At 40.7% G+C, this 72,089-nt stretch overlaps 1 protein-coding gene and 1 long non-coding RNA gene across 2 annotated transcripts; one reads left to right on the top strand and one right to left on the bottom strand.

Annotated features, from left to right (window-relative positions):
* The first annotated feature begins 22,752 nt into the window (after positions 1-22,752).
* Positions 22,753-42,198, top strand: LOC115373322 (uncharacterized). The gene is made up of 3 exons (XR_003929525.1): positions 22,753-22,826; positions 33,616-33,718; positions 42,076-42,198. It is a non-coding gene; the product is annotated as an uncharacterized LOC115373322 (long non-coding RNA).
* Positions 33,191-52,115, bottom strand: LOC115373321 (myosin heavy chain, fast skeletal muscle-like). Its single transcript, XM_030071644.1, has 39 exons — positions 51,912-52,115; positions 51,505-51,648; positions 51,091-51,247; positions 50,713-50,740; positions 50,048-50,162; positions 49,742-49,834; positions 49,584-49,647; positions 49,366-49,464; positions 46,218-46,321; positions 45,745-45,883; positions 45,500-45,618; positions 45,048-45,197; positions 44,630-44,800; positions 44,186-44,492; positions 43,843-43,934; positions 43,446-43,533; positions 43,154-43,271; positions 42,780-42,903; positions 41,969-42,105; positions 41,517-41,772; positions 41,066-41,308; positions 40,762-40,938; positions 40,318-40,463; positions 39,978-40,068; positions 39,431-39,820; positions 38,973-39,099; positions 38,744-38,862; positions 38,143-38,339; positions 37,431-37,614; positions 37,021-37,186; positions 36,622-36,746; positions 36,024-36,332; positions 35,576-35,779; positions 35,223-35,348; positions 34,860-35,030; positions 34,628-34,732; positions 34,268-34,363; positions 33,608-33,739; positions 33,191-33,297 (listed from the first exon to the last, which is right to left on the bottom strand). The coding sequence occupies exons 1-39, from the start codon at positions 52,113-52,115 to the stop codon at positions 33,277-33,279; spliced, it is 5,838 nt and encodes a 1,945-aa protein (XP_029927504.1). The 3' UTR covers positions 33,191-33,276.
* Positions 52,116-72,089: the final 19,974 nt, after the last annotated feature.

Raw genomic sequence — 72,089 nt, 5'->3', positions numbered from 1 at the left:
AAGTGGCCGACGCTCTGCTGACTCAGTAACTGCAGATCTCCAAACTTCCTCTGGCATTAACATCAGCACAAAACTGTGCACCGGGAGCTTCGTGGCATGGGTTTCCACGGCCGAGCAGCCGCACGCAAGCCTTACATCACCAAGCACAACGCCGAGCGTCGGATGGAGCAAGCAAAAATTCCCAGAGACACACTTCTACAATCTTGTAGAAAGCCTTCCCAGAAGAATGGAAGCTGTTATAGATACATAGATATTAGGTGGACTGTTCCTTTAAGGTCTGGCTGGACCTGTTTAACCTTGAAGTGGAGCCGGAGCTACCATGCATAGCAAGCATAGCACTGATGAAAACTTTTGCCTTGCATGAGAACACTGCAAACATAAATATACTACAGAGAAGTTACTGTTAGCTATTCAGGTCCCAAGGGTGTGTATTTTTTATTTTTTTTTTCATCAAATTGCTCTGTGTGTGTGTCATATGGTAATACTGTATGGTGTTATGCTGGTGAACTGCCTACATTCCTCTCTTTTTATTGCTTTACTGGTGTTACAGTGCAGCTCCCGTCTAAAGGCACTTGAAGCAGCCCATTCACCACACTGCAGAGTGCTCGTTCTGCTTACATCCGTCAAAAACTGATTTCAGTCTAGAATTCATGAATGAATTGATTTCCTCCCTCTCCCAAATGACCCCCGTTCCCAAGCGGTGTGGACTGAACAAGGTTCTGCTGTGTTCGATCCAGCAGCCCATCCTCTCTCACCTGTGCAAATTACCGTGTGTAAACAGAGTCGACGGCTCAAGCTTCATGTGGTTAGCCACTTCCATAGCTGTGATGGGCCCTGCGAGGGAGAAATAGGCCATTTCCTGTACGCTGAGGGAGAGATATGCCCGACTGTAACTTACTGTAATTCTTTCCAGGTGGTGGGTGTATGTTACCTGGTCAGGGAATGTACAGTATTCAACAGAGGACACGTTCACTATTTTAAAGCCTTGTGTATGCTGCCTCTGGTTCAAACGTTTTTAAAACATTCAAATTGTTCTACAATTCCAATGTATTGATCACTGAACTTCATGAACCTCATTTTCTGTGTCCCACTTGGATATACTGTACCTTTATGAAGGCAAATCCATACATTCATGTTGCTGATTCAAGTCCTGCTGTTTCAAATACTTAAAGAGTCTGTGAAATTATGAACTCATTCAATAAGTAATAACAATCTATGAGTAACCTCGGGCAATTTTTGCTTATTACTTTCCAGATTGGGTAAGTGATGATAACAGCGGATTTTCTTGCCTGAAACAAGGCAGGTGGTGTTTATGAGATTTGTGCATACAGTTTAGTAGCTCACTTTTGTATGAAAACTAGACGTTGTGGTGATGTAATTGTAGACAGTCAGATTAAAGTGGTGTTTCACTGGGCTAGAGCAGTCTCATGTTCTTTCATGTGCACACTCAGCCTGTTTCCTTGGACCCACAATATTGTTGTTGTTTTTCCATATGTATTTTAAAATTCATATCTCGCAAATGTGCAAGTTTTCCATTACATGAGCCTACTTGCGCTATTAGACTTGAGTGCAGAAATACTGAATGCAAATGGCACCGGTAAGATTGAAGGATTTTTTTTTATGTATGAATGAGGTGGCAAAATAATTCAGTATTGTTGAAGGTTGCAACAGGTTGCTGAAGGTTGATTTTTTTTTTTTTTTTTTTTTTTTTCAGCTAAGAAAACTGAGAACAAGACATTGGAGCAGTGTCTTCTGAGCAGTTTGCAGAAATACTTTTGTTTGTGTCACAGAAAAAAAAAAAAAAAAAAAGATAAATTACTGAATGGACTCCTAAGAGGTCCTGGTAACTATTTGCCCTAATATCCTTTCTATCACAAACAGCTCATTGGTCACTGGCTTTCTTCCATGGAAACTAATCTCTGCACTTACCCAGCTTCATCTTAAAAAGCTTATTCTGGAAAACATCCAATCTGATTTCTGCTTTAATACAGCACAGAGGCTGCTTCACTTCAAATTAGCAAAGTTCCTCATCAGGCAGCGGATGCCAGTAAATATTTTCTTTAAGTTCTGCTTAATTGCCTTACTTTGACACTATTGATCATAACATGAATGGGACATGACACTGAATTGGTTTTTTGACATATTACTCCAAATCAACTTTTCAACTCATTTTACATTTTTTTTTTTTTTGTGTGTTGATATTATGAGGCAAAGCCAATAATGTTAATGATGACAGTTGATCTTCAGTCAGGACAGCTAATGCCGAAGAATAAGTGCTCATGAACTCATACAGCAGAAGTGGAAAGCAACTAAGTACTCAAATACTCAAGTACTGTACTTAGGTATAAGTTTGAGGTATTTCCAGTTTGTGAGACTTTATAATTTTACTGCATTACTTTTCAGAGGGAAATATTGTATTTTTCACTGCACTACATTTATCCAGTGGCTGTAGTGTCTACTTACTGTGCAGAGTAAGTTTTTACATGGAAAACTTAAAATTTGATACATTGTTAAGAGTATATGGAGCACTTAGACTGTAATCATTAAAATTTCTCTTCCGTGGTAAGGCATGGATTACTGAAACTCTGACAGGAGCCATTCTTCACAGTCATTACTTTTAAGAATATTTAATGACTAATACTTGTATAGGCTAGGTTTACTTTGGTAACATTTCCAATGCAGGACTTTAACTTTTAATGGAGTATTTCCCCATCATGGTATTTCTGCATTTTTCCATCACAGCCCTGCAGTGATTATGTGTGCTGAAGGGAAAAAAAAAGTGAAAATATTCTGTAAAACAAGTTAAACATGTAGGACTAGGAGGTGTAAAAATATATATGCTAAAGTAGTAAGTACACTAAGTAATAACAAATTAATTATTCACCAATAATCAAGTATTCACCACACTTTTCAATATTTTATAAGTAGTGTCAACATTTAAAGTAGTATATGAGTTATAAATACTTGATGAACTGTGAGAAGATATGCTGAACTATGTGTTTGTCCTTTTAATGTATGATTTGTGAATCCTATAAAGTTTTTAACCGCTTTATATAACCGGCCTGACAAGGTCAATTAAAGCACTGCCCAAGTTTCCATGTCTGACCTTGAGTGTGTGTGTGTGTGTGTGTGTGTGTGTGTGTGTGTGTGTGTGTGTGTGTGTGTGCGCGATAAAGGAACATTCCAGCAAGAGTGGAGGCATGCCCTGGCTAATCCAGAGGCCAGAACACATAGACAGTTTAGTTTCCATGACCTCAACTCCATGCTGTTTAAAATGCGGGTACACACACACACACACACACACACACACACACACACACCAAGCATCTTTCCTTTCCACATTCTCTCCCTCTCTCCTCATTTTGCCCTTCTCGCTCTCTTTCTCCGCCCCTTTCAAAGTTTAAACATTTTCTCAATTACCATTCAGTTCATCATTAACCTGCAGAGGAAACGCGTCGTGTGTTCTGTAATACCATAGGAGTTCTGTCATCTTTAGAACAATTAGAGCAATTAGCTAGCATTTAAATGGTTTAGTGAGAAGAGCACCTTGGCTCATAACAGCCCAATGAAGTGGCAAGTAACCAATTAATCTCACTGTAATTGCTTGGTGGGCACAGTCAGTCAGTCATCATTCTCTCGCTCTCTCTCTCTCTCTTTCTGCTCATGTCTCTCTCTCTGTCTATCAGCTTGTCTTTGTGTGTGTGACGTTCTTGCTCTCTCTCTCTCTCTCTCTCTCTCTCTCTCTCTCTCCCTCTCTCTCCCTCCCTGCCTCCTTTTCCTCCTTTCAGCTCACATTCCAGGCTAAATGGCCTGACTCACCACCTGTCAGTCAAATCTAGACCTCCACCCCCACAGAGATAGAGATGCATTCCAATGCGCTGACATCACAGTTGAGCCGCGAGTCAGCAGTTTTGACTTCTAACATTACACTGAGAAAAACAGCGTTGGCTAGAAAAATCACCTTCAGGATGGGATGAGATACAGAGAGAGAGAGAGAGAGTGAGAGAGAGAGAGAGAGAGAGAGAGAGAGAGGAAGCAGGAGGGAGGGGTAGAGACAGAGGAACAGAACAGAAACAAGACAAAAAGTCTCCAAAAACTTTGTTATTTCTGTAATTCTTATGGGTGTAATGGGGATGCAGTATTAAAGAATAATAGACCAAAATATGATTCATTACAGGCCTCATGCACTGGCTTGCAAGATTTCCATTTTTGAAGGCTAAATGCATGTTGGAGTGTAGATACTCTGAATTGACAATTTGTTGCTCACTGCTCGCCCACACATTGGACATCATTGCTCTAGGGATTAATCAGGATGTGCACGCTCAACCTCGTTTTGATATTATCTGTTTAGATGCTTTTCCAAACTGGGGAACTCTGCTAAACCAGCCTCTTGACTGTTTGACCCCGTGCCTGCTAAATTTTACATAGAGCTCTTCCCTTTCTCAGCTCAACAATGCTCACTCTTCTGAATTTGTCACGTACATCTGTTTTAAAATAGCCACGATCAGGCCTCTACTTAAAAAAAAACTTGACCTTGATCCTGAAGCCATAATTACTGGTCGATCTCCAAACTCCTGTTTTTCTCTAAAATAATTGAAAAAAATCGAAGCAGCTCAGCTTGAATGTGTCTATGTGTCTTCTTACATGTCCTCCAACAATCTGTTGGAAGTGTTACATTCAGACTTCAGGTTTTTGCATTCTACTGAAACTGCACTTACTAGAATGACAAATGATCTCTTACTAGCCATGGATGCTGATGCTACCTCTATTCTTGATATATACTTGATCACAGTGCAGCATTTGACACGGTCGATCACACCATATTGTTAAAGTGCTTGGAAATAAGTTTTTGTGGCCTTGCACTCTCTTTGTTTGTTTGTTATCTGAAATCAGTGTGTCCACTACATTAATGTGACCTCTGAGGAGCTAGAGCTTAACTCTGGTGTTCCTCAGGGATCAGTCCTTGGCCCTCTCCTATTCTTTATCTACATGCTCCCTCTAGGTGATATTATTTGTAATTTCAACATTAGCTTCCATTGTTATGCTTATGATATTTAGATCCTCAGGAAAAGTGTATCAAAGAGCAATAACTGATCTGAACTGGGTAACTCTGAGGTGTTTTTGTGTGCTATTTAATCTTGCATGTCTTCTAATTTTAAGACTGAAATACTGGTCATTGGTCTTCCTATGCAAAAGCATCTTTTTAGTGATGTTAACCTAAATTTTGACAGCTGCATAATTTCTCAGAACTCTACAGCTAAAAATCTTGCTGAGAATTTGACTAGTCTCTCATTTGTCACTCATATGAAAAACACTTCTGCTGCTAACAAAACTGCCTTCTATCACTGGCACAATATGGCTAAAATTAGGCCCCTTGCTAAGTATGGCTGGTGCAGAAACGGTTGTTCATGCATTTGCCACATCTCGCCTTGACAATGTTCTGTACTCTGGTCTGCCTGCCACTGGTACAAAAAGTCTTCAGCTGGTCCAAAATGCTGCTGCCAAAATCCTGACCAGAATGAGGAAGTCTGACCACATCACACCAGTCCTGGCTTCCCTTCACCGACTCCCAAATCATGCCAGGGCAGAATTTAAGGTGTTTTTTCTTTTTTTGACATTTAAGATTCTCTATGGGCTTGCACTAGCCTACCTATCAGACTTAATTACACTGTACACCCCCATGCCCTGCACCCTGTGCTCTCAAGGTGCTGGATTATTAGTTGTTCCAAGAGTTAAAAAGTCAGCTGGCCACCGAGCTTTTTCCAGGGCAAACTCTCTTGATGCCTTTAAAATCAAACTTCAGACATATTTGTTTTCTTTAACTTAAGGATAATATAATTTCTATTTGACCACTGAGGGAGGCTCAGTCTCTGCCTCCAAGCTCCACCATCATAGTTTAGTTTCTGCTGGCTTAGATGTCTTCTGTGCAACTAACCCATTCTACTGTTTGTGTGAGTGGTTTGTGTCTGTCTGCTGCATCGACATGGCTCCTGTCTTTAGGTCGATGGCCTGGCTCTCTCTCCATGCCCTGCTGTCCTGGGTCTTACTCCCCCCCAATCCATAGCTCTGCTCACTCCCACAACCTTCCACAGCCATTAGCTTTGCTTCATTCATGCGATTATGTGCCATATTCTCTCCTTTCTTGATTAAGTCTTGGTACCTCCCTAGTGTCCCCACTCCATTATCTGTATGTGTGTCTCATCTGCTTTAGTATGAATGCCTTGTTTGAGTATGACTGTCTGCCTCCCAGGTGTGCCCCACCCTCCTCCACTCCCCATTATCCCCCTCGTCCTCTTCGTCCTCTTCGTCCTCCTCGTCCTCCTCGTCCTGGCTGCTGTGGCTGTGTCGCCTGCCAACGCCCCCTGTTGCTTCTGTTGACTTTATTTTGTCTGCTTGTGTGTTTTCTATCGTAATATGACTGTTCTGATTTGGTAATGTGCCCACTGGCTCGGCACCTATTGCACACCTGTCTGGATATGAAGGGGTCTCCTCTCTCTGTGGTTCTCAAGATTTCTTCCATCTTTGTCCCACATATTTTCATTAAAGAACCAAAAACTGTTTTTAAATTGTTTTTTAATGTCTTTCTGGGACAATCCAATGGTGTATGGTGTTTCAAAGGCCACAGTAAGTATTAAAAAAAGTTTTGATGCAAAGCTGTCTTCTGAGTTTAAAAAAAAGGTGTAAAATATAGGTGTCTGCTGGTTACAATTACTCAAAAAAACAATAACAGAGAGAGAGAGAGAGGCAGAGAGAGGGGTAGGCAACAGACACTGTAACAAATTGCTGTTTATTTACGGTGGATTTACAACAGTATCCTACTGTAATTTATAATAATTGTAAAATACTGTTAAATATTCATCCTCACATGTAAAATAACAGTAAAATACTGGCATCTGTGCTGCCAGTATTTTACTGTTATTTTACAGTGAAATTCCTTACAGTACTGGCAAAAAAAGGAGAAACAGACAGCGATGTGTGGGCCAAGAAAACTTTAGCACCATGGTGAAGAAAAATCACAAAATTATAGGAAACCCAGGCATAAATGGTCCAAAGAACTATTTAGAATTATTATAAATATATATTTAAAATTATGTTACAGGAAAACTATTTTCTTTTTTTTTAGGACTTTTATTTTGGTTGCTTCATTTCAGGTCTTTTTTGGTACATTTAATCTTCTTTTCCCTTTTTTTTTTTTTTGGTAATTTTCTTGTTTTGTTTTAACAACTTCTCCCTAATTTTTGGCTCATTTCTTGTTGTTCATTGCCTTTCCCCCATGTTTTTGAAAGAAGTCAGGTGAACTTGCTCAGGTTTCACAGGGTTAACTCTCTTGGCTTTTAGCTTCACAAGCTCAAATGTGAGATGAATCTGAGATGTGCAACAGGAAATGCACTATATAGTCGAGTATGTGTCATATATTTGTTCTGCCCACAGCTTTCTGCAGCATCTGGCAGTGAGCTTGTCACGTGTATCAACCATTGCATGCTATACAGTGTGTACCCATAAAGTTGTTATATATCAACATGTTTTTGACACCCTTTGAAACCAGCTATTGCTAACCCTACCGTAATAGGATCAGGCCACTCCTCCACACGGAGACAAGCCTGTGCAATGTGTCAATCACTGTGGACCTCAGAAATGTCTCTGAGGAGTGTGGGAAGGCTTCTGAAAACAGCACATCGACATATGGCAGTAAAATTATCTTCTTTAAACTCATAATAAACACATTATTTTCTGAAGAGTGAGAGCTCATACAGGAAAGGGGGCGGGGGTGCATAGGGGAACCCTGGTGTGTGTATATGTCCCAGGACAACACTGGAACAGTATTAAAAACAACCAAGCCAAAGCTGGATTTGATAATATTTCATTTTAACATCTGGAAAATGCTGAAGCTACACATTTTATCCCGAGCTCCCTGAATTTGACCTGAAATTCTCAGCACTGCACTGACGCACATTCCGGCCAAGGGGAAGAATGTAACCATACAATTAACATATATCAACACTGACACCTTTAAATTAGCCATTCCTAACATTATTAACATTATTGGCATGAGGCATTGAAAACATTAACACTGTATGCCTCTTTCAATGACACATTACTTATGATTTAGACCGTAAAAGTTGTCATTTAATTTCTATCATATTTCTGACCGAAGAATGTGAATGTGATTTGGCTCCGTGGTCTCATATATCAGAAGGATTTGTCAGTTTATATTTCATGTGTTGTGCCCTCAAAGCATTGCTGAATACATACACTGTATTCATCTGACGTCAGCTGAAAACCCTTCATTTTGAATCATTCAAGGAATTTATCGCCTTTTTCTCACATGGTCGTCTAAGCATTTTTATCCTGGAAGGGACGTTTCCATTGAATGTTTCCCTGAGCCTTGGGAGAGGGGAACTTAAAACAAAGTACTGAGAACATTTTTTGAGTTGAAAGGGTTTTCACATGACAGCAGTTATTAACATCAACTTGTTCTTGACACCTCACATTTCAGGTTCCATGACCTTGAACCACTCCTACCTCGAGATGTAATTTCATACTGATTACAAGTGACTCCACAGCAATCCTGAGAGGAAAAGTCACTCTGGAGCCCACGCAAGACATTTTATGTGTCTATATGGGCAGTCACGTGTATATTCCTCGTTACACAACTACTGTACCTGGGTGCGTTCATGAAAAAAGTGCCGATCACGCATCTCAATATAAAGTTTTGCTGACGTGCCCTTGAACAAGGCACGTGACCCAAAGGAAAGGGGACGACACCCACAACCCCACCCCCACCTCCCATCCTGTGAGGAAAAACAAACAAATGCACCAAAATAATAATTAAAGGTGTCATTAAATATTTTGCATTCACTGAGTGTCATATCTCCCATCTGTGCCCATTTGATTATCCTTTAATTAGCATTCTGCGCAAATGGGGATGCAAACAAGGCAGGACACTTTTTGGTCTCCCCAGTTGCTGGAACATCAAAGTCCTCAAGATGCCTTTGTTTTTCCAGCCAAGTGAAGGCATTATTGAGAATATGATTTGCCTCTGCAGATACGTGGCGTCGCCATGACTTGAATTCCATTTTGCTTTCGTTCATGATGGGAAAGAAGTGAGAAAAAGGTTGGCCGGAACGTGCCATACTGTGTGGGGAGCTTCAGCTGAACTATGCTGAGCAACCAGGATGCCCCAGTTTGTGAAAATATTGTTCCTCCCTGTCGCTGTTTGCTTTTGCAATTGTCCTTTGGCTGACATGGTGTTACTTTTTTTTCTCACCACCATAAGTCATAAAGTTATGGTCAGTTATGCTTCTGGCCTACCAGACAACAGCAGATGGTGTTAAGAAAGATGAGACAGAGGGAGAAACAGTTTGACACACATGGCGGGTCACTGGTTGACCTGAAATGCACAGTGTCATGAATAGAAGTTATATGTCTTCTGTGACACCCTGGCACCCGATGATGTGAAATATTGTTTGAAAATATTGTTTTCCCTCGGTGGCGTTTAATTGTCCCTTGGCCGATTTGCTTGTTCCCTTTTTCATTACTGGCATTCTGGTTCCCACCACTAATTAGGAATGGGTTTTAAGTGCCGTTGACTGTAGTGCGGGATCAGAACACACCCAGCCATTATAAAAAGCCCAGGGACCCATAATGTGGTGTGGGCTAGGCCACGAAAACCATGGGGTGGAGGGGAAAGAAGAGAGGGAAGGGCGAGTAACAGTTTCTCTCAGTTGCTCTTTCAATTGTTGGTTGTCCCCTTTCCTGCCTTTGGCTTTTCATGAGCTTTCTCTCTCTACTTCTTAAAATTGTATTCTGTTTATTTCCTCTTTTTTCTCTTCATCTCTAACACTCTCTCTCCCTGTCTCTCTCTCTCTCTCTCCTCTCACTCTCTCCCTCTCTCTCTCTCTCTCTCTCTCTCTCTCTCTCCGCTCACTCTGTCACTCCCACTTTCTCTTGCCACCAAGAGACCTAATATGAACTTCTGACAGGAGCCGAGATCTTTGTTTTATTGCCAGTGTTACTGTGAATGCCCTCATAAATCTAATGCTGTAATGCCTTTGAAACGCCTTTTAGGCCTTGCAATTAAACACACACACACACACACACACACACACACATGCACGCACGCACGCACACACACACACACACACACACACACACACACACACACACACACACACACTTGCATACACAAGCACTGTCCTTCTCCAGTTTCTTTCTTTTTCTGCCTGTCTTTCTCTCACTTTCTGACTTTCACACAGATGAACACACACACACACACACACACACACACACTCAGATGTGATGTGAGAGAACCAGGGCTTTGAGGTTGTTTGTGCTCGCGTAAGACACAGCAGCTCCAGTGTTTGTTTGCAATTTCCACTGGCACTGGTCCACTCCACCAAACCCATGGGAATTTGTGGATCAGCATCTTCTCAAAAAGCTCCTGGGCGTCAAAGTGTAAGGCCGAGCATGGAGAGAGTGCAGTGAGTGCAACGAGGTTGTTATTATTATGTGGTGTTTCTGCTGTATTGTTCTGTGCGCCGTAGTTTATAGAGGAGGGTGACACAGAAAAAAAGGAGCACGAGAGACGTAATGACAAAGTTTAAAGGCCCAGCTGAGACCCAACCAGCAGGACACATTCACATTTATGTTAAAGTTGCACTGTTTTGAATATATATGCTTTATGTGATAGCATTTTGTGAATGTTTGTTTAGGTGCTGCCAGCCTTTTTTATGATTTTGTGACTAAATGTGATATATTAACACACTTTATTTCATTTACTGATGTTTAATACCACTACATTAGCCTATCATATTGTAAAATGTTCAGAAGTCTGGTCTAAAGAGAAAACCATGTGTTCGCTGAGTCATCATTTTGAATCCGCCTCATAACCTCAATCCGGCTTCTCACATATCGTTCCCACACTCTGTCCCCTAAATTTCTTTTCCTTTTTTATGCAATCAAGTAAAGAAATGTAATATAATGTAAAAATGAAATGTAAAAAAAAAAAAAAAACAGCGTGTTACTCCATGTAATAAAGTGACTCCACAGACATGCAGTAAGCAGGTCATTGCAAACTGAGCACTGCCATGCTCAATATGCACTGACAGTACTTTAAATACATTTTATCGACCTAAATAATCCGCAATACCCGGCACAGGGTGAGCTGGAGTCATATCTTCCAGCTTCTCAGTCATGTCACATCGCTGAGTGGATTTACATGCACATTAATATTGCAATATTAAGAGTTAAATGTCACAGGAAAAGCCATATCGGAGTTACATATTCCATTTATTACAGCAGGAACTAGAACGCAATAGGAGGGCTGTGCCAATATAAGCCACAGTACTTACTGTACACATGTAATGAGTTTGCTGTTGGGTTTGGCAGTCTGTATAAGTGCAATTTCCACAATATCGTTGGAAATATTGCCTAGTGATTGGGATACAGAACTGTGTAAATACCTGAGTTGACCTTAACTGGGACATAATCTAGTATATGGAAAAATGATACATTTTCAAATATACATGTATCAGTATTTTCAGTTTCACAGTTCGCTTTAGACAGAATTGAAGAAAACCAAGAAGGCACACAGCGGAGCGCCGACTTTTTCCACGGTTGCAGCTACAAGTTCCAGCTGTGCTCCCTCTCTGCAACGCTGTTGTCATAGGGCACGCCCCTTTCAGCCAGTCAGCATGGAAAGTTGGCTAAAGCCTCCTTAATGCATGACCAAACTCCCCACCGGGCTGCATGATATTATGTGGATACATCCAGGAGCCACGACCCCGTTTGTGCAAAACCCTGCTCGCTGCCACACCCATAAAGTTAAGTATTTCTCACCGAGTTTTAGCAAGTCGGTCCAAGATTTGTGGAGTGATCCTGCTGACAGATGACAGACAGACAGGGTCGATCACATCACCTCCTGCTGGATGTTTCAATTCCTTGGCTGGGGTGATATATAAAAGCCAAGTGGGTAAACAATCAAAATGTCAGATATAAAATTAAAGGCACGGTTACAGTACATAAAACCCAACAATTACGATTCCAATAAAAAGGTAAAGTCAGCCTGTCTGTGTTTTAAAAAGAGAATTATAGACAGCTCAGATATTTTCTCAGCCTTGGGCCAGATGCATAAAATTGTGTGTAGAATCAAGACTAAACAGCTGTGTATGCACAAAAGCAGAAAAGTACACACAGTCTTTGCATCAGATGTATGAAACCATGCGTACGCACTGCTGTTTCATACATCTCATCAGTCATTGTGGAATTGTTCGCGTGTGCACAAGCCTAATGCTGTCTCCCACTCCCACAATCAACCATAAATGGAGGTTGACACACCCCTAATTAGCCTTATTTCCATATAAATAGCTATTGCTGCTTATTTTTAAAAGGACATCCATGAAAAAAAATCCAATATCACCGGATGTCAAAATGAAGCAATCATTGGACAGGTTAAGAAGAGGAGGGCTATTTTGTTTGGTGGTCTTAACACCAACAAAATAGAATAGGTGGAGTGGCAAAGAGTGACTGAAGCCATGGATTCATTCAGTTCTGAGCTCCAGACCCTGGATGAAGTCAAAATAAAATGGTGTGTCTACAAGTGCGACTAGCAGCGCGTGAGTGTGCACAGTGCAAGTGTGTGAGTGGAGCAGAGGGCACTCCACCTCTCTCCAGGACAGTCTCTAAACACTCATGTTGTCCTCATGTTGCACTGGCAAGGTCCTCTAACAGTGCCAAAGCGTCCATTGTGTGATTATGCATAGCCATTACACACGGCTCTGCCTATTTATAGCGCCCATCATGACTATTAGTTGATCACACATGTGCTTCTAAATCAGTCCATAATCACATCTGTATTATGTCTGACAGTGCAAAAGACATATTCTCACCCACAATAAAATACATTAATAGGCTTACACAAAATCATACATGCACAATGAAACTGGCTTTTACGGACACTTAATGTAGTATAATGAAATAATAAAGTCACAATAATACTGTTGTGTAAATTCCCTCTTTCATGTTATTTGTTGCTATTTCTCTATCAGCCTGCAGCCAAAAGTGTACGTCCAGTTACACACATTCTTACCACATGTACTTTTTAATAAATACCAATCTCTGTGTAGTAAAGAGGGCTTTTTTTGGCGTGTCATTGTGCTGTTTATGTGCGCAGCCCCTGGACCTTGGAGAGGCCAGGAGGGTTCAGCCTGAGGACCTCATGATGCTCTTAAAGTAGGCTGAAAGAGCTGATGTAGCTAACTAATGGCTTTTTTGCACACACACTTGCTGGCCTGGCTGTACTTGGGTTGACTCGGCACATCAACCCAGCATGGCTGGGATTTGTGTTTCCATGACAACAGGGCTACCCGCTTGAAGTTATGTCTTTAAGTCTTTAACTAACAGTGAGGCCCCACTGGTCGCCTATGGGTGTGAAGACTAGTTTTTTTGTTTTTTTTTAAATCAACAAGACTAACTGGAACAGGTTGCTTCCCATGAACAATATTAGTCTAACTAACAGAGTCGCTGATTTATTTATTTATTTATTTATTTATTTGGTTAGATTGGTTGATGGTTAGATTATCGACTATGGTACAACGTTCACAAGTGCTGCTACTGGGACTTTCTGGTTGTATGCAGCTCTGTTTCTGAGCTGTTCAATTTCTCTCTGACCAGTGAATGATGATGAAACCCACTGATGGTGTGGCAGTCCACCTGAGGTCCAGCTCACTTTGGCCTAACTCTGGAGATGATCCATCTCAGACACGGCTTAGCATGACTCAGCTCGCTTAAACTGGCAATGGAAATGCAAATCAGTCCTAAAGTGCTACTGTGTAACTTTCTAATGGTCAGTTAGACTTGATCCCCATTGATGTCTGATCAGCTGTAGTGTGAGAGACAATATAGAGTTTAGTAGAGTGACACAAATACTGGCAAAGCTCCTGCACAAAGACAGGGAGCGGGAAAAATAAAACACAGACATTTGAAAAAGACAGTCACTGGTTGGGCATTGGCCATGTCCAATCAGGTCATTTTCTACAGCTTATAAAATCATAACTCCTGGGTCTATACAGTGGGCTTAAAATTATATATAACATTATGTATTTTTAAAAAGGAATGCAGGTGAGGTCCAAGACAAATTTCCCCAAGAGGGACAGTAAAGTATACTGCATCGTATTTTATCGTATGGAAACACAAGATGGACTTATGTAAAAATCTCACCATAAAATAACAACACCAAGCATAAGTTTTAAGGTCCATATCTGTAAAGAAAAATGAGATTGAGCTTTTTATTATACAAAATTATACAGTTTTGTTTAAGTTTGCTTGATAAACTGCTATATAATTGTCTAATCGTCTCGACAGGCAGCCAGGACCCTGAAACTAACTAAAGGTAAACTATGATCCTGTACTTTGTGTTTAGTTTTCCAAGCTGGCAGCAAAAATCTGCACATTCTGGAGCTGTGTGTGTACTGGAGCTGTGTGTATACTGGAGCTGTGTGTGTACTGGAGCTGTGTGTGTACTGCAGTAAATGCATGTACACGCAGACGTTGTCTTTCAGGTCTGGCAGGCCTCAACTCCTGATCCAGACAGGACTGTGAGGGGGAGTCAGCGCTACAGTCCCTTTCCCCCTGTCTTTCTCTCTTCCTCTGTCTCTCTCTCTCTCTCTCTCTCTCTCATTTCTTTCCTGTGAATGTCTGTCTCCCCCTCCCTCCCTTCCTCTGCTCCTACAGCTGATTACATGAATAATTTACAGCCTGTAAATCCTCAGCAGCTGCTTGCTGTTTTGCCCTCCTTGTTCTCTCTCGCCTTTCTCTCTCAGGTTAACATGGGAGGGCTCTTCTCACCCCTCTCTCCTTTATCTCTCTTTCTCTGTATCCTGGGTTAAGATTTGAAGATGATCTCTCACTCTCTCTCTCTCTCGCTCTCTGGCTAATTACACAGCTCTCCGTTCCAGGCCTGTGTCTTCCCATGGGGCTGTGTATGTCCTTATGTAAGGACTCTGGCTAAAGGGCATTTTTTTGTAATGATGGGAATTTTAACTCGCGAGTCCACTGCTTGTTTGTTTGTGCGTGTGTACATGTGTGTGTGTTTGTGTATGTGGGTGTGTATCCCTCGTACGCCCAGTGACTATGGTTTCGGAGACTTACAATCAAGACACTTTTGTGGACTCACAAGTCACTGTGATTACAGTTCTTCAGCAGTTGTGTTTTATGTACTGTACCAAACCTTAAGCTCCTGGGAAGCTCTTTTTGACTTTCAGTTCAGACTTTCAGACTTTCAAAAGGATCACAAACTGTGCTGTTGAATTCGTTTTTATTTCTTTTCTTCTTTTGTCCCTTCAATCAAGTCCCCAGGTTGGACTCCAAGCGGCACGCAAAGTAATTTCACATTGAAAAGAAAAAGGGCGAGAAAAAAAAAAAAGAAAGAAAACGGTTCCACACTACAAAATCTGTCATTTAGAAAAAATCAGCATGTGGCTAATTCAAGGGAGGAGAGAGACAACGAAAAGGAAACATTACCTTTGGCACTGTTAAATAATTTCTTTTTCCCTATTCACTTCCCATTGTTCGAAGCCAGTGCTGATCTCTCCAATATTACTGCTAATCTAACTTCAAAGGGTTGCAGTCATGTTAAAGCACTTTTTTAATTGTGATAAGGAATATGCTTTCATGGTTAAACCTTTCTCCCCTGTTCGTCTGGACAGAAATAATAAATATTGAGGAGTTTTTTTTTTTTTTTTTTCATTGGCAATTAAAATTAGAATTGGTCACATTTTTCACTGTCAGCCATTTCCTTTGCACACAAAGACGAGCAGGCCACACACACACACACACACACACAGTCTGTGTCAAAGCTAATAACACTGAACACAGGGCCCCCTTGTGTGACGTATCTTGGGCATCTAAACCTCTGCAAGACTAAAAGTGTTAAAGGGCTTTGCTGGTCCGGCGGTCCTGGTGATTCACCGGCCAGACTTCCTTCTTGTTTCTATGACGCACGTGAGAATCCAGGCTTCCTCAAATGATCGTTGCATGAATCACTTAAACTGCAGTGTTTTTGACATTAAGAAAGATATTTTTCAGGTCGTGGAACAGGCAAAATTCATTCTAACAGGGACAAAATTAACATTCTGGGTAACAGAATACATCATTGCATGATTTTTTTTTTTTTTTTTTTTTTTTTAGTGCACCAGAAGTGAGAGAAATACATTTTTTCCACCACAAAAATCAGCACATGAAAGAGACATGACTAGAAACTGGCAGTAGCTTGACAGAAAAAGCACTGAGGAAAGTTAAGGGTGTTGTGGGTGGAGTGGTGGATGGGTTTACCCACCTGCCTCCAACTCTGACAGCTAACCCCGCTTTGATCGCCAGCTCACCCAAAGAAGATTTCCACCGTGAGCGGAAAGTTCACATGAAAGTTTTTCTTACACCAAAACCAGAACCAGAACCATAGTCTAACCAAATGGTTTCCAGACCCGATGACATGACCTGGCATGACCTCTACTTCCTGTAAAAAAAAAAAAAAAAGTGAAATCATGCTGCGCTGGTGGGTGTGAACAAAAATTTCAACCAATAAAACCTTCAGAAATCTTCCAATGTCATCCATGTACTTTGAAATAAAATATTCTCTCCCAAACTGATATCCCTTTAGGTTGTGAATGATCCCTTCCTGCATGATGTCTTCCTGTTGAAACATCTTGTTTCACCAGGAAGTAGATAAAATCAAAAAGTGAGAGTCCATTTTCACCTCTTCATGTGATGAACAGGTGAAAAGGGTGAGTCACGTTCTTCGTAATGTCACTTCATTCGATTTGTCATCAAGTAAAGTAAAGGTATGATTTGTGCCCAAAACATGTGTCTCAGAGTTCTCATTACATACATTTTGAGGCTCTGCTTCAGCATTCATATCTTTTGTATGAAATTAAGAAGCTGACTGTTTAAAAAATTTGCAGCAACATTTCATGGGACTTTGGCTTTGGCACTTTCCTCTCACCTCACCCTAGGTGAACCAGACCTGATAACATCTCAATATTATCATCAGGTCTGGATCACAGAGGATTAGAAATCTGATTTTCTGTCTTGTCTAGATCCAATCACAGTTGTCCTTGTGATGCACCCCGCAGGTTCTGACACTTTGTCTTTTCAAAAACCCCCAGATGCATCTACAAGAGGCTATAGACTCTCAGTTGATGAGAATTTGGCACAGAGAAACTCCCAACTGTGAAGTTTTTATAGTAAGATATCATGTGTGGCAGAGCCGCCTGCCTATCACAGGTGGAGATATAACAGTGGAAAAAAAACTAAAAACAGCGAAAATAGTCCCTCTTACATATTAATTGCTGTATTAGGAACAGAGGTAGGCTAAAAGAAGTGGAAGAGAGAGCAGGGAGGTTGTCCTTCATGCAGAGGGTCCAGGTTCAAGGTTCACCACCTGCCCTGCTGAGGTGTCCCGAGACTATACATTGAGTCCACACCAGCTCTATTGCGCCGACCTCACTGTGAACTGGGACCAGTGAAAAGGTAATTGTCACAATATGCCACTTCCACATGTCTCATTTTCATCAGAAATTAATAATTTCTTCCATGTGCCATTGCCAACTCGTTTGACATCAGGAAACGCACACACTGTCATGACTGTGCTTGAAATGGGACATGAGACGCCAGTTTAAATTAAAGCCACTTTTAAGCATTTTTGCCCATTATCACACCACATGGCTAATCAGCACTCGATTTACTCAGTGGCTGTTCAGACTGCATACTTTTTTTTTTTTTTTTTTTTTTTTAAAATATGCAGAGCAGTCATGTCTAAACCAGAGATGAGCTCTCCAGTGTCTCCAAATGTCTCTGCCTCTCTTCATATGTCTGCTGATAGGCTATTTGGCTATTTTAAACAATACATTACCCTATTTCCAGTGGGTTATTTCTTATTTCACACCATGTTAATTCAACCTAATTGCCCACCGTATTTTAGTGTTTTCTCACAAATAAAACTCACTTTCCCAAAAACCCATCATGATAATCAATATCTCATTCTGACTTTCCTTTACTGCCATTCATACAAGTAACTGAAATTTCTTAGGTCATACCTGGCTTTTCTACAATGTGCAAAGAATCTTTTTTTTTTTTTAAATATTACACATTATATTTAAAATTATTACAAAACAAAAACATTTGTTGCAGCATTGAAAGGTCAGTGTTGTCCCACTGATGTAAAATATGTGTCTTTGCAGCAGTAACCCCATAAACACTGTACTTTTGTAAAGTCATAATAACATTCACCCTTAAGTGAACATAAGCATGGATCTAAGCCTGGGGGAATCACAATGATGTTTGATATTACACGCAACACATTGTTCCAGATCTGACTGATCACCCTCCAGCTCTAAAATGTAAAAAGTTGAGTGGGGCTACCATTTGGGTCTTCTTTTTGATGGCTCATCGGCTTCACAGGGAACTTAAACCTATCTGAACTCTAATTTCCTTGTGTAGAGGGTGCTCTTGGGGGGAAGAAAGCAATGTGAGAGATACTGCTGGCAGGCTGGGAGGTCTAAACCCCAGTCTAACACCACTCCCTCTTTTCACCAAAGTATACCCTCTCAGGATTTCAGGGACAGTGAAAAGCTTAAAGTTGCTCACAAAACTGTGTGCGTAAGTGTTAGTGACACCGCTCGGAGCGCGGTTTATTTCTGAGTTGGGAGAATAAACTTTCAGTGACGATGCAGGAAGAGAAGACTTGGGCTCGGTGCCTCTCACCTCAGCTCACCACAGCCGTCATGCCTTCACACTGCAGTCAGGCTGGATGCTGGATGTTTCCTGACAGGGCTGGGTTGGCTCACTGCTTGTTTAGCAGTCTCAGCCAAGCGTATGCATGTATTTGCGTGCTTGTGTGTGTGTGTGTGTGTGTGTGTGTGTATGCATGATTGTGTTCGCGCACATGTGTGCACGCATGACTGTTTATGTGTCTATATATACTTGTGCGTGGCAAGCGAGGGCTGTGAACCTTGGAGGAGTGTGTTTTTGTTGTGCAACGTGGCCTCATTACCCAGGTGTTTACCCCCAACCACAGGAAACGCTTGTCAGTGACGTCTGTCTGCTGGCAAACACCGCCTCAGGGAGAGAGAGACAGGGAGGGAGGCAGGGAGGGAGGCGGAGATAGGGAAGGCAGCAAGGAAAGATTGAAATTGTCAATTTTTGGGAGAGAGCTGTGGCAGAAAAACTGAAACAGAGGGAGGGAGGAACGGCATGATGAGAGCGAGATAAATCTATCAATCACTATATCGTCTCTGAGCATGTGAAGATATGCATTTGCATTAGTGCATGCCTGCGTGTTTCTATGTATGCACGTGTCTCCATGCATGTTTTTCAGTGTGTGTTTGTCTGTGTGGTTGCGCCAGTCAAGCCCTCTCTGGCAGGTCATCGGGTTCCTGCACTCCTTCACCAGTGCGGGCGGGGGTGGTGGGTGGGGGGGGGTGTGGTGGTGGTGGAGGGGGAGGGGAAGGGGGCTGGGAAGAGAGGAGACATACAAGCTGTTGACAGGGATTTATGAGCTGATAGTGTCAGACTGAAAGCACAACAACAGTCTCCCTGTCTGCTCACAGAGGGAGAGAGAGAGACTGAGGGGGAATGACAGAGAATGGCGGTGGATGGGAAAGGGTGGGGGGGGGGCAATAGAGGGCAAGTGAGGCAGCAAAATAAGTTGGAGCAGAGAGTGAGAAAGAGAGAGAGCGGCAGATAGAAGGTCAGTGGAGGCAGAGACAGGGAGATGCAGGAAGTGATTTAATTTTATAGCCTTTTCAGTCCCTGTGTCGCGCTTGCTTTTCTCACCATGCTCTTTTGCAAACTCTTCTCTTCTCTTCTCTTCTCTTCTCTTCTCTTCTCTTCTCTTCTCTTCTCTTCTCTTCTCTTCTCTTCTCAGTTTCCCAACAAGACGTCATCACTGTGCCACTGTGACTTCATTGTTATCTTCGTTGGTGACTGGGTTGTTTTGTTTAGTCATGTGAGTGCAAAAATGTTTTTGTTTTTTTTTCCCACTATAAACCAAAGACTGTTGTTGGTCTCACATGACCATATAGACACTGACAAGGACCACATTGATGGACCACCATGCAGTCAGATACTGTGCAACAGACTCGTCTTCCCTGCACTGTGTTTACAGGGAACCCTATTACATGAGCATTTCCGGAAATGGCCCTGATTGTGTATTTAAGCCAGGCAGCACACACTAAATTAAATATGGGTTTTTACAATTAAACCTCACACTAGGCAATTGTTAACTGTGTATGTGTGTGTGTGTGTGTGTGTGTGTGTGTGTCTTACCCTCAGGTTTGTCATGGTGAGTCACAATTGGAATGTTCACTGTTAGATGACACACACTGATAGAGTCACTCTGTCTGACTGTCTCACACATGAGACACACACATCGGTCTGGCTCATGTTGCCTAAATGCGAGATTTAATCTACAATCTATCAGACTCTATTTAAGATAATATGGTTCGACACTGCACATTTGATGAGACTTAGATCTTTCTTCACCAGCCCATTTGGCCATGCCTTGTCATTTTCAGATGAAGATGTCATATTTTCCTCAGCAGCCAAAGCTTGAATGAGAACAAATGGAGAAAGTTTGCAGCTCGCGGTTCATTTAGTCGTTATGAAGCTCCATTCTCACACTGACACTTGTAAGAAACAGCTAACCTGCTAGAGCTGCTGCAAATCTCTTTTGATTGGTGTGTTAAAGTTATTACTATATTCCAGCCAAATACTGTAATGTACAGGTTACTGTCGACAGATGTGTAGTTTGGGCTCACTTACATGTAAAGTATATGGTTTGAATTGGAATCTACAAATAGGGTGTAACTGGGAAATCCACTCGTTTGTATTTTTCCTTGTTTCAGTTTGTCTCTCACTGCAAAAAAGCCAGTGGCTCCATTACAGACGGGAGATCTGCAAAGAAGACACATTAGATCTTATTGTGTAGTTGGCATAATAACAGTGATCCAGATGTGATGTCTGCTGGTCTGTCAAGCTGAGAGACAGACAGACTGACAGAGGAAAGCACAGATTACCCACTGGGCCTAGTATAGACTACTAGTCATTTATATGTCAGCTCCTGTTTAATGATATACTATTAAGCAGCACTGATTTATGAGGGCCGCTCTATTTTGCATAGAGACGCAGAGTCTGCAAGTTGTTGTCTATCCTGTTACATGCTATAGCTCTGACTCTCCCATCCCCGAGGGCCGAATTTCAAGCTTGGTTTTCCCATATTGCCTAAAAGTCTTTTTTTGCTATATCAAAACTATTTACATTAACCCTTCTATTGTATTTAGGGTTAATTTGACCCCATTCATTGTTTAAAGTCTCCATTTAGATAGTTAACAATACGCATAAAGTACCTGACACATAAACTTGGGTAAAAAATTTTATTATAATCATTTTTCTGGAGGTTTAAACTGCTGGGGTCAAACTGACCCCAACTGATAACAGATGGTAGTAAATTTGAAGGTAACAGGAGGGTATTATATACAATGGCTATTTTCAGTCCCTCTTAGTGAGCATTTTGTTGAGTGCAAATGGGACACAAAATGTTGCAAGGTAAAGCTGTTTTTGCCTTTAAATGTGCATGGTGTGCATTAAAGTCGAGGACCTTCAAAAACATTCAGGTCGCTTTCACACCTAACAGTCTGCTTGCATGTTATGGAATTACAAGCCTTTTCTCATTTGGCTCAGGTGGCTTTCACACCATAGCAGACCTCTATACAGTCACAGAAGACAGCGTTGTTCCTATTTGTAACCATTGATCTGCCTTTAACCATTATGGCATCCATTCTCCATTCTCAACAGAACCTGAGACTGATGCAACTCCATGAGGCGAGGATTTGTTGTGCTCTGCTATCGGAGCCCAGTGCCCACATAGGGCAGCAGTGTCATGATTTCATAACTGTGTCACAAGGGACAAGTGCAGTGGGCTCTGCTCCCTACCTTTTATGACTGCTTCTTTGCCTACATTGCCCTCTACTGTATTTTGGATTGAATAATCAGCTGTAACTTCTTTTGAGGTACCGTTATGCCCTGGCAGGAGTCATTTCCGTTAATGCAAATCATACTAGTTAAGGTTACCTTCCACCCTTCAAATAAGCCGCGTGGAGGTTCGGAGTTTGCTTGGAAACCGATCTGAGGCTGCTTCTTTCAAGCGGACCCAGGTTTGGATATTTGGTGCGCAGCAGGGTTTGATTAGGGCTTCCTATAACCTACTCAGACAAATCAAACCAGAGGATTAAACACACCAGGGATCCATTCAGCCAGTCGCCATAAATATGAACAGCATCCTGTGTCTCACTGGGGCTAATCCTGCACATGCATCATCCCAGACTCCGCCAGCACTCATGAACACACAGACTTGTTCCAAGCAACTTTATACAGGGCCAGTGCTATAAAAATGCTCCATAAAACAAAAGTCAGTATTGATCAAAAATCTGAATTGATTCTAGCTCCTATGTGTTAGTGGTATTACAGGAATCTTTGGCTGCTAGAGTGGACTGTGCCATGGGTGTTTTATATGGGATGAATACCAAAACTGATTGTGCTAAGTGTGCTTGTCCTGGTTGTGTATGTAGATTGAAAGAGCATTTCTACTCGCCTGTTATGGATTTTCTTTTTCTTTTCTTTTTTTTTTTTTGGCAGTAGTTTTTGAAGACATCAATTTGTTGAATGTGTTTGTTTTTGTGCATTACAGGTCGGCAGAAAGAAAAAAAATGTTGAAGAGGGAGCGGGTCGCACGGAATGAAGAGGAGAAACAGCTGGATGACAGGAAGGGGCAGAAGGTGAGTATGGAGAGGACAAAAAGATCAGCAACAATCATGTTACTTTTTTCAAACTCAACAAAGGTGGACAAAATTCAGTGTTTTTGCAGTGTTTAAAGCCATTTCTATTTGTTTGATGTCCATGTGTTCATTTATTTATATGCAAAACATTCTGTTGCAGTTGAAGTAGTATATTAACAAGTCTCAAGTGGCTTGGGAGTAAATTTGATCTGCATGCTGTTGTGTGACCATTAGAGCCTTGCGTTTATTCTGAATATGGTTTCCAAAAACTCAGCTGGATTTTTATGTCCACTTTTTTCGTCCAAAGTTTTGTGACCACGACATTTTGTTCTTTATGTCGTGGCACAGAAACATTACCATTGTTCTGATGCTTCCTGCTCGCATGGCAGACTGAAACCACATACATGTCCTTGCTCAGTTTCACTGGTGCGTGCAGAAGTGCTGTTTATGCGCCGTCCACATTTGCTAAATGATACATGTTCTGATTCCCATTGTCATGTAGGAACCATGCTGTGTTTTCTCATGCTTTTCATGTGTGTGCATTTGAGCAAACATGTTATGTGGTCAGAGTGTGCTTGCTTCTAATCATACACATTGTTGAACAGTGCTGCCAAGCCTAGCGTGTTTGGTAAAAATAACACATTCATGTATGTATACTGTATCTATTAACAAGTAATGAACACAATTCAGTCACATGGGAACTAAGATAACATTAAGGACATGTACTCATACAATATGTATAGCTCTGTGGAGAAATACGTCTAGACTTTAGTGCTCTCATGTGGCAACGATTCAGATACAACTTTCCACTTTTATCATTACTACATAGAATATTCATGAATATTGTATTGTTCTGTACAAAATCTAGTTAATATGGTGTCAAATAGGAAAATTTAATGGTTACTCTGCACACTGAAAACGTAGCACTACACTTGTCATGTGAGGATCGACCAGCTGTATGAGCAGGTTGTGGTGCAAAAGACACCGGCTTTGCTGCAACATTTAGATTTAGAAATGGAGGAGGATGGATGAAGAGTTGCACAGCATAAGTTCTGGGATAACCCTGTAAGTTTTAGCCAGCTGCAAAAGCATACCAACCTGGCTGGAAAGCTCAGTGCTGGTTGCGTGAGATTGATTTGATTTATAGGCATACACGTTGGATAGCACGTGCTAGTGCTCTGTGCAGAGCATGCTGGTCCTGTTACCTTCACATGGCTACAGGGATTTAATCAACCATTAGACAAGGCTGTCATATATCCTACATGCAGTTGTGGATGAAAGATACTCGTAAGAACTTGCCCCGCATCTGCCTCCATACACACCCTGTCTTACAGGCATCATTGCCTTAATCAAATTAAAATGAAATTTTGTATGTGCAATTAAATGTGCAAATTGACTTGATTTCTTTCAAAAACATGGGACACAAGCAGTGAAAAACTTTAAATGACAAATGACAAGAAAATGATGAGAAAAAATGCAAAAAAATGTTCAGAAAACTATATTTATAATTATTAACATGATATATTTAAAATTATGTTACAGGGAAAAAGGTTTCTGTTTTGCACTTTTTATTTTATTTTTTTTTAAACATTTTTGGGTCATTGACTTTTAACTTGTAACTCTTCCTCACTGCCTTTTATCCCATGTCTCTTCAAAGAACCCCGCCTGCTCAGGTTTCAAAGGGTTAAACTGAAACAGGCAAACAAAACACGAGCGCTCCATACGATCGTGCCTCCACCAACTGAAGTCATGAAAACAGCACAGAACCCCCCGCTAAGAGGTGCTTTGAAGAGGTGGAGGCACAAGCGTATTTTTGGACACCAAAATTGCACTGTGCCATCCAATTTGTCATCACTCCCTTATATGCTCCCTGCCCATTCTGGCACAAGCGACACCATGGCGAGCCATGAAATTACCAAACAGGCAGAGAAAAAGTCGCCTATACCCAGTCAAATGACAGTCCAGTCGGTGCAAATCCACTGCGCTTGATTGAAAAAATGCAACAATAAAAAGACTGACCCATATACACACAGTATAGCCATACATGACCTTTTTTCAGAAGTCAATGCAAAATATTAGATGAAGCACAAGAATTATATTCATTCTCCAATTATGTGGTCATCTGTTTATGAGGAGATGATTATAGGACTTGGGAAAATGCAGTTATGTTATGACAATTATAATTAAGCTTAATTGTCTTAGTAGGGAGCAATGTGTCTTTCCTCTGCCTATCTACTCTGATTTAGTTCCTGAAGACCATTGTATGGATAGGACTGGGACGTAATGACTTAAAATGAGCCTGAATGACTTGTTAAGATGGATTTATTTTGCAGTGCACCTACAGCAGGCCTGACTCAGCTCTAAAGCATCCTAGCAGCAGCCCTGTCCTTGCCTTAATATTATCTACACAGGATCTCAAGTTCAGATGCTTTTATGAAAGCAGGCCATGATGTTCAAGCAGGGATGAGGTCTGACGCCTTCTTATCTGCCTGCCTGCAGCTTTGACTGTGGTTACTAACCCTGGCTGCATTGGTCAGAGAGGGGGCCCCCTCTATTTTCCATGGGCAGTTTATCACACTTCCTCTCCCTGCGCTCTGAGCCCCCACTCAGCCTAGCAGACAGGAAAATCAAATGTTTAGGGGCATTCCATTACAGTGCAAATGGTATATTGCACTATACAATACATGCTGATGATATATTTTATGGTTTAAAGCGCTCACATTTAAAAAACAAACCAGAGAGGAGCTCTGAGGCAATTTCCTTTAACAGCTCTTACAAGTGGACATAACAGTATTGGATTTGAGATAGGATTGATTTAAAGTTGGCTGAAAGGATTCTATTCCTTCTGAATTGAATTGTATGGAACTGAATGGCAGGTAAAATGATTTCCCTGTTTCTGTACTGAGTTGACCTATCAAGGATGTTTCGCTGCCTCCTGCCCAGTGCATGCTGGGATAAGCTCCAGCCCCCCTGTGATCTTGAACAGATGGATGTACTGAATTGAGTATTATTGGATGTCTGTTAAAATTATTTCACTTGAGTCGAACTGAGGGGAATTCGACTGAACAAATCAAATAATTCCATTGCTATTGACTCGATCACATTGGTATTGAATGCTATGGATCTAAATGTCAGTTAGACTGATCTGATAATTTCCACGGGCAGTTTATCATACTTGGGGTTAATCTGCACCAGGTTCCGTAGTCATTCTGCCAGACTCCAAGGCCCTGATCTACTACGAAGGCACCAGCCATTACCACAATAAAAAACAGCATCCGCAGCTGTCTCCAATTCTGCAGCTATTAAGCTGCTATCTGGGGCTGGGATCATGCTTGAAACATGACATCAGGTTGGGGGAAAAAAAGAACAACATTTTCTTTAGGTGAATTAAAAGTAGGCATGTTCAGCATGCCTACTGTAATGTGAAAGTCGACCAAAAGTAGCCTCCTTGTTTCCCTGTTCTTGACTTATTAATGATATTTTGGAAAGTGCTACATGAGAGATAGCATGAGCTCCGTTTTATTGAAGCTGTAAACATATGCCTGACATACTTAATATTAAACTGACTAAAAGTAGGGCAAGTTGTAGAATAAATCATAGCTTGCTAAGCCAATAAGTATCCTATAGGTTTCATCAGCTGTAATGAAAAAACAACATTTCTACTGGAATATATCTGTGCGTGACATATTGCTCTATGTGGCTGGAAATATTAAATCTTTTCTATTTTGGGATTAGTACAGGAAAAGGTAGCTTTGGTTACATTATGGGTACCTGCCAAAAAGTGGTCATAAAAAATTCTTTAAATTCACCACTTGTGTACCTTCCATCCTTCGCCTGAAGGAACATCCTCCTCTTCATCTTCGCCCTTTCTGTTCTCTTTAGCTGCAGGCGCTTCACTGTTGCATGCAACACACACAGGCTTATTTGGCATAGGCTGGGAATTTAGGACAGGCCCTCTATGTCTTTCCAAGTTACTGAATACTGACAGAAATATAGGGCTTTCTGGATTAATCAATTATTTTAAATGCGCCTTCTGTTTAATCAAATTTTACTTTAAATGTCACCCGTCATACTGTCCAAAATAAAATCCAACCTTACCATATTTTTAACATTTAGCTCTTTTAAAATCTAGACCGCTCAGGCAGCAGCAGCAACTTGCAGAACGGAAACAAAATCAGAACAACTCCCAAGAAAACTGCCAACAAAGAAACACCACCCAAGAATAATCATCCAAATATAACTTTTTTTTTTTTCCATTTTCATTTTTACCACGTTGGAGTGGAGTTTAGCTAGCTCATCTATGGCAAAACAGATCATATATAATCAGATAATTAGATATAAATATTAGAGATGCACAATATTGGATTTTTTGCCAATATGCATGCTTTGTATCTTTAATATGTATTATCTATGTCTTTTTTTTCATCTAATTGCAGAGAACATCAAGTCTATCCTGCAGTGGAATAAACATTTTATTATGCTTGCTCTTATTGTGAAAGCCTACTGGCAGATGCAGACATAAAATGCAATGCTTTTCAAAATGAAGAAAAGTACCGCAACTTAGGATATGTAAACATTTTCTTTCTTTCTCTCAGTTTGCAAAAAGTCTGCACCCTAAGTTTTAGACACGTAGATTGGAGGTAATGACAAGGATTTTTCTTCTAAGAGAAAAAAAGCAACATTAAGGATGAGTTGCTGCTCTGTTCGTGTACGGTAATGGCACATGATACCTGTTACCTAGCTCTGATGATTTTTTTGAGAGTAATTAGGTTGTGCAGTGCCACCAAACAAGTGTAAATTGCAAACTCCCGAGATAACAGCGACTCCTCCTTCATTTTCCCTCCCATGTAACACAGCCAGGAAGTGTGCGAGCCTGCCAACCGTTAACACCACAGAGGAAGTGTGCAGGAAATGAGATCAGCCTTAAAGGGAGGTAACGCCTGAGCTGGAGCCTCTGACACCAGACCAATAACTGTCACACACTGCACCTGATACTAAAAATGCTCCAGATAACAGGGGAAATCACAATGAGGCAGCAGGCAGAAGACAGACGTGAATGGAAGTGAATGGAAGAGAAAAGGTGGCGCAGAACACAGGAGAGAGAGCGAGAGAGCGAGAGAGAGAGGACTGAATAGAGATAACATAACAGCACAAAATAGGGTGGAAAAAGCGACAAAGCAGAACTGAGAAAAGTGGCAGAACTGAACAAAGCAAAGATGCCCCGCACGTCTTACCATCACTGTGCCTCAGAGATGGCTTCTGCCGGAGTTAAAAATATCAGCGAGGGGGCTGCAAGTTGAATTTTGACGCTGTAATACTACTACTACTACTACTAATAATAGCCTTATTTGTATAGCACCTTTCAAAAAAATAGTTACAAAGTGCCTCACAACAGCAAAACAAAAGGCAGAATCCAAAAAAATGGAAATAAAATAAAGCAAACTTAAATACATATTTTAAGCATAAAAGTATGGATAAAATAAAATATACGATAAAATAATATGGAAGTGCAACTGTAACAGTGTGTTGCATCCACTGCTAGAATAGAATAGAATAGAATAGAATAGAATAGAATAAAAGGGATAAATAAATATACGAGAACAAAGCAGAGCAGACGAGACAGGACCAGATTAGAACAAAACAGCAGAACAGTGCAGTGTAGAGGAGATGGTGTTCAGCAAGCATATATGAGAGGAGATAAAAGACGAGAAAAAAAAGAGCAACTATCAGACAAATTCTGTTTGAAAAAGGAATTTTCAATAGCTAAAAATACCAGCAGGGTGAGGCCTAATTCAGCGGCTGTGTGTATGCAACTGTCACTATACCCTGCACACATTCTCCTCACCGTGATGAAAGACACAGTTGGTAACTTCAGTGAAGAAACCGGGCCTGACAGGAGTGTGTGTGTGTGTGTGTGTGCGTGTGGGTTGAGATGTGTACGTGCGCAAGCTGCAGAATTTCTGCCTATTGAATTTCTGTAAGACCGAAAAAAAAAAAAAAATGTTTTATTTCTTATTTATTGAGACAGGAGCCAGGAAGAATGATGAAACATTTACAGTGCCAGCTATCACCTACACCCAAGAACAAGAAGTTTTTGATTTAGTGCATAGATAAAAACACAAGACTTTTTTTTTTTTTTTTGAGGCACAATTCACGAGGCCTACTGCAGTAGGCAGGAAACTTGCTTGTTATGTTGAAACTTGTTTTATTCAGTGCGACTGCTTTGTTGGGGTAGAGGCTCCTGACTCCAACTTTTTCAGATGGTTTCAGGCCTCACATTAGGCACATGTGAGGTTCTGCTGCTCCTCAAAGCGGCGCTGTCACTCAAAGCCTCCTTCATAGAATGTAGCGAGGCTAGTGTTAACTTCCTCATAAATCAATCAATATCAAGTCTGAGATGCAGAGTATGGCTAAATACAGCTGACTGGTGAGTTATCTGTCTGTCTATCAAGTGTGATGGGACGTGGCATTGTCCCCCAGGTCAATCCAGTCATTTTTACTGTTCACACAAACTAAATTGGCAAAAGAGATCCATTTTTTTTTTTTAAACTCTTTTGCACAGATTTGATCTCGTCATGGTTGTCTAAATGAGTAAAGTCAGCATGGGATATGAGTTTGAAGTAACAACATTTGCTCCATAAAGAGTTAAAGATTTTTGAATTATGAAATAGATCATAAATATTGCAGGCAACCCAGTCATGTTTTCACTTGCTCCGCTCTCTGCGAGCGGCTGTGTGCTCGTGTTAAACTGCTCAGTATTTGGCCGCTTGTAGTGGCGGTGATACTAGAGGACACATTTACGCTGCTGTTCACTTACAGCAAGTTTTTCTCTTCTGCAGACCTGAATAAAACCATACATTACTATATGTATATGGCACTGTATGCATGCACAATCTCTCCATTGACTTATGCAAAGCGTCTCAGGGCCTCCTCCTGCAGTATTTTATGTAAGAGCGAGGTTTGTGTTTCTGTTAGTCTGCCTCTCCTGTGGTCTGGAGACAGACTGGAGAGGGATGGGATTATTTTGCTAATTCCAGTGTGGATAAAACAAGGATTAAGGATCCATGGGATACAAGGATCAAAATGATAGCCATGTGTGATGGCCTTAAGGTCCTTTTATTATATTGTACCATGTTTTCTGATCGGTGACTGACAGAATGAATGGATGAATTATTGATTAACAGATGAAACATTCAGCTCAAAATCAATCATCAGAAACCGACAATGCTCACAATCCTCAAACATAATCACAGCAGCAGAAGTGTACCAAAATAAATCAACTGATTTATGTTGGAGTTACACATCTGTATATTCACATATATTGTGCTTATTACACATATTGTTGTGTAAAACAAAATTCACATTTTTGCACACTGTATTCAAGTTTTATCCTTTGAAATATTGAGTCACTGACTAAATTACTACCTCTGCAAGGGGGTCGGCCACCTATACACATTTCTCTCTCTGTTATCGTCAATGAATGAATTAGCAAGGTCTCAAGTGAGTAAAATGTCACAACAACACAAATAAAGTCACTGGAGAGCAAATCCCAAACTGAGCTATGAATGAATACATCGCCTGAGGTTCTCTTAACCTTCATTACCTTTTTTTCGAGTAAAAACTAAAAAGCTGAGTGCAACAGGCTAAAATCTCACCCGTCACGATGTTCAGAATAAAATCCAACCTCAACCTGCAACCTTATTTTTAACATTTTGCCTCTAGACTGCTCAGAAGCATAAACAACTTGAAGAACAGAGACAAAACCAGTACAACTCCTGAAAAAAACAAACAAACTGTCAGCTAATACTAATAACACCACCCAAGAATAATGAATCTATTTTTTTCCTTGTCAAGAAAAAAAAAAGTTATCGAAAAAAGAAGGGACAAAGATGTCTGTGGCCACAAATCACAAACTCCTACAGCAGAACAAAGGGTTTGATTCATCTAACACTTTGTGCCCGGGGCTCAAAATTTTGCATGGCCACAGTTTCTCAGTTGATCAGGTGATTTCCTGAGATGGATCATGTGAATCAGCAGAGCCACAGCTGATTTGGTCTGAACGCCCTGCCGCTGATGCACAGCTGGAGGAGCAGCGAGGTGCATGTCTGGAAAGCAACGTGCTTTTGGGCAATGGGATTTGGGATCTGATCAGCTGTGCGCCCGCTCCTCCAGCAGCCTCGACCTTCAGCTTTTCGAATGAGTCAAGAACATGAAACTCTGAAAACAGCTCGGAAAAACATGAAAACCCGATCACGTCTAGTTGCTGATTGAATTCTGAAATGGTGCGAGGCTGTTCCTTAAACGCCCTGCAAGAACAAAATGCTTGGTGCAACGTTTTCACAACAGGAGCACTATTTTCGAGGAATCCATATGGAATGAAGACACAAACATGTATATGAGGTGTGTGAGCGTACACTGGAGACTTAATAAAGCAGCGTGCTCATTTATCATGGGGGTTACTGGTCAGACAACCATATCTGCATGCAGTTAATGTAGACACATCAGTTGCTGGTAATTCATGCAACTTCCTATATGTTTCATATGTTTCGCAATTGTATGTTTCTTGTGTCAAATATCTGCATTTATGGAAGACAAAAAAGGGGGACTAGTGCCTTAAAAATGCATAGGTGTAAAGCAGTGTGCTGGACAAGCAAACCAAAAGAGGTGAAAGACTGGTTGAAAGAAAAAAAAAACAGACTGAAGGTTGTCCAGTTTTTCTGTAATGTGCATTCACATGCAACGCAGCGACTCATTCGTCCCCGCTGTCCAGAAACATTCATTGAGCATCCCCAGTTTCCTCGCTAATGAAACCACTGTAGTGTAATGATGAGAAGTGGTTAGCTTGTTTGCACCTGGCTACCGATTAACTGGCTAATCACCTCATCTCCTGAGTCAGTGCACAGGACATTTTTTGCCTTTCAATGAGCTGCTCATTTCTGTGTGCCTGTGTGTGTGTGTGTGTGTGTGTGTGTGTGTGTGTGTGTGTCAGCGCTCCTAATAAACACCATTATCAGGCAGGGGCACAGCACACAAGACAAAATACACCCCATTTGGTCCAGTGTCTGTGGCTTAATGTCACAGAGCATGGCACCAATAAGGTTAAAGGTGATTAATATTCTATCACACCCATACCAAATTGTTGCATCATGCACTGTTTTCAATCTACAGACCTGTGCTCCATCGCATCTCGCATCTTGAAGTCATTACACATATTGCACAGCCAATTGACAGCCGAGATTTCCTGATGCAAAAGTGAGTGGAACATGACTGTATTGGGGAGGAGGCTAGGTAAAATATATATAGACATTTTGCATGACTGCATCTCACTTTAGATGTGAGCCCTAAGTGTCATTCACATTGCACACTCTGCTGTTTCAAGTGTATTTGTGCTAGGAAACAAGGGCGAACTAATTTAACAAAAACACAGTGGGCTGTGGCTGATGCAACACAGTGAAATTTAAGGAGCATTCATGCACAATAAACCACTTCTGTCAGACCACCTATTGAGCTGCTCTTTCTCCGTGTGCAAGTCCGTGCATGTGTGTGAGTGTGTGTGTGTGTGTGTGTCTGCACATCAGTGTGTGTGCCGAGTGTTTTTGTGCATCGTCTACGTGTGGTGGTCTGTGTGGGTGTGTGTACCTGCTACTGACATACAGAGGAAATAGATGCTGCTCTGTTGTTCATTCCTACAGCGCAGCCTGAAGGCAATTTGCATGACTACCTCTGAGTTCCACAGCTATTTACTGTGGCCTGTTACTGCTACAATGATGGCATTTTGGATATGAGAGGCAAGATCCTGTAGCTACCTCCATCAGAAGCAAGGTAACACAAGCCTCAATCCCATAATCAGCTTGCACAACCCGTACAGGTTTTGCAGGCTCTGCCGTGGCTCAATTTTCACAGCAGAGGCTCAATGTGAAAAACTCTTAACACAAACAGTCGACAGAATTGCTGTGTTTACGTTCAAGTTACAGTATTACAACAGACTGCACTGACTTTTTGGGATGAATTTGGCCCTTTGGCTACCGGGTAGTGAGCAAGGTTAACCTGACAGCTAATGTGCTGTAATTTATGAACTCGCATAAATATTTCTCTAATTTTTTGTGATACATCAAAAGCTGAAAAAGCAACAAAACTAATGACTGTGTGATAAAATATTGAAAAATGAAAATGAAATTTTGTAACGTGTTAATTTGTCAGGGTTAATGCAGCCTCTGAGTAACAGGGTCAAAATGCTGCTTCATACAGATATTCCACCAAATTTTAAAAAATCTAGGAGAAAATTATTTCCACTGCATTTTCATGGATCTGAATCGTTGTCTTATAAAAGAGGAAGCGTCTGGAAGCAAGAGTAGTCAATAAAAAGGCAATGTTTATTGAAGTGTTACAGAAAAAAGCATTTAACAGTCAGTTCATATTTTATGAACACTGTTTGGTGGATGTGGTCTCTTTATTCAGCAGCCTCACCTCCCTGTGGGGAAGAAATGAAAAACACATTCAAATTTGCCAGTGTCAAAGGACCAGGGCAGCAAAAAGGAGAAACGCTTACAGTAATACATCGTTTACACCTGCTCTAAATGCAAAAAAGAAAAACAAAAAAACAAAAAAACAAAAAAACTCGTGGAAAAGGACTGCTGATCTAGCACGCCACATTAACTTTATTATGACTTCAGTAGTGAACAGGTCTTTGTTTTTTGCTGCTTCATCAATACAGATTCAGACTTGGACACTAATAATTTCCATTATGAACACAGTAAATAAACTGTTTCCAAACAAATTACCTTTCCAGCATCACGGCTCTTGGCCCTGAGTTTGTTGACCTGAGACTCGGCGATGTCTGCTCTCTCCTGTGCCTCCTCCAGCTCATGCTGCACCTTCCTGAACCTGGACAGGTGAGTGTTTGCCTGCTCCTCCTGTTGGGATGTACAAGGTAGAAAATGCATAAATGTATGAAACAGTTCTCCTGTTAGGTTAGCTGGAGTGTGATAAATTAGAGTGTAAAATGTTTATTAGAGTAAGTCATCAAAATCCCTCAGGGCACAGTTAAATTTGTTCTGATGTATACAAGCCAGTAATCAGAATTTATAACACCGGGTGCCTCAATAACCTGATCAACAAAGAAGCAAAACAACCAAAGTATTCTCTGATATCATTTTGCTCATAACAATATATTATTAGTTTTCTTTAGTTGTAATTCTTCACCATCCCTGTGGGTCAAATGGTTTCATAAGCCAGCTGTCATAAAACAGCTGAAAAACTCAACAAACACACTCATCAGAATTAATACAATTTATGAACCTGCATTGGAAAGAGCACAGGGCAAAAAAAGAAGAACCTGTCATCCTCTCAGTTTAAATATTCCACACTGTTTTTTTTGATATCATCATTTATTCTGCCATATTATTGCACATCAAAGCTTGATATTAGCATGCTTTACTTACAGCCTCCTCAGCCTGTCTCTTGTAGGCCTTGACTTTGAGCTGCAGCTTGTCCACCAAATCCTGCAGTCTGTTCACATTCTTCTTATCCTCCTCCGTCTGGGGAGATAAAAGAAAGTCAGGGAAGAAAAAGATAGCATAGAGGAGAACTTGTGTTTGCAGTATTGTCCCTTAAATATGTAAGAGCAGCACTGCAGCACATAAGGATGGATGATTGTGCAGCAACAGCTTGTGAAACTGTGAATTAGTTATCAACCACCTTTTTAGGAGCATTGTCTGATATCCTGAGCACAGTCCTCAGCGCTGAGTCATCAGGAAATTATGATCAGGGTCCAGGATATATTCCTGGAATGTACAATGTACCTGATAAGTCAGCTCCTTCACCCTCCTCTCGTACTTGCGGACCCCCTTGACGGCATCAGCTCCACGTCTCTGCTCACCCTCAACCTCAGACTCCAGCTCACGCACCTGCAACACATTATAGTCCAGAGTGGAAATTTTTCATCTTGAGCCAGTCAGAATTTAAATGGGGGCTAAATGAGAAGGTACACAGATGAAAGATTCTCTTTCCACGACCAGGAAAAACTGAACATACCCTGGACTCCAGCTTCTGCAGCTGCTTCTTGCCACCCTTCATGGCAAGGTTCTCGGCCTCATCCAGACGGTGCTGCAGGTCCTTCACTGTCACCTCCAAGTTCTTCTTCATCCTCTCCAGGTGAGCGCTGGTGTCCTGCTCCTTTTTCAGCTCCTCAGCCATCATGGCAGCCTAGGAATGGCCAGAGTTCACCCATTACAACATCATCCTTCTGTCAGCTGCAGTCCTGTGTCGTTACCCACAGGACCAGACGGTATTAAAAATGTACAAATTATATTAATCCAAATCCATTAGCTGTGTGTCTGCAGTAACAACAATGTATTGTAGGAAGAAAGGGAACGAGAGAAAGACATTTAAACTCACATCAGTGATAGCCTTCTTGGCCTTTTCCTCAGCATTTCTTGCTTCCTGAATAGTGTCGTCCACCTCACTCTGGATCTGGACGAGGTCAGACTCAAGCTTCTTCTTAGTGTTCAGAAGGCTGGTATTCTGCATATCAGACAAAAACAAATAAATCAGTAAATGAGAGACATCATAACAAACATCTGACATTAGCACAAAATAAAATTTAATTCAGCAGTGTACTTTTCGCTGCGTTTCTCAATCCCAATCCCAAAAATTTCCCCGATACATGGAATTGAACGTGAACTGACATGCAAACTTTCAGCGTGTTGCTGTTCACAGAGCACATTTTCCCAAGTAAATGACTGACAAACCTGAGAGTGAAGCAGTCCAACACGCTCGCTAGCATCCACCAGCTCCTGCTCAGCCACTTTGCGGCCTCTCTCTGTCTGCTCCAGAGCAGCTCTCAGCTCCTCAATCTCAGCCTGCATGAGGGCATTGCGGCGCTCCACCATGGCAACCTGCTCCTTCATGTCTTCCTGGCCTCTGACGGCGTCATCAAGGTGCAGTTGGGCATCCTGAAAACAAGGGCAATGGTAATGTGAATTCACTGTTTGGCCTATAAAAAACTGTACACTGAATCATTGAAAACTGCAGTTAAACAAAGGGTATATACAGTATTCAGCAGTTTGAGCTAACATGGTGTGTGCTATCCTCCTTCATAACCCCTGAGATTGACCCCTGCTCTACAATTGTATTTCCTAAACTACACAACATCATGTAGGCTAATGTCTTGGACCATAAATTGACGCTTCAACACACCTTGAGCTGTCCTTGGATACCTCTGAGGTGTTTCTGGGACTCAGCTGCCTGGCGATTGGCGTGACTTAGCTGGATCTCCATCTCATTCAGGTCGCCCTCCATCTTCTTCTTGATCCTCAGAGCATCGTTTCTGCTCCTGACCTCAGAGTCCAGGGTGCTCTGCATGGAGTCAATCACCCTCTGGCTGTTCCTCTTGATCTGCTCCGTCTCCTCATCCTTCTCTGCCAGCTTTCTGTCCACCTCACCCTTGACCTGGTTCAGCTCCAGCTGGACACGGAGAATCTTGGACTCCTCATGCTCCAAGGTACCCTAATAGAAGACATTTAAACAGATACATGAAGCACCCTTGTACTTTGTATCACCTCAGTGAAGATTAATTTGAACAATCACAAATCACATCACTGATCTGATGAACGCTATTAAAGAGGTGACAGTTCGTACATTAAAAGTGCTAGATTCCATTAAATTAATACCACATTAAATACCATATTGCATGTAGGTCACAGAAGTATGCAATAGTCCTAGAATTACCTCATTAAAAGGAATTCTTGAACTTGACTCAATCTGAATTAGTGTTCCAGCCACCAAGTGATCTTACCTCGGCTTCCTCAAGAGCGGTCTGGAGCTCTGCCTTCTCAGTTTCCACTGTCTTTTTGGCCTTCTCCAGCTCATGGATGCTCTTTCCAGTCTCACCGATCTGCTCAGTCAGGTCAGAGATCTCCTCTGCAGAAGACAATACATGATATGTTTCTGTATAGCGTTTCAACCTGATACCCATGCAAAAACCCATACTCTTTATGCTTTGACAGCCAAACAAAGACAGTCAAAAAGGAGTAGTGATGACCCGACCCATAATCTGTCTTTAGTACAGAGTTTCAACAACTAAACTCAAGCATGTTGCATTTGCTCAACCACTTAACTCCTACATGAATTAACAGATTAAGTTACAGTACAGTTATATTGTATGTAAACCCCAAGAAGAATACACGGTACATACGCTGCAGGTTCTTGTTCTCCCTCTTAAGGGTCTCTAGTTGATCCAGAGCCTCCTCATAGGAGTTCTTCACTTTGAAGAGCTCAGTGCTCATAGATCTGGCCTCCTTCTGAGCTCCCTCCAGCTCAGCCTGGCCCTCTTCATACTTTTGCTTCCACTCTGCAAGCACCTGGTATTACAAAGATACCGGTGAAAAATGAATAATTACAGGAGATAGGAAGAATGACAAAAAGAAGTTTCGAGTATCATTTGAGCTGAAAATATTGCGAGTTTGCTGCACATGCTTACAAAGTAAAAAGTCAATACTTAAATAAATAATCAATAATGACAATAAATTTCTATTTAATGCAACTGCACAGACCTAATATTTGTGAACACTGAAATTCAGCAATATCCTGTAATGGGCCACTGACCTTATCAAAGTTCCTCTGCTTCTTGTCAAGGTTAGCAGCCAGGCCATTGGCTCTCTCCACATCAATCATGAGATCCTCCACCTCTCCCTGGAGCCTCTGCTTGGTCTTCTCCAAGGAGGCACACTTTGAGTTCACAGCCTCAATGGACTCCTCAGCCTCCTGGAGACGCTGAGCGAGCTTTTTCCTGCAAAGGAAGTTGTAATTTAGCTCAACTAAGGGAACAGTTGTACCTTAGTTACAAAGTCTGTGATCATAGCATTTGAATCCATGAAGAGCAAAAGCAATTTATGATGTCCAAAAAGTTGATGCCTGGACAATTCCTTACACCGCTCTGTCTTCTTGCACTAAATGAATTAACTTAATTCATGTATTCACCATTATAGTCAGAATACTGTTTTTTTTCCCCACTTCAGTTTTACATATATTTGCAAGCATCTTTGAAAAGTTGGAACAATGAATTTTCAACCCAATTTTTAATCACATTCTCAACATATAGTACTGCAGATCCAATATTCTTTAGTAGTTACAAAAGTGTCACACATGTAAGCTGGTCTTTGGTTGCTCCAAACTGCACAAAAAACAAATTTAATTTAGCTGCTGGTCCTTAAAGTTCTTTATATCATTTTGGGTATGATGCTGTCCAGTTTGATTATGGATTGAAGATTGGAACTTTAAAGTGAATCTGTGGAGCAGCAGAAATGTGTTCACTTACTTAGCCTCCTCCAGCTCCTCAGTACGCTGGATGGCATCAGTCTCATACTTGGTTCTCCACTGAGCCACCTCAGAGTTAGCCTTGGACATGGCACGCTGCAGTTCAGCCTTGGCCTCCTGCTCCTCCTCAAACTGCTCTCTGAGCAAGTCACAGTCGTGGCGAGCAGACTGAACAGCATGGGCCAGGGCGTTCTTAGCCTAGACATCATGATCACAAACAAGAGCATATTAATCACTTAAAAGGAATATAAACTGATACGCAAAATGGTATCTTGGTAATATCAACTTCCTTAGATTTGTCTTTAAAAAATTAAAAACTTCTCTTGACAAACAGCTACCCACATGTGGATTCACTTTTGTGTACTTTATGAAAATCCCTAATGTTTTGTATATTCAATGTGAATTCAGTACAACACACTAATGACTAATACGTGATTCACAGAACAACACATAGCACATTTTAATCTACATAAATACGGAATTTTGGATCACCTTTGAACTAAACAGATAATTCAAAATGATTAACCAAATTAACTTAATATATTGGACAATAAATTGCTAAAATAGTAACACTGAGTTTCTGAGTGGAAAGTGAGTTGTACCTTGACTTCCTCCTCAATGTGTCTCTTGAGCTCATCAATCTGCTGAGTGAAAGCTTGCTTGCCTCTTGTCAGCTGGGAAACTAGAGCCTCCTTCTCCTCCAGTTGACGACCAAACTCGCCTGAATGACATTAAGTGCAAATATGTGACCCAAATGTGTGAAATTACCATCATGGGGGAGCAACTGTGTATGTCAACATAATCAAGTGCTCATATTTAATAAATACTCACCGTTCTCAGTCTGGAGTCTTGCCTTCTGTGCGCTTATGTCATTTAGCTGACGAGCATTCTCCTCACTCTTAGCCTTCAGTTCACTCAGCTGGTCTTCAAGAGTCCTGCACATTTTCTCCAGATTGCCCTGTAAACCACAACAAAATGTTTTTTTTTTTTTTTTTTTTTTAATTTTTAATCAAAAATTTTAAGTTAAATAGACAGATTTACTAGTACAAATAACAACAAGTGGTCATGGTCATCAACACATTGTTAAAAACATTATGGTTAAAATGGAAAATGGAAAAACAGAAAAAATGCAAAAAATGGAAAAAATGGAAAACAAACAAGCAAACAGCTAGCCAAAGGCAAGCATCTGATATATGCACTCAGGCAGGTGTCATGGACAGAGTGTTTCAATTTATCACAGTGCATAAGTCTTCTACCCATTTTTCACATTTCTTGACATTTTTACCCACCTTTGCTTTGGCCACAGCCTCCATGTTGCTGGCAAGGTCATCAATCTCCATCTTGTACTCGCTCTTCTCCTTCTCCAGCTTCTGCTTCACTCTTTGCAGGTTGTCGATCTGCTCGCCCAGCTCAGCGACGCTGTCAGCCTGCTTCTTGCGGAGAGCTGCAGCGGTGGCTTCATGCTGCAGGGTGGACTCCTCAAGGTCGCGCCTCAGTTTCTGGAACTCAGCCTCGCGCTTCTTGTTCATCTCAATCTGAGCAGCCGTGGCTCCACCAGCCTCCTCCAGCCTCTCACTGATCTCCTCCAGCTCCCTGGAGAGGTCGGCCCTCTGCTTCTCCACCTTGGCCCTGGCAGCACGCTCTGCCTCAATCTCTTCCTCCAGCTCCTCAATACGAGCCTAGGGAAAAGCAGCCGACGGAACATTGTCACTCACTGTATAGTAGATTAACATCTCAAGCAAATCCATGGCACATTACTTAAAGCAACTCAATGCCGCTGAAATGCATAACACATCTTATTCCATTTAATAGGTGTAGATATCATAGGTGCAAGACCTGGAGCTCCTTGATCTTCTTCTGAAGCTGAGCACCCAGAGACTGCTCATCCTCAATCTTACTGAGGAGCTGGCTGGTCTCAAAGTCCTTCCTGAATGTGAACAAGAAAAAAAAAAAAGCAAAATTAAGACAGATGTTCACCTTGGTCTCACATTTAATATAAGCTTGGCAGCGTTAGGTATTCAATTAGCACTGGGGCCATCTACATTAAGAAAAAGATCACATTACTGTGAGGTTCTCTGGACAATGGGTGTGTTATTAACTGGCATGAATTATTCACGACAATACTATGCATGGGAGTAGATATAAACTTATACTAAAAGTGAAGCAGGCAAATTACTTCTTGAGCTTCTCCTCAGACTGCTGCTTGTCGTTCTCCAGGTCCATAATGGACTCCTGGGCCAGCTTCAGGTCTCCCTCAAGCTTTCTCTTGGCTCTCTCAAGGTCCATGCGCAGCTTCTTCTCTTGCTCCAGTGAACCTTCAAGCTAGTCAAGAAAAAATGTTGCTTTAGTATGTCAAGATGTCAGTGTTATAATCACTATAGATATCTATGTATAGAGATATAAGCAGAAATTAACAGCCATATTATACTAACCAAGCCTGCTGCACAATATAAGCTTGAAAAACGAAGACTCATGTCAAAATAATTCCTATTAATAAATCTCCAGAAAACTATTGTTTATTTTCTGACAAATGTGTCCATAATGGCTTTCCAATTAACTCGCCTCCTTACTAAAGACATATAGGGTGCTGTGCTTTAACTCATGTAAATATATGACTCACATCATCAACTTGCTGCTCCAGCTTGGTCTTGGCCTTAGTCAGAGTGTTGACTTTGTCCTCCTCTGCCTGCAGGTCATCCAGTGTCTGCTGGTGAGCCTCCTGGAGAGCTTTCTTCTCCTTGGTCAGCTTGGCAATAGACTCATCTTGGGAGGCCATTTCCTCAGTCAGGTTCTTCACCTAGAATGGTGACAGGGAATAATTAACTTAATTTTCATAATCTCACATCAGGCTTACATGGTATCATTTCACCTATGATCCCGTCGGGTATTTTCATTCAAATTTTAGAATTCATTTTTTTTGAAACCTTGTTTTCAGTGGCATGTTTCTCCTTCTCCACTTTGGCCAGGGTGAGCTCCAAATCATCGATGTCCTTTTTCAGCTCAGAGCACTCATCCTCAAGCTTCCTCTTCTTGGCAGTCAGCTCAGCATTGATCTCCTCCTCATCTTCAAGCCTCTCGGTTGTCTCTTTGAGCTTAGCTTCGAGTTGGATCTTGCTCTTGATGAGCCCCTCACACCTTTCCTCAGCATCTGAGAGGTTCTCACCTTCCTGTATGTAGAGTAAAGCATTTAGCATCAAAGCTGAATTCAAAATACAAACACACAACACCAATCACACATCAAAAGTTCAGACACATACTCTAAGTATTTGTGTTTTTCTCTATTTCAACTTGAATTTTGTTAAATGATGCTACAGCCCATGTAGCTCATCTGACCACAATCAAAACAACTTTTTTTTGGTTTAATAATTCACTTACAGCTGCAACTTGCAGTTGCAGGTCATTCTTCTCCTGCAGGAGGGAAACCATCTTCTCCTCCAGCTCCTTCTTCTTAGCCAGAGCAGTAGCCAGGTCCTTTGTCATCTTTTCATAGTTCTCCTTCATCTGGGCCAGCTCCTTCTCAGTCTCAGCGCTCTTGAGGAGGGGCTTAATCTTGAAGTACAGGTGCATCCATGGCCAGTTCTTCACATTCATGAAGGAGCGAATGTTGTACTGGATGGTGAAGATTGAATCTCTGAAATAAATGAGAGAAATGAATGCTTGATTATGCACCATTAACATGACATCATGATATCATTGTATAATACAGCTACATTTCTGGAAGCCAATCAATACATCCATCCATCCACATCCATCCATCATCCATCCTTCAGCCGGTTAGTTACTGACTTCTCCATTTATCCAGCTCTCTCATCTAATTTCAAGCTTACCTCCTCTCCATCATCTTAACAAACTCTCTTCTCATGAGGTATGCTCTGCAGAGAGCCTGAGTCATGGTAACCAGCTCAGCCAGCTTCTCATCTCTCATCTCTTCCAGGGTACCCAGAAGACCGGCTTTGAAGAACACCTGGTTTAGTGAAAATGTATCAAAACTAAGTAAAGCAACGATCAGAAATGATTGAATCTACATATTCAGCATGACGGCTTGCTGATTAAAACCTTTCCTACTGGTACCATGCTGGCGTTTGCAATCAGCCCTGATTTTAAGGTATCAAAAGGTATGTCATCAATCTGACATACTATTCCTAAAATGACTCAGTTTTCTTTTTGTTTTGTGGATATGGTCTGGTTTGAGTTAGAAAATAAATTTAAAAAAACAGTACTATAAATAAACAGGAAATTACTCTGTCACCTAATAAACTATATCTGCACTGCTCTTGAGTAGCTCTCCTAATTTTGTTGACAATAAAGGCTTTCTATTCTATCAGTAAAAGCAGCCCATAAACAAAAGCTGCTTTGGACAGAGTATTATCAGTATGCATGAGGTATTGAACTTCCATTAATATTAGTGAATTCTTAGTGATTTAAACCACTTTTTAGAATATATACAAATTGCCCTTGCATTAAGCTCTGTGCGGACATGAACCAATTTCAATCAGCAAAATAAATCTTTAGGAAGTAATTTGTGATATACAAGACTTAAAAATAAAAGAACTCAACAATTAAAAAAAAAAAAAAAAAAAAAAAAAAAAAGCAAGTGGCCATAAAAGTTGAATTCAAATCGCCCCTAAAAATTCCAACCTTTGTATGACCAAACTTGTACTGAGTGTGATCCACATCAATGGAGCCCAAGAGCTTCTCTGCTGCCTTCTTGTTGTCAATGAACTGTCCCTCAGGGATGACACTGGCATTCAGTACTTTGTATCTACAAGAAATAATATATACATCAGATCAGTTTTGAATCAGCTTTTTGGGTGGTTCTTTTGAAACTCTACGACAAATGTAGTTACCTTACATATCTCCAAAGAGTTTCACTTTATGCAACAGATAAGTCAATTTGAAAATATTCAAAGTGTCTGACAGGAAACAGTTTTGATATTATCACAAGCCAGTTTTCAACAGTGAAATAAGACCAAAAGCAAGCGAAAACAAGTTTTCATGTGTGCTCAAGCCACCTCTGCTTGAAGTCACCATAGAGGATTCTGCTGGGGAAGCCCTTTCTGCAGATTCTGATACCCTCCAGCACACCGTTACACCTCAGCTGGTGGATGACCAGGAAGTTCTCCATGAGACCTGCACACAGTTCAACATGATCAACCATCTGCCAGAATCTTTTACATAGAAACTGTGTGTGCAGGGGTTGTAATTCTGTACTAGATGTGAGAGGAAATAATTGCTGCAGCTGTAAGTTGTAATAAATATACTATACATTTGTTTGTTTGTTTGTTTGTTTGTTTGTTTGTTTACCTGGGGTCTTAGATTCATTGGGAATCAGACAACGCACAAAGTGAGGGTGAGTGCTCCTCAAGTTGGTCATCAGTTTGCCCAAGTTCTCCTGTAAATTGTAATTATTTATAAAAATCAGGATGGGAGTTAAAACATTCAAATGAAATTGAGCATCATCACCCAACAGGAACAGAACTGATGTAACGTATCGCTAACATTGTCTCACACATACTGAAAATGCTGCATGATCCTATGACTGGACTGAAACACTGAAGACACTGAACCAAAAATATCAACTTTTTTGGAAACACAAGCAATACGAAACTTTAACTGGGAAAGATGACGTCAAATGAAAACAATCAAATTGTTATATAAACAAAAAGAAAAAAGAAAGAAAAGAAAAGAAAATACAACATACTCTGAACAGGGCAGATACAGTCTGGAAAGAACCACCCTTCTTGTGGCCACCACCCTTCTTGCCACCTTTGCCACCGCCACCACCAGAAGCAGCTGTTTAAAAAATACATACACAAAACCACATATAACCACATGAATACGTATTTATCATTGTGTCTCACTTATAAATATATATTAGCATCCACAATAATTCTATAAGTATGCTGAGTTGTGAAAGTATCAGTTTTTACAAACAGATTTTATGTTTTGAGTAAATTAGGCTCCATCTGCATTTAAACTTGCAAAATATGAGAACAGAGTCCAGCAACTGGCTGTACTGACATATTTCTGATCTGAGACATTACCTTCAGCTGAAGCATGGGATGCGTAGAGGAAGGACAGCAGCTTCACTGAAGACTTCTGGTACAGCTGGACAACAGAGTCGTTCAGCGGGTCCTTGTTCTTGTCCAGCCAGCCTGTGATGTTGTAGTCCACAGTGCCGGCATAGTGGACCAGAGAGAAGTGAGCCTCAGCCTTGCCCTTGGCTGGCTTGGGCTTCTCAAAGGCCTTGGTCTTGCCAAGGTGCTGGTCATGCAGCTTGTTCTTGAAAGAGGTGTCAGAGGCCTTAGGGAACATGCACTCCTCTTCAAGGATGGAGAAGATGCCCATGGGCTGTTGAACACAGAGAGTGATATTAGGTTAAGACAGATGACTGAGGAAGAGAAACAGGTAGGGTGAGTGATCCTTGTGATAGTGAAAGACAGGTGGAAGCCCATCAATCAGTTCCTCCAAACAGAGTTTTTGCTTACCTTCTCAATAAGCTCAATGCAGGCAGCCAAGTCCATACCGAAGTCAATGAACTCCCATTCAATGCCCTCCTTCTTGTACTCCTCTTGCTCCAGCACAAACATGTGGTGGTTGAAGAACTGCTGCAGTTTCTCATTGGTGAAGTTGATGCAGAGCTGCTCCAAGCTGTTGAACTACATTCAATGGATAACAAGTTAATAAATAAATAAACGTCACTCCCACACCTAATCCCATTTAAGTGTAGTGTAACCTTTTTAAATGGCAAGTTTGGCTGACATTTTCTTTCATAGAGGAAAAAAAGATATATGAACAACTGCACAAATAGAGTCCACTTGGTAAGTTGAAAGGCCCTCTTCAAAAGCCCTCTATTCACATCAATATATACACATATATTTGCATTCTGAGTTTGTATGTACTCACATCGAAAATCTCAAAGCCAGCGATATCCAGCACACCAATGAAGAACTGTCTGGGCTGCTTGGTGTCCAGCATCTCATTGATTCTGACGACCATCCACAAGAACATCTTCTCATAGACAGACTTGCAGAGAGCCATGGTAGCATTGTTGACCTAAAAACATGGATTAAATCATTTTAATCAGTTTCTTTCTAAGAGCTGAATTTCAAACACTTCCATTCAGAAAACACAAACTGAAACAAGCAACATATTTCAATAAAATGAGACACACAAACAGGCTTATAGAAAATTTACAGGCAGGTCTTTCAGAGTGTATACACACATCATACTGTTTATGGCTGTTTTTAGCGCTGACCAAAAAGGATCTTCCAAAGATACTTGATGTATTATATCATCATTTTTTCATGAGTACTAGATGGTACTTAGTATACAGTACTTTGTACAATATATATTACCTGTGGCACAGTCTGACCCTTGGTCACAAACTCATTGCCGACCTTCACTCTTGGGTAGCACAGAGCTTTGAGCATATCAGCAGAGTTCAGGCCCATGAGGTAGGCGATTTTATCAGCCTCTGGTTAACAAAAAAATAAAAAAATAAAAAAATAAATACAAAGTCTTTAATACTCATTGTGCTGGGCCCTATGGTTACATGAAATGTACAGACTAATGTTAAAATAATGACATGTGCCTTACTCACCCTCAGTGCCATCAGGCTCAGCCTGCTCCTCCCTCTGCTTCTGCTTGAACTTCATGCTGCCGTGATGCATCACAGCACCAGTCAGCTTGTAGATGCCCAGCTTCTCCTCAGCATTGAAGCCCAGGATATCAATAGCAGTCTGCATTTCAAAAGAAAGAAAGCCTTCAGTGTCAGAGCCTGTTTTTGGAATATACTATGCTATTCTTGTCTCGCTACTGTTTGGACAGCAACACATTATTTGGTGTTTTAATTACCTTGGATGAGAAATGACAATAATTCAGCCTGTACGGCTTTAACGGTTCATTCTATATGTCTGAAAATATTCTTTAATTAAAGCTTTCCATCTTTTCCTTGTAATTATTGTGTGACTTATGCAAAGACATATACAAAGTAATAAAAGTAGGGAGTCAAACATCAAACAATGTATCATAGTCAAGATACTCATGGAAATCAGTAAATGACTTTCCACTTACATCTGTGGCAATGAACTCCTCAACGTCATCAATACTCTTGACAGTGATCTCACCCTGGCTGATCATTGGATAGTCATAGGGGTTGGTTGTGATCAGAAGAGCCTCTGCAAGAAACAATAAGCAAATGGAAATGAGAACACATGGCATCCCACTCTTTAACAGAATGACTCCATAAAAACATAAGAAAGGTTGCTGAAATGAATGAATAAAAAAAACAAGTTATCTTCCCATTAGTCCCTGGTGAAATAAATATGCTGGTATTTGTGGAGAGTAAACAAAATGCTTAAGAGGTTATAATATCTAAGTTCTTTGTTTACAATCTTATGTTATGCCACAGCATGACTTAATGTAAGTATTAAATTTCATTTTTAGGTACTTTTGCTTTTTATTTGGTGATGCATGGAATGGTGCAATCTCATAAGTATACAGTTGTCCCTCGCTATAACGCGGTTCACCTTTCGCGGCCTCGCAGTTTCACAGATTTTTTTTAGTGCAATTTTGCATGCTTTTTTTTTTTTTACTGGACTTATTTTTCTATGAAGGTTTGAACTTTGAGAGTGTTTAAACGAGAGAGAAAAGTGAGAAAATGTTAATGCCTGTCTGAGAAAAGTGTATAAAGTGTGGAGTGAGGGGTTTTACAGCCTTAAAACATCTATAATAATTGTAAAAAATAAAGCTGACTACTTCACGCTGACTACGTTTTGGCTATTGCGGGTTATTTTTAGAACGTAACTCCCGCGATTAACGAGGGACCACAGTATATAATTTATATCTAAGTGGCCTAAAGGAAATTCTTTGACACATGTTTGTGAGCAAGAGACTAAATAAATGTTAATAAAAAAAGTTAATACATTAAAAATCAAAATACCTTTGGTGAAGCAGTGATAAAAAATGTATTATATTTTTACCCATATGTCCACATGTGTTAACAAATTCATATCCAACATATTGTGCAGATGTTATTTGTGTCCACAATTAACTTTTGACAGGCATGTGTTGCATGTGTGTCTTTTAAATCATATCTTGGCAACCTGTTGTTTCAACACCTTGTCGAAGCAGCAATGTACTGCACTTATGGCCCAGATTAGACAAATGAATTGTGTTAACAAGTGAGCAGCATGTGTATCTGTTAACACATCTTTTTTTGAGTGTGCAAAGAAGAGTGGCGTCCCAGTGGCTTTATGGTCTGGTCACATACCAAATGCTTGTGACATGAAATGCATGCCATATAAAACTCACTCGTTCAGCTTCTGTGCCTCCCCATGTCATTATCAACTTTTATCACTACATATAAATACTAGGGCTGGGCAACAATTAAAATCTTTAATCGCAATTAATTGCATAATTTGCCTGATTAATCACAATTAATCGCATTGTATTCGCAAAATCCAATAAGTAGTGTAAAGAGCACTTTTATTTAAATGTTCTGCTGCCATATAAACGAAAGTGCCATAACATTTGTTGTGCAAACACTTTTAACATCACCACTTATCAGTAACACATATTTAGTGTAAATCTCAACTTAAAAAATGTCATAATTATAATAATAATAATAATAATAATAATAAATAAAATAAATAATAATAGTAATAATAATAAATTAAAGCTTATTGCCAGGACATTCTCTTTATGAAAAAAAAAAATCTACCAACAAAATCCTGAGCCACAATCAGGACAAACAGGCAATTTCTGAGGTAACAGCAGAAACTTTTAACAGGGAGCAGCATTACCAGTCTATGTTCAATACCAAAGTGTGAAGCACAAAAAAGTTCACTACTGAAACTTCCTTTACAGGGGACTAGAATGTAAAGCGCATGTTTTACTGGACTTCTGTTTTTTTTTCTATTCCTCTGCACTAAGCCAGTTGCTAAGGCACACACGATTATTTACATTTTCATAAGATAAAGAAGCTCTCTTTTTATTTTGCACAATGTGACCAGCAAGAGAAAACAACCTTTCACAAGCGATTGTTGCGCAATCAATAAGCAACCATGTTGTCTGTGTCGCTGTCCGTTGTGCTGCTGCAACCGCGTAGCCTATAAACAAAAGTCGGTTTATAATGGAAGTACAGCAGTCTGTGTGCCCGGGGATCCGGCAGACCTGGTGCTGGCCGGCACCGCGTCAGTACTGGCCAGCACCGGCCGCGGCACCGCGCGGTGTGGGGCAACCCGGTCAGGTCTATTCTGCTGGATCTGCCAGGTGCCGCTCCGGCTGTCAGTTGGACCTTTCTGAAGGAGGAGGAAGTTACCTCCGAAACTGTCACGGTAAATAAACATCCCATGTCTGATTAAAAGGACCAAAAATGTCTTTTAGTTAAAAGGAAGACATGATGAATGTATTTGAACTACACTGATTTATAATGTTGTCGGGCCATGCCTGTGTCTGTTTCAACGTGATGACGTGCACACCGGGGGCAAATGTGCTTGGGCGCGTTTGGGCTTTAGGTAATGTGAGTGCAACAGACTTTTACAAAATAAAAGCATGTGAGCAACATGCGTTAATGCGCGATAAAGTAAATATCGGCGTCAATAGTCTAATGAATTAACGTGATAATAACGCGTTAACTTGCCCAGCCCTAATAAATACATGATCTCAAAGTACTTAAGATGTTCTAGTACAAACTCTTTGCAGAGAATGAAATCAAGCATATTCACTGAGTAATTACTGTTACTGTTACCATTTCTATTAGAGTGAAATTAGTCAGGAAAAAAAAAAAGAATTTATTTTTGCTTCCACTTTGCCTATCACAAATTTGACTGAATGTTGCTTCATTTCATTTAAACTTAAAAAAAAAAACAGAGAGAACACAACATTTAATTTATGAAGCTGCAATAGTTTCTGAATGCCAGTTTAAAATTCATCATCCAGTGTATTAAATTTAATTAAATTAATTTTTTATTTAATTAAATTGAACTGTTTGACTTCATTGTTGTGATGGACTGGCAACCTGTCCAGGGTGTTTCCCCTGCCTTCTGCACAATGAGCACTGAGACAGGCGCCAGAACCCACCGCGACCCTTACAAATAAGTGGTTTGGAAAATGAATGAATGAATGAATTACATTGTAACTGTTCATATAAGGGAGCTGAACTAGATATGAAAACTACGGAGGAAAAAAATAAAATAAAATGTGCAGTGCAATAACATACCAAGAAGCTCAGGCTTGTGGCCAGTCATGAGCTGGTAGAAAATGTGGTAACTCCTCTCAGCAGACAGCTGGAAGGTCACTCTTGACTTCTCCAGCAGATCTGTCAGGTTCATAGAAGAGATCTGTTAAAGTGCTGTCGTGTAGCACAGCGTACATTTCAAGGCAATGCGTTTACTTGTCTTGCACATACTGCACATCAAGGGGCTCAAATGAACTCACATGTTTCAATATCAGCTGAGGCCAGCTTGCCAGAAGAGCCAAAGTGGATTCTGATGAATTTACCCTAAACAGTAAGACAGGAAATTAAGTGTTCAAGTGTTCATACAATGCCCATCTAGGAACCTCTGAGGAACATTTATAACGGAACCACCACTTACAAAACGGGAGGAGTTGTCATTCCTCACAGTCTTGGCATTTCCATAAGACTCCAGCAGAGGGTTGGCTGCAATGATTTGGTCCTCCAGTGAGCCCTATTAGAGGACATTACTGGTTCATTAAGACTCTGACCAAAAAGATTTAACACCTTATTCACACTGGCACAAAAGGCCTGGTTTGTTAATAATATATGTCTGATTAGTGAGCCATTACAAGATAAAATCTATGCCAAAAACGGTAACAAATCAGACTTTTCTCCTCATTTGCAAATTGAGATAGTAGATGATTAATCATTCGAAGACTTTTACCTGCATCTTGCTGCCGCTGCCGGAATCAGACTTCTTGCCGCCAGCAACTGCGATTGTCGCAAAGTACTGGATGACACGCTTGGTGTTGACAGTCTTTCCAGCACCAGATTCTCCACTGGAGGTGACAGACACCAGTTATTCAGTTCAGCATTTATTCTTAAACCTGACGAGATCCAACAGGAGTCATCCTAGAACTGACTAAGACCAGCTGGTACTGACAGGACCAGGCCAGACAAGGACAGATCCAGAAATATAATATGGTTGCTGCTGTTTGAGGTATTTTTAGGTATTACTTTTGGTGTGGTTCAGATTCTATTAGTCTGACAAAGTACAGACAGTTCAGATTTTCATTATTTCTATTGACTTTACACTTTACAACTCAGGTACCGAGGCTCATGAAGCCTATTAATAGTGTAAACCATACACCTGCTGTCGGCATCTCTTTATACAAACAGGTATTAAACTGTGTTCATGGAAATGTGCCATATTAGTACACACAGGCTCATTTTATAACATCTTGTAAATTCCTGTCTTGTGGGGGCCAACCATAAGTACTGTACGCCTGTCGATCATTTTGAAAGCCAGTGCCTACACTGTTTGATGTACAGTTCCTAAACTAATGAAGAAATGATTGGCTTTACATTTTACAAGTTGGTTTTACTTACGTGATAAGGACAGACTGGTTCTCACGATCTGGAAAAACACAAAATTATTCAACTTAGGCTCAATCTTAAGCCACAGCTGCTGCAGTAAGATTAAGTTCAAGATAATGGAAGATGTGAAATGTACAATGGCAATAGTTTTTGGCTCAACAATCAAACAGCTTAACCAGTAATAATACATAAAGTCAGTACTGTAACTGCTATGTTTGGACCACAAACTAAAGATAGATTTGTTTGCTTTTGATTCATACAGTGTAAAATAGATTACGCATAAAGAAGTTTAGCTGATTGCCTCAGTTTTTCAAACAACTGTGTGGATGCATCAGCTTGAACTGAACATGGTTTGTACGTATATATTCTGCGTATCAGATATAGGTGTACCTGTGAGCATGAACTGATAGGCATTATCAGAGATGGAGAAGATGTGGGGTGGAGCCTCAATCCTCTTCTTGCCTCTGTAGGCTTGTACAACCACAGCGTCGTACACTGGCAGCCACTTGTAGGGGTTCACCACGACGCAGAAGAGGCCAGAATAGGTCTGTTGCAGTAGCAGAGACTTTGTATCAGTTCAACATATTTGCACGATGAGTTGACAGCTAGATATGTGGACACAAGCTGTATTGCTATGCTGGGAGAGAGGTATGACACTGTAACAGAGAGACAGATTCTCAAAAATGTAGCAATTTAGAATTTGTATGATTACAGAATATGACTTTTGCATGTAAATCTGGCTTTTATCTCAATGTCACTCTGCAGTGACGGGGAGGCAAGATGTTTTAAGAGCTGGGGACTCACGTAGATCATCCATGATGCAAAACGCTCTTTGAGGTTATACAGCACAGCGGGTTCGTTGAGGTGGGTCATCATGGCCATGTCCTCAATTTTGTCGAACTTTGGAGGATTCATCTGATAGATGTCATCCTCCTTCACTGTGAGGGTCTGTGGAAAATATACAGTGAGTGAACAGACTCAAAGTCACCATTAACATTGCTTTAAAACTGAATATAAATAAGGCCAAGAAGTTACATTTCGAACTGTATGATGCTGGTCGCACAGAAATATGCTGGCAAATTTGACCATGCCCAAGACAATCAAAAAGAAATTAAATGCACTGGGAAAATGTTGAATTTGAAAGGTGAGCCTCATGTGATTGTGTGTAATATACAGGCCTATATGTGAGTGCATGTGACACACGGACTTACCTTTCCACACAGGGTCTCAACTGTAGCTTTGCCGCCCTCCCTCTTGGTGAGTTTACCCTTGAGGTACATCTCATCAGCATCAGAAACAAAGTAGGCGGTTTTGGCATCAAAAGGAGTGTTTTGAGCCTCAATCCTCTCCTTCTCTGGCTTGCGGAGGTAGATGGCCGAAGGGCCATACTGCTCCATCTCTGCGTCTGTGCTCATGATGGCACTTTAGTGGACACTGTGAAGGACAGAGAGACCAAAATGCATCATATCAAAAGACTGAAACTTATCATCTAAACAAATTACAACATCATTTTTACTTTATGACTCTGAATACAAAATGTCATATAAATACTGAATAGTAATTAATACGGCTTAGGAACACATAATACGGAGAAATAGTACAGAAGTTGATCACAGTGTTATTTAATGCTGGTGAATAATATTCCTCTAACACCTAATACTTCATGATGCTACATGGGCTTTTCAAACATAATCAAATGTTTTCTGCTGTTTGGCATTGAACAAAAAAACTCATTAATTAAATATTTCCTTGGAGTTTTTCATGTGGTTATTGTGAAGCCCTTTGAGACTGCAGCAGTGATTAAGAGCTATACAAATACACTTAATAGGTAGTTAACTGTGTCATTTTTTTTCCCACTATTGGCATTATGGGTATTAGATATAATAAATCTATGATACACAAAAAAGACTTACCACCAAGCCCAACAGAAAATGGAAGTAGATGGATTCACTCTCCGGATGCTGTGAAAGAAAGGCAGTGATGGCCAAATGTGAATAAAGGCATGAAGTCTTATTTGCTAAATACGCAAACGATAACAACCCTACAGAAAATTCAGCTAGAAAAGGCTGATTAAAATTCTCTCAAATTTCTGTGTAGAACCAGCTTCCACTGGAAAATACACTATTGTAGCACTGCAGAAACTGTAGTAATGATCTACAGTAAATGCCACAATAATCCCACTACATAACTAATAATAAAAAAATAACATTATGTTAATAGCAAAGCCACTCACCTGTGTTGCGTGCCTGATCAGTTCTTGGAGAAGTCCAGAGCCTCCCCTTATATACTGGGCATGACTGCTTATTCAGCAGCGGCTGTCCCACTTTGGCCAAGTATTCTTGTCATGTTGTTGCTTGACTTGTGACGATGCCATATACAGAGCCAGACGGCCTCACAAGCATGACCATTAACATACTTAGGTTACTATATGGAGCATACTAAACATTACATACAGACTTGGATGATATAAAATACAATAAAAACACATATATATATCATTTACAAATACATATTCAAGTTACATCTAATGTAGGATCTATAGAATGACTGGCAATCACTGCACTCATACAGCATATAGCAATGTGATCAGCATAAATATTAACATTAGTGCATATTGAATTTATCAGGCTACATATAGCTACTTACATAACACTAAAAATGTGAAGACTCCCATTATTGTGGTACCCTCTGGACAATAGAGTACATCTGACTTTAGTTATGTAACTATATATACACTATATATCAGTGAATTCTGAAATATAAAAATATCTTAATATATAGATACAGATTAAAACCCCACCCTGTCAACATATCAAAATGCCTCAATACAGTAGTACATATAAGCACTGTCATATTTGTCATTCTCCTGTCCTCATTAAATGGATAAACTGGTAATGTGTTTATGTGTGAAGTTTTATTTGGCCTATAATTTGGATGGTTTGTGCACTATTGCCATTAAAAAGCATGGCTGATGATGGATGAGGCATATTAAAGTTTAACAGCATGTATGTTTGGCAGCTGTGGCCCCTGACATTTGGAGACGGATCCAAATGTCACTGGTATATAGTTGCACTGATCCTAATTGAGACTCATTTTGTGATCGATGACAAAATATTCAATGGATTGATGTCACTGGATTTATTTTTCAGTGTTTCAATCTATACAACTATCCATTTTATTTGCACATATTTTATTTCATGGACTGTACATGGCTCTAACACTGTTTAAGCTGTAAGGTAGCACACTATATTGCTACAGATATAACCACACATTCCCCCTTTCATTAACTTGCTTGTAAAACTAAGTATATATTAAAGTTATACAGGCCACATGTTAACAGAAAGATGTGTGAACTATTTGTGATCATGAACAATGCCAAAGGCTTGAGCGCTTAATTTATATATGCATTTTAATTGCTGGGCGCTAAGCCATGCTAGCGCAGGCTGACATCCTACAGTAGTGGAGAAGTTCCTATATGTCACTGGTATAAAGTTGCAGGCCCCTCACACATCTCAGATTTCTGCAATAAAGATGAAGCCATGGTTCATTCCATAAATGTTCAAGAGTATTATATAGCTTTGGGAGTGATCCAGAGGAACAGTTGCCATCTCAGCTGGGATAAGACCAAAAATAAGTCATGCTTGCACCAATAAACAGGATGTTACGGATGCCTCCAATGTGTTCTGGTCAAGGGACGTAACACGTGAAGCTACAGCTCATAATTAGTGGATACATTTTGTATTATAACCACATTATAAACTTGTTTGCGCTCATTCGCTCTCAGAAAACAAAGCACATAATCGTACCATTAGGGGCACAACGGCGTGTTAGTGGGGCCTCTAAGGTGCAGCTTTTGTACCCTTGACATTGGGTACTTATTAATACCCTTGTGGTTTTGACCTTGTAGAGGCTAGTCTTGCTCCTACGTTGTAACTATAATATTGACTGGATAATTGTATGACTTATTTTTCATATCCACAAATCTACAAAACTTATTTCAAGGCAACTCAAACACAGCCTACAAATTAAAATCCGCCTTAAAGTAATATTTTACCTCATTTATTTGTTTAGTGAGAGTGTGTGTGAGGATGCAGGCTGTTCCAGGGAGCTGATTGGTTCCAGCATCCCAGGGGGAAGTTTAAAGGCCGGCGTCTCTCAGCTCCTGCGGGCTGTCCTCTTTCCACCCGCAGCCAGCATGCTGCCAGTCAGCTTGTCTCTTTGTGAAATGTGCAATATTGTTTGCTATTATTTGCTTGTAGGGGTGGGCAGCGTGGTAAGTTTAGGTTGCTCATATTAGTTTTTTTTTTTTTTTTTTTTTTTTTTTTTTGGTTTTGCCCTGTTCTCACCCTGAAGCAAAGCAGAAATAAACTTTAGGGCTATAATGGTGGTTGATGGTGATTTTTGGGATCTGGGAAGAGGGGAGTCTCTTTTGTTGAGGTTGCACCAGCGTTTCCCCTAGGCCGGCTGGTAACATGAATTGGGGGCTCGTCCATTTTCTTTTTGTGTTTCCTGTCGCTGGGTAAGCTGGGTAGGTAATGTATGTGCTCCCTCTGGCTGTCAGTGTTTTTATTTGTGTGAGTAGGATGGAGTTTCAATCGGATGAATTTGTAACAGACCCCTCTGTTAAAAAGTTGGATACGCGTAAAAAAGCGGCTTTGTTGATTATTGCTGATCTCTTTGATGTACAAGTGCCTTTCAATGCCAAAACGCTGATCTAAAACATATCCTTGTTGAGAAATTAACAAACACAAATAAAACTTTAAGGGCTGTAGTTGTGGTTGATGGTGACTTTGGGAAGAAGGCAGCCTCTTTTGTTCATGTTGTGCAAGGGTTATCCTGAGGCTGTGTCATAACATATATGTGCCTTTAACTGCTTGGGAACATATTTGTACCTTTTTGGCCCTGAAAACGGTACACATAATTACTGTAAGAGTTAATTTTGACAAGGGAGAAGTATTCATATTGACAAAGCACTTAACTTTTGTTTGTTTTTGCTGTACTTAAATTACTAATTGGATGGTATTGTCTAATTTTATTTAACATTCAGCACTGCTGCCTGTTGCTTCATGTTGCTCATTAAAGTTATGAGAAGAACTCAAGTGTTTGCCTGCTCATTCACACTCAACTTTACACCCACAGCACTTACATTACCTTGAGGTCTAATAATTAGCCCTAGACAGTACATTTGTATAGATTGTACCTTGGGGGACAGAAATATGCAAGGATGCATGGACAGCAATATGAAGGGGATGGTAAGTGTTGACAGGAGGAAAACAAAGCAGTGTGGATAACATATTTGGTTATATGGAACGATGTTAAAAGATGCATTGAAGAAAGAAAATTCTCAGTAGTTCCAGTCTAGTGTGCCTTAAAGGCTGTTATACAGAGGACGTATTGAAATATAATACACAGTCATGATAGGCAAAACTCTTCATACAGTACAAACATATATTAAAAACAAATGTTTTTATGTAACTTGTGCTTAACATTTTTATTTCAATTTCTAGATGGTTCTGCTTGAGAGCCGATCTTTTTTTTTTTTTTTTTTCTCTCTCTAAAGCAGGACACACTGGAAACAGCAGTGATTGAGGTAAAGTACAACACCCTCAGTGGTGACAGGGAGGGAATGAGACAAATGTCAGGCTGGATACCCTCATGGAAAAAAAAAAAAAAGAAAAAAAAGTTGTGGACATAGCTATTAGCAGTACTGTATGATACACCAAAATGGAAATCTAAGTCTGTGTGTGTGTGTGTGTGTGTGTGTGTGTGTGTGTGTGTGTATATATATATATGCTATATACTGCACACTGTATGTGTGTGTGTGTGTGTGTGTGTGTGTGTGTGTGTGTGTGTGTGTGTGTGTGTGAATGATCCCATGAGGGCTGGGTTGTGTGTGTGTGTGTGTGTGTCCAGACATGAAAATAAAGTATTTGATTCATTCATTAATTGTAGCTCGTATATCCATGTCTTACGAAAGGCACACGTTTGCTGTTTGGACATATGTGAACAGAGAAGGTCTGTGAATCTGCTGGTGAAACCTGACACTTACAGTACTGGACAAACTCGATAGCACACACACACACACACACAGAAACAAGGTGCCAGGAAATAACCAACCATCAAATAATGCTGTATTTTTTCACGGTCTCTCTCAGACTCTCTCATAATAAAAGCCTGTTTGACAGCCCAGTGCGGTGTATGTAGGGCGCAGTGGGGAGTCTACTATTGCTGCTGAACACAAAAATCATATTATTGAAGGTTGCACCCAGCACAGTGCCTTCTTATTCCTCCCCCGGTTTTTGTCCCTATATTAGAAATGTTTTCAGTCCACAATAAAAGCATAATGCAGTCTTATACATGCAGCATTTGCAAGTGAATTGCGGTGCCCCATATTGCCTCTGATGGTAATCAGAAAAGCATTGTGCTATGAGAGAAAGAATGGCTGGTCCAATATTGAGTGTGATTGTGTTGAACGCTATCTGATGGAGATGGTGAAAATAGAGGCATATGTAAACCGAATGCCACGCTGGTTGGCCATATGGGTAGCAATAAGACACAGGCATATGAAACAGCGGGACCAAATTATACTTAAATTATAGCCCGAGCCATGCTTGTGCTTCTATCCATAAATAAATGGTAAGAGCATATGGTGCGGAATAAGTTAAGAGTATATTACATAGGGAAATACGGTGAAATTGTTTATGAAAGAATATGCGTGGCATCCTTCACATTATCAATGAGCAGTGTATCAGTTCCCTTCCTCTCGGTCTCATTTGAGTTATCTCATTTGCAACCCAATCAAACCTCCATTTCGCATTTCATTCTTATCTCACAATTGCCTCAGCTCATTATCTCCCCCGTTTGTTTCTCAGTGTCTCCTACTCTCTCCTTATCGCTTATGCTCTTTCTCTAACTGCCTTGTTTTCTTTTTTCACAATATCTTTATCTCCACCGTCTCCCGGTCTTGAACTCTCCATTTGCTTGTGCACCCTCACTTTTGCCCGGTTTCCCCCCAAATACTTTTTATTCATCTTTCCATGTTGAAAATAATAGCATCAAAACGAATGCACTTGAATCGAGGCGATATACAAACACACACTCATATTACTCCTGGGCTCATCCCTGCCTCCAAAATCCACCGTACAAATTCTAGAAAATTCCAGACATCTCCCTCAACTCGTTCCTGGGATCTTTCTTCCCTCCCTCTCCATTCCCTGACATCTCAAGTACTGACAGTCAGGCTGACATATGCAGCTGTCTGTCTAAAATAACAGCAAACGTAAAACAGTGGAGGCAACCAGGGGCAGAGCTGAGAGAGAGAGAGAGAGACAGAGAGAGGAAAGGCAGAATTGATCAGAATAAAAAAAAAGAAAAAAGATGACACGAGAATACAAAGCAGAGATGAAATGACGAGCAAGCGAGGACGAGGAGAGAGAAAACGACAACAGCAGGTCAGAATGAGATGCAAAGGAGTGTAGAAGTGAGAGTAAAAATGTAAAACAAGGGCTCCGTGAGAGAGATACGAAAAATCAAAGGAGAGAGGAGGGCTAGCAGAACGGTGAAAGAGATGTGCGACTGTGACGGAGGCCTTGTCAGACACTTTCTGACAAACGTTTTAGCTCTTTAACACCCTCCAATCCGCGCTTTCACATTGCCGGGGACTTGTCGCTGTGTTTTACTTTGAATCACCTGGGACCTGGATTCAAAACGGGAGAGAAAGTCACTGAAGAGTGTCAGGTGGGAAAGTGAAGAGGAAACACTTTTTATTTATTTATTTTTTCATAAAAGAAATCTCAGCCTGTCTAAGTCAGCCGGTGCACACTGTACAACAACAACAACTCCTAACTTCGCTCTGTGACGGATAAATCACTCTGCAGCATTTTAGCACGTGTCAAGTTTCAATTTGGAATGACGACGGAGCATTTATATCCATTGCACTGCTCATATTATGCCTCCTTTTTTTTGGCGGCAAGGCTTAACTATGCACATTTTGATGAAATTTGCATTAAACCGCCTCACTAAAATGTACAGGCGAGATGGGAAAAACGGAGCATGCAGCACAGAGGAAAAAAAAAAGACAACCTAAAAGGCAAGACTAACAAAGAAAAACAGATGATGTGAAAATTTATATGATGAAAGGGAGGGGAAAAAAACAGCAAGAGAACAGAGCGGAGTGGAAATTTGTGACTGGCACTCGGTCTGTCTGATACTGAGGCTGAACCCTCTATACGCTCCCTTTTTCCCTCCCCTCCTCTATCTCGCTCTCTCCCTCCTCCCCTTCACATCTGTTTTGACCCAGTAAACTTTCCAGTGAACCTGAATCACTGCCTCTGATTGGCCACATGTGCACCAGTGTGTCATGTGACCATGCACACACCCTCTTTTTCAGCCCCGCCTAAGCTGAAGATGCTGGGTTGGATTTTTTTTTTTTTTTTTTTTTTTTTTTGTGGATAAAAATCCTTGTTCATTTCATTTTTGGTGATGTAAGCGATGTGCCTTTTGTCTTCTTTCCTCTCCCCTTGCTTTTGTCCCTCTCCTCTCCTTTCTCTCCTCTCCTCTCCTCTCCTTTCTCTCCTCTCCTCAATTTTCTTCTCATTTTGCCTTCCTTCTGCATCTTTCTCTCCCTTTCATCCTGTCCTCTTGATATCTTCCTTCCTCAAAAAAAAAAAAAAAAAAAAAAAAAAAAAAAAAGCCTCGCTGGTCAGCCCGGCTGCGCAACGTGGAGTGGGATATGATAATTCACACTGCAAATGAATATCTGCAAAAACATGAATATGACGCCTAATAGAACACGAGCCTCTTTTCTCGTTCGGTCCCTCTTTCCCTCTCTCACCCTCGCTCTCTCTTTACAGCTGCCAAAAAAAAAAAAAAAAAAAAAAAAAAAAAAAAAAAAAAATGACTGAATGGCTCTACCGCTGGTTTAAACTGGCTCGCTGTCTCCCTCTTTTGCCTCCTCTCACTCTGCCCGTTTCACCTTTTCTGTCTCTATTTGAAGATTAGAAAGCAATGCTGAAAATTCTATTGAGTAGTTGTGAAGTTCCCATTTAATTATCTTCAGTGAGTAAGAACAATAGATATCAGATATGCACTGATATGATATACACATATATGTATACTGATTCTTTAAACACTTCTTCTCCTTCCTCCTCCTCTGCTTTGTCTTCTTTTTTCTTCTTTTTCCTCCTTTTCCTCCCCTTCTTCTGCCTATTCTTCTTCATCTTCTCCTCCTTCACATTATCATTTATCCATCTGGCTGTGGTTGTAGTAGTTCTGCTATAGAAAACTGATAAACCACACATGACAATCTCAGCCTATACAGTCTATGGGCCTGTCCCACACATTATAAAGCAGGCTTTACAAGCCAGTGGGCTGCCTGATGTTGCAGTGAAGCAGAGCCAACCTGCCCTGTCATGGGAAGTAGATCTTTATTTACTGTCTCCACGCATGAAAGTTTAGCCACGGCTGGACATACAGCCAACTCAGCTCCCCTTTCCCACAATGCAGCCATCTCTCTCTGCATCTCCCAATCCTTTTTCTTTCTTTCTTTCTTTCTTTCTTTCTTTCTTTCTTTCTTTCCCCACATCCTTCATTGATTGATCTTCTCCTCCTCCCTCTTTTTCCTTCTCTGTTTTCCCATGCTGTCATCGCCACAGCTGCAACAGACCAGGGAACTCTACACCCTCTCCTGGCCTTTGCCTCCAGTAGAAAGCTTTTGGTTGATTTTCTGTCTTGTGATATTATGAAACTGCAATAGAAATGGCTTTCTATTATACATGCCTTTTTTTTCCCTCACAAGAACGGTCCCTGGATAGTCTTTTACTATTTTCAGTTGTGTCCGATTTCCCATTCTCTGAGGACAATATCACCCTTCTGGCTTTGCCCAAATATTGCTCATGTATCACTGTCACAGTCCCTCTGTCTGTCCCTGTCTTCACAAAGCAACTCCCTGCTGCACACTCCTCTCTTTCTTTGCGTAAAACCTCGTCAAGAGAGCACGTCATATCACAGTAAAACTTGCTTGACAAGCAACTTTTGACCCAGTAATAATCCTCAGCTCAACAGTTCTGGCGGACCTTTGGCTCCGTTTCAAAGCCAATGGTAATGGCCATGGTTAGAGACATTTTTATGAGTTTGTTTTTAGTTCAGATGCTATCTGTCTTTATTTTCCTGTACTTTTCAGCAGTTAAACTGTGGTCCAACATAACTGATCTGAATCTGGTAAATGAGGCTTGTAGCTCCAGCTGCTGACGAGGGCAGACGCAGAGAGAGAGGCCTGCTGGTGGAGCCTCACCAAAACAAGGACAGTACACAGTCGTCACTTGCCATCATGAAAGCACAAAGGCATGACTATGATACGTGCACAGGGGCATGCTCTGCACAGCTGAAAATAATAAACAGCTTGACCAGATGACTTTCAGTTCTCATCACATGCTAGTGCAGGTTAGTCCCTTATGATGCTGCATGCACCTTTTTCTTCCAGTGGACCTGCTGCCATTATAGAAGCTAGATGTGCCTCTGTGATGCAGAGCACTGCAGCAGCTTTTATCCATTTTGCATAAATGCATGGATCACCTTGTTGACAACAGCACATGAACAAAGAATTTGAATAGATTGATAGGATTCCTCCTGATGTACTATGGTAATTTCTTGCGGTTGCCATACAGTGTTCAATTTCCTTGCCTTGGAAATGAACCCTGTGCTGCACGTGTGGCCAGTTGCTCAATTCAGCTGTCATTTACTCCACTCCACAGGTCTGACGGCGCTGACTGACAATAATATGAGACTTTAAAGCATCACAAGTGGATCACCCAAAGGATCATTTAAAGAAATGCTCAGGAATTTTAATAGGAATTCCCTTTTCTATACGTTCCAATTATGTTTGCTCTCTGTGAGGCAGTCTCCTCCCTCTGCGTTTCTCTCATTGCCAGGCAAGCAGAGAGCATTGCTGTAATCACAGGGCATGGAGAACAACTATGTGAACCAGACGCTAGACGATGAATGATAACATTCATACGGTGAATGTCTGACGTTAGCAGTTTTGCCTGTATAACAAACACACACAACATAACTTGGCAACACACCACTTGACAGGACTATGGATCGAGTCCAGGAGAATGCGGGCATAATCCACCGTCATGATATTACTTATAAACAATCAAACAGGTAGTGAAAATGGAGTACATAATGAAAGCAGCACAAAAAGCATGCAACATTAAACTTCATTAACAGGGTGCCAGGACTGGATGGGTGTATTTGTTAATCTGATTTGATTCTTTCATAATTCAATAACCGAACACAAAACAGTCACCACACATGGTGTATTTTTCAATAAATTGTTAGACAATTAGTTTAAAATAATAGCAATGATGACAATTATGATATCTCAGCCCAGTAGCAGCAGAGGGGCTGCCTCACAACAGATGCATCATGGCATTCAGTGGTATAGTAATTATAAAAATGCCTGATAGAAATGTGATTTAACAAGGGGACATCTGTCCACATTACACATTGGGCACTGGACGTACTGTATGCATAAAGTAAAAGTACATGCAGGGAGAGAAGAGGAGAGAAGAGAAGAGAAGAGAAGAGAAGAGAAGAGAAGAGAAGAGAAGAGAAGAGAAGAGAAGAGAAGAGAAGAGAAGAGAAGAGAAGAGAAGAGGAAAAGAGATGAGGAGAGAAGAGAAGAGAAGAGGAAAAGAGATGAGGAGAGAAGAAAGGAGAAGAGAATAGGGGAGAAGAGGAAAAAAGAAGATACAAGAAGAAATCAGACACTAAAGACACTAAAGAAGAAATTAGAGAAAGGAGAGATGAGAAGAAAAGAGGAGAGAAGGGGAGAGAGTGCTATAACATGTTATCATAAAGCGATGAGTAAAATAACAGACTGAGAGCCAGATGGTGATGGCGGTGCAAGCGGAGGAAGAGTAAAGTTTCAGTGATCTAACTTCTAAAACGAGGGGAGAAGCAACTAAGAGCGTAGCAGAGCAGAAAGACGAAGAAAGAAAAATATTTTCCAAATCTCCCAGCTGAAACACCAGCACCCACCGCGGGGTGACACGGAGATGCAAGGAAAGGCCAGAGGAGGAGAAGGAGTGAGAAAGAAGAGATGAACTTCTCCTTTCACCGCAGAGACAAAAGACAGAGCGATGGACAGGAGTGCAGGGACAGAGGAGTGGAGTGATAGATGGAGAGATGAAGTTTGGTGGGAGACGACAGATGCTAAGATGACAGACGGATCTTTCCAAACTGGATTACAGAGAATATTCACTTGACATGATGAAGTACACATCCACTGTGCATCTCTCGCTCTGAGATGATCTGATATGAGAGGTGACTGTTCATCACATTTTAACAAGGTTGGCTTATCATGCATATGCTCCCTGGAGAATTATCACACACTGCAGCTATTCTAAGCTTACAGAGGCTCTTCGTCTAAGTTAAGGCCATTATAGCTAAAACAACTTAAAACTCATAAGATAAGCTAAAGAAATTATAATAAGATTTATTAAGACTGTACAAAAGTAATCTAAATTGAAGTAAGCAAAGACAAACTGAGGTAAGTCAAATGAAACTAAACCTAAGTAGAAAGGAAAGGAACTGGAAATAACTGTACTGACCAAAAATGAGCTGAACAAATTTTTACTCCCTACTTATCTGTAGTCCCAATGGTTGCCACACATACTTTTGTACCCAGAGACCAGCTGTCTGAGATACACACACACACACACACACACACACACATACACACACACATTGAGCTGTGCTGTGCTCACTGATGCTTTCATGTGCTCAACAGGATGTTGACTGCAGGAAAACACAGTGTGTGTGTGTGTATGTGTGTGTGTGTGTGTGTATGTGTGTGTGTGTGTGTCTGTGCATGTGTTCGTGAGAGACAGTGAAAGACAGTGAATGAGACACAGAAAGAGAGGAAAGACGTAGAGGCAGGAGAGAGTTTCTCCTGCTTCGATCCCCCAGCCCACAACCGACCAATACATTTACTTTGATCTCAGCCGACTGTGTGTACGTGCGTGTGTGTGTGTATGTGTGTGTATGTGTGTGTGTGTGTGTTTGTACAAATCTGTGCTGTGTCACACAGCTTTGCTTTGCCATATAATGTCCAGACTCTTCAATTTAGACTTCCTGCCTTTTTTCTATTGCCATTAATTATCAAAATGATAGGGATCTGGTCCCCTGTGTGTGTGTGTGTGTGTGTGTGTGTGTGTGTGTGCGTGTGCGCACGCACGCACGTGTGTCTGTGTGTCTGTGTAGTCTTGGTTAGACAGAGGGTTGAAACACTAATTACACAGTGACTGTTCAGTCATTTGGGGTTTTAACTCATACATCATGGTTGAATGATGCAGGGATCCATACATTTCCTATGACTTTGAATCCCAGCTAATTACTGCAGTTAACACATTGTATATCAGTGTTTCTTACACTTTGTGTCTGTTTTTTTATTCTCTGGTTCCCCACATGACAACTTTACTACTGTGTGATCACCAGTGATTTTATGAGCTTTGGTCCGTGGACAAGAGAACATTTGTCGGAATGTAAGTCCTTGGTAATACTCTCTACTTACATTGATTTTTTGTGGCATTCAGATTTTTTGATTTCTCATGGGAATGTATGAATGCCTGACCAAGAACAGTACTTTGCTTATGGAACATTTAAGGCTGCTTGAAGAATAAATCAACGTGGAAGTCATGTCTTTGTTTGATCCATCCACCCGCTCTTCTTCCTCCAAACATTTGGACTTTGTCGATCTTTCATAATGTGTCACGGTACAATATGAAGGACACTGTCACACCTAAACAGGATCTACATTTATGGATATCCCGCCTCTTATTATGATGACAGCACAAAAAAGAAAAATATGTCCATAAATACACTAATGAATTCATCTCAGGTGACACACATCATCATGACCTCATTACATGCGCCTGAGGCAGGGATTTTTGGAAAACTAACTTAAAAATTTCAACTATGAGAGGAGTGTTGCCATTACAGGGAGGCTGGTTCTTAGGGTCAAGAAAGATTACTATGATGTTGGAGGAGTTTTTTTCCCCCCATTTGTTATAATTCCAGTGAAATAGATCTACCCAACATGAGTTTCAATGCAAAACACAAAACACAACATATGGAGAACCAGATTTCACTTTCCTGGCATTTGGATCTTATGTATAAAACAGCAGATAAGAAGCCAGGAATAAGAACAGTCACCAAAGCCCTAACGTTTAATCAAATTTTGGGAAGAGGCAGTCAAACTGCTTTTTCATGTTACTATTTCTCTATTTTTCTCTGAATTATAAAATATCCTTCACTCACACACTCACAGGATTATGGGCTCTCATATGCACACAGCTCATGTGCTCAAATCCTGTCACCTCTCACTGTCAATGATGTGATTACTGCTCTCTGTCTGTCTGTCTGTCTGTCTGTCTGTCGGTCTCTCCCTTTTTCTCTTTCATTACTTCCCTCTTCCTCTTTTTCACTCTACCTCTCTCACCACTCTCTTCTTCCTCTCTCTTTTATGATAAATAGTTCAGAAGACACACACACATACACACACACACATGCTGGGAGCTCCACTGTGTGTTGCTGTTTCCAGAGACTGTAGGAGGGGGTTCTGGGAGTAAAAATAATGAGCTCATCAGTTCAGCCTGGAGCTGGTGCTGGCAACACACACACACACACACACACACACACACACAAGCACAATGTTTCTTTCTCTCTCTTTCTATCCCATACACAGACACAGAGGCAATTACCACGATCCGTGCTCAGCAGGATATTCCATCTCTCTCCAGCCGACTTCGCCGCGACTCGCTGTAAAGACTGTGGGCTGCTGAGGAGCCTTTTCCCTTTCTTCCTCCAAAGAAACGTATATAGTTTAAAAAAAAAAAAAAAAACGAGATGTCTGTGTGTGTGTGCAGAGCGTGCGCTCACGTTCGTCTTTGTGGGTGTTTGTTGGGATGCAAAAATGAGTGTGTCTGTGTGCTTTGAGGTTTGCAGCTGCATACATGCATGCATATCTGAGTGTGTGTGTGTGTGTGTGTGTGTGTGTGTGTGCGTTAATTTGTGTTTGCAGTGGGCGTCCTGTACATGCGCATGTGCTTGTGCATGCGTCTCTGAGTGTAGGTGCGCACGTTACATCCCAGCCGCGGTCCCGGGGATGAGGACGGTGGCGATGAGTAAGAGGATCACGATGGAACGCTTTCAAGTGCTGTCTGCAGGAGGCCGCTGCTTGTTTGTTTGAAGTGAGGATTATCATTTGAATGAACTGCATAAACTCCGAGCTAAAGTGCGCTGGTTTCTGAGGCGGAGGTCATGAACTACTAGACTGCAAATCTGTCTCTGTTTTCTGCGCTTTCAGAGTGAAACATGACGTGGGTGGTCTAAAACCCGAACAAATATAGGAGATGAAATTTACTTAAAGACGCCGGGGATTTTCTCATTACTGTATTGCTGTGAAATTAGCTGTGATGAAATGTTGTAATGAAACAACAGCAGGAGGGGGTAATGGCATATTTGGATTAAAAAGGTCTCATGCAAGCCATACGCTGCATTGCAGGGGTTGTTGTTGCGCTTCAGAAAAGTTCTCTAAATTCTCTTCCCTTCTCTACACTGCAAGAAATTCCCATCGTAACAAGTCATTTCGTCTCATATTCTTGTTTTTCTTAAAACAAGTGAAAAAACAGCCACTGGGATGAGATAATTCCAAAGGTTTCCGATGTCGTTTCATGTAGTTTCTGGCAACAGAAAGGCAAGAAAATTGAAACAAGTTGATGATCATTGGAAACAAGTGGGGTTATCTCATCCCACTGGCATAGTTTTTTGTCTTAAAAAAAAAAGAAAAAAGAATTTTACAACTGAATATGAGACTAAAGGACTTGTTGAGATATTTTGCAGTGGACGCAGAGTGCACTCCATGTTCAGGGCCGGCGTCATTTATCCCTCCTTCCTGCTCTGTGCCTCCACTGTCTCACACACACACACACACACACACACACACATCACTAAACTTTCTATAGACAATCAATTAGACCTGACTAATCGATTGTGGGTTAATGAACACACTGTTAGTGTTAGTTACAGCTCACAGATCATTCACTTTGAGCTTGTGCTCTTTGGCTCGCCTCAGTGAAAGTCTTTCACGTCGGTTTGATTGCGGTCTCTTACTCGGCAAAGACTACAGAGACACATGGAGACGGCCTTGGCGAATATTGATTGCATTTTCGTCTTGTGCTCTAATTTTGTGTAATCCCTGTTCATTTCCTTACTACTTCTCATCTCTTCTCCTCGCTTCTCCTCTTCTCTTCTTTTCTCTTCTCTCAATACTTCTTACCTATATATTCTCCTCCTCTCTCCCTTATCCTTCAGTTGCCAGGTGCTTTGTCATATAATGATAACCTGCTATGTGATCTCACAGCTCAGGGTTATTAGATCCAATATCATTTCTAAAGCAATAAAAGTGAGAAAGGGCTTGTGTGTATTTTTTTTTCTTTATTTTTTTCATTACTCCCAGAACTTATTAACAAGCTTACTTTTTATCCTTACAGGCTCAAGCTTAATTACATCCAGAGTGAGAGGAGGAAACGTCAGTATCAGCCATGGAGGAGAATGACTAACGAAGGCTTTTTTGATTAAGACCAAAGTTGCTGTTTTGGGTTCCAGTTTTATGAGCTAATATCTGGATTCTCTGTGATATCAGTCACGACTGAAAGCCGGGATGTATTTTTCAATAACCTCATATTCATATGGAAGGTTAAGCTCCCCAAATCCAGGATGGTGAATATTTAGCAAGCAAAATGTCACACAGGAATATGGCATTAACCTTTTGACACTGAGGCACTCATTATGCAAGTTATCAACATCAGCTTCTTCTCTCACTTTTCGTGTGTGTGTGTGTGTGTGTGTGTGTGTGTGCCCGAGGGAGGTTGGTTGGTATGCTTCATCATCAATCGGATCCTTTACCACACACACACACACACACACACACACAATCAGTAGTAACACATTGTACATATACTTCATTTATGTCATTAATTTTAATGAGATAAGTGAATTAATCAGTTCATGCCTAATAAACTAAAACATTTTTCCATTGCTATGTCCCACACAACATGATGTAAGAACTTAAATGAAGCCTGACATAAATTATTGATTATGAATTATGTCTCATGCAGCTGTCATGAGGCTATTATGAAGCTCAGGGTTCAAGTACAGAGTTGAACCCAGATCCCAGAACCCAGTTTGAGGGCACAGCTGAGTGGAACAAACAACACCCTCCTCTCACCTTTCTACGTCAGGGTTTTATGTGGCTCATAACCTGCATGAGTTGCTATCAGCGGTCATCAGACGTTGATTATTAATGACAAATAATGATCAAATCCCACAGAATCCCATGCAGGAATAATTCATCTGATCTTAAAGCTGCGAAATGTAGTTTTGCTGTGGTTAGAATCAAGAGACCAAGCGAGCGAGCTCGTCCACTAGCCATTAAAACTGCCTGGTTAAGGTTAGGAAAAGGTTATTGTGAAGTTTAAGGAAAAGCCTTTTGTAATGGTAAAGGTTAAGGTTATGAAACTTTAGCTGACAGGTTAATGGCTAATGTTTGCTGGCTAAAAACAAACACTGCTCTCTGGTCAGTTGTGTCGCTCCCTTACACCGCAGTGTCATTATTAACAGGACGGCTACTTAACTTTAAAATGTAACTTAGGTCATAATAACTGGCTGAAAAAAAAATGACAAATGGGGTTGTTGTTTTTTTGCCAAAGGACAGTCTCCTCCTAACAGAGTTCATCCTCATTGTGTGGGATCAAGATGTGTATTGCAGTCAGATTGTCACTTCCTGTGCACAAAGAGGTGTCACCCGTAACAGCAGACTTTCACACAGATTTCTTGTGATGATGTGACAATGACGGCTAACCCAGAAATGACTTCATTCATGGATTCGTTTGGCAAAATTTCAACAGAGTTTCCATAGGATTTTCGAAAAACAGATTACACATTTAATTTGACACAAAAATCATCCTGATGCCTGTATCAAGAAGCTTGACACAGGCATCAATAAACAGAGGAAGGCAGAACAGAGCAAGAGTGCTAGTTAACATGCTTTAACGGCCTGTAATTATTCTAGAGGTGTGCGGCACAACTCTTTGTGTTTGTTTTTGTATTTGTTTTGGGGCAAAATCATTCGGATTCAGGAAAAAAGTGGGTGTGGCTTAAACCGGATTTTTTTTTTGTATTACGAATAAATATAAAGAGACTGAAATTCATGTTTGTTAAAATTATACAGGTTTACAAAACCCATTCTAACAACTGTGAATTCTGCAAATCAGAAGAAATACAATATTACTGCATTTTTTTGTGCACTGTGACTGTTATTGTCTATTCTTTTGGTCGCTATGCAGGATAAGGTATAGTTTCCAGCGTAACGCTACTTCAAATTAATGGGCTGGATGTCAAAAACAGCTGAAGTAGCATTGTTCTTTGCAGTTAAACTCGGATTGTGAAGAAATGGCATGTATTGTTTAAGCCAAACTTAAAGGAAAATGTTCATAAGGATAATTTATTCGGCAGAGAGCCATTTTTTGTGACTTGCTGAATATGGATTCGGATTCAGGTGCATCCCTAAGTTATTCCAAAAGCTGATGTAATTTCAGTCTAACAACTTCTTACTGTAACAACTTACTTCTTACAGCACACAACAGCTTAAGATTTTGCAGCTGAGATGTGAGCGGGTGCATTTCAAAGCTTAAAACTCTCTTAGACTTACGAGGGCCTTATTTTCTGCATGCATTCAACACCCTATGCACGCAATTTGAAATCAAAAATGTGCAACTCTCTTTTGGAGGACTCTTAACTTGAACTGTGCCACAGTACTCATGTGGGATGCTCCTTGCTGTCACTGTGTGATTGAGATGACTGTATTTTTATATTAAGTTATTGCTTCGAGCAGATTTAACCGCTCTTATTGTCTGGGGAGCAATATTGTAAACTAGATACCAGTCATACGGTTTGATAGAGCAAACTAAGCGACCATTTGGATACACACACAGACACACACCTTGCAGCACATAGACACTCCATCCACCTCTATCTAGTCCTATGACCATTAGCTTTACACAGCACTACTTCATGTATTCCCCAGCAGAACCTGCTTCACATTAGAGAGAAAACGTGGGACAGCGAGGGCCTCAATACAGAATGAAAGGCCAAGATCCTCGCTAGTCAGGCCTGGTCTGTATTAACACTCTATTAATTAGCATGATGTCAACTACTGGCTTCATCTGAAAACACTCTCACTGTACAATGGAGGGAGGGAGAGCAAGAGACAGAGGGCGAGGGATAAAAAAAAATAAGTGAGAGAAGATTTAAAAATGATGTAAACTCCCACAGCTCTCTAAAGTGGGAGGGAAAAAAGAGAACGAATGGATGGAAACAGAGTGACAGCAGAAAAGTTGAGAGATGCAGAGAGAGACAAATGGTGTTTTAATTATCATTATGTAAACTCCCACAGTTCTTGAATCTCATACTTGAGCAGTGATGACAGATAACTAATGTAGAGCAATAATTAAAAAGATAATGATTCCTCTGCAACAATGAAAAAAAAAAAAGTGGATTGTGCTCATGCTGCTGAAGAGGCATTGTTGTTATCGGAGTAATTCAGTGAGTTTGGTAAACACTTTAGGGGCTATTTGTATTGCAGTTATATTCCACAAATGTAGTTAATCATAAATCTCATATTTCACTCTCACATCAGCTCAGAGATGGGGTAATTTCACCATATGAATATTACCATATCATCATTCCAGTTGAAGCCTGTTACATTTTGCAGAAAATTTCAGGCTTGGATCCTAATGAGCATGTGCAATATGACTATGTGCACGCTGCATCCTGTAACTTTTAATCATTCCTCCTATATTGACTTAATGCACATGGACATTTCTATGGATATGGCTGATCAAGATCTGATGAATGTATGTTTTCTGTACAGCAACGCGCTGCAGCTGTTGAAATTTAAAATGAGGCAAACGAATCCACTACAGGGCTGTGTGAAACCTTGTATCTTTAAAAAAGCCAGCGAGAAGAGAGGAAATCTGGTTCATTTGCCGACTTAACACCCACACATTTTTAACATTTTACAATGCTCAATTAAAGATTTGTCTTGTTCCCGGGGTCATAAAACTGAATTAAACTGAATGTTGGAGGCAGCCATTATGAAAAAACAAGACTAAACATGACATACAAGGTTTTCGCAGAACACTGACAATAAAGAAAAAAAAAATACCAGAATCCATTTTGAAGCTTACTTTTCTCTTTTCATGAATACTGATGTGAATTACAATCCATTTGCAGCCGCACGTTCGCTCAGTCGGCAATTTATGATTCAAGCTGTAACTACCTCATTTGATCCCATCCTTGTTATGGTAATTTCCCCTCACAATGGTAGCAAATCAGTTTGATTTAACTGTGCAAACTCTGCGAGCACAAGTGTGTGTGTGTGGGTGTGCCCATAATATGTGTGTGCTTACATGCATCTGTGTATGCATGTGTGTGTGTGTGGGGATTGGGGTGGATGGGGGGCTTTGTGGGTGTGTGTCTGTGTGCATGTTTGTGTGTGTACATACAACATACAGTTGTCAGAGAAGTGAGATGTGTGTTTTTTTTTTTTCTTGCTTTTTTTTTTTTTTTTTTTTTTTGTGCCGGAGCCAAAGCTTCCAATCTGCATTTTGATGTCATTAGCTTGCCACATCAAGCTGCTTCAGCAGTACTTTAAACCCAGATTGTGTTTTCAAGAGCACTACTTGGAATATGGAATGGATGGCTTTAAAAGCTTCAAAAGGTCCCTTAAAATGTGATCATAAATTATTTTAGTGATTGTTTGTCTAGCATTCAAAGAGTTGGTCAGTATTGACATTTTTTTTACCCCCCAAAATTAAACCCAGACTACACTGTATCATGCCAAATCATACCAAATTATGAGGCCTGCTCAAGTTGCTATTCTAGGATGATGCAACTCAACACAAATTTAATTAAAATAAATACAGAATAGTAAAACCAGATTAACGTAACCCTGCTGACAGCAGAATTTGAAATGTGATCACTTCGGCAAGCCCTTGAAACCTTCACTGGCCATCTTTTACATCACTTTGACAAAGATGATTTGCGTAACACCAATATGCAAAAGTGTTTCAGTCCATATTGCAGCGATATTAACAAGTTAAGGCTGCGTTGCCACTGCCCTTGAGAGCTTTAATGTACCAAATAATGAAGCTAATACAATGTTCACGCCATCTTGGACAGACTGGGAGCCCGACTTGATGATTCATCCTGACAACCTGAGAGTGCACACGCATTCGATCAAATCGTTGCAGAGATTTACAGGC

Source organism: Myripristis murdjan, chromosome 16, assembly GCF_902150065.1.
Source record: "Myripristis murdjan chromosome 16, fMyrMur1.1, whole genome shotgun sequence".
In the NCBI taxonomy this organism is placed as follows: domain Eukaryota; kingdom Metazoa; phylum Chordata; class Actinopteri; order Holocentriformes; family Holocentridae; genus Myripristis; species Myripristis murdjan.
The sequence above is the reverse complement of the archived record's forward strand: the minus strand, read 5'-3'. Positions and strand labels throughout refer to the sequence as shown.

Bases quoted from the DNA above. Each gene is read 5' to 3' on its own strand.
- LOC115373321 (XM_030071644.1), bottom strand. From the start codon at position 52,115: ATGAGCACAGACGCAGAGATGGAGCAGTATGGCCCTTCGGCCATCTAC. The intron at 44,801-45,047 runs GTGAGTACATAC...CATTGAATGTAG, and splicing joins CTGGCTTTGAGATTTTCGAT to TTCAACAGCTTGGAGCAGCT. The intron at 39,100-39,430 runs GTGGGTAAAAAT...TGTGGTTTACAG, and splicing joins AGGCTGTGGCCAAAGCAAAG to GGCAATCTGGAGAAAATGTG.